The 72,089-nt window shown below is 37.4% G+C and overlaps 3 protein-coding genes across 4 annotated transcripts; 1 reads left to right on the plus strand and 2 right to left on the minus strand.

Annotated features, from left to right (window-relative positions):
- Positions 1 to 11,860: 11,860 nt before the first annotated feature.
- On the minus strand, positions 11,861 to 14,551 carry LOC111887515 (uncharacterized). The gene is made up of 3 exons (XM_023883682.1): positions 14,499 to 14,551; positions 12,329 to 12,394; positions 11,861 to 12,242 (listed from the first exon to the last, which is right to left on the minus strand). Exons 1-3 carry the CDS (start codon positions 14,549 to 14,551, stop codon positions 11,861 to 11,863), a joined length of 501 nt encoding a protein of 166 aa, XP_023739450.1.
- Positions 14,552 to 14,772: 221 nt separating this feature from the next.
- LOC111887527 (pentatricopeptide repeat-containing protein At1g31920) lies at positions 14,773 to 16,828 on the plus strand. Its single transcript, XM_023883699.2, has one exon. It carries the CDS (start codon positions 14,956 to 14,958, stop codon positions 16,780 to 16,782), a length of 1,827 nt encoding a protein of 608 aa, XP_023739467.1. The 5' UTR covers positions 14,773 to 14,955; the 3' UTR covers positions 16,783 to 16,828.
- A 275-nt stretch (positions 16,829 to 17,103) lies between these two features.
- LOC111887526 (phosphomevalonate kinase, peroxisomal) lies at positions 17,104 to 21,683 on the minus strand. Of its 2 annotated transcripts, none has more exons than XM_023883697.2 (11): positions 21,527 to 21,683; positions 21,137 to 21,170; positions 20,897 to 21,047; positions 20,698 to 20,792; positions 20,474 to 20,583; positions 20,321 to 20,373; positions 19,730 to 20,095; positions 19,049 to 19,153; positions 18,724 to 18,951; positions 18,532 to 18,654; positions 17,104 to 17,527 (listed from the first exon to the last, which is right to left on the minus strand). In XM_023883697.2, the coding sequence occupies exons 2-11, from the start codon at positions 21,142 to 21,144 to the stop codon at positions 17,261 to 17,263; spliced, it is 1,506 nt and encodes a 501-aa protein (XP_023739465.1). In that variant the 5' UTR covers positions 21,145 to 21,170; positions 21,527 to 21,683; the 3' UTR covers positions 17,104 to 17,260. The 2 variants fall into 2 exon arrangements, with proteins under 2 accessions (XP_023739465.1, XP_023739466.1); XM_023883698.3 differs by having other exon boundaries at positions 21,137 to 21,165; positions 21,527 to 21,669.
- Between the last annotated feature and the right edge of the window lie 50,406 nt (positions 21,684 to 72,089).

The following is a 72,089-nucleotide window of genomic DNA, read 5'->3' on the forward strand; positions in this document are numbered from 1 at the left end:
GTAAGGCCTTTTACAAGGTCATTTTCCCAAACTTTTACGTCGTAAATATCAAAGGTATTGACAGTCAGCTAACTTCTGTGTCATTCTTTATTCAAGTACTCTTATCATGCTTTCATTGGAATCTATCTGAATCATGCTTTAGTCAAGTCATTTGACCATAGTAATTTAACTCCGGAAACATTTCCATGTCTCTTTTAATGGTTGGATCATGTTATTCACCAACCAACGATACCTCAGCTTGAACGACAAGCGTCTTGAGACCATTCTATGAACTTACTTCCACTCATTCTAGGACTACATCCTAGGGATGTAGGTCAACCCTTTATACACACACTTCCACCCAGTACTAGGACTGCATCATAGGGATGTAGGTCAATCCTTCAAGAACATACTTCTATTATTTACATGAACGATCGAACTACGTCTAGGTATATTACCGTATAAAATACTTCATAATTATGCGTTAGAAGAAAGTAACTACACACTCACACTTATAAACAACAATACACTTAATACACTCGGACCAAACTTGTATTATTATCGTGTTTATGAAAGTTAGTATACACTCACTTGATCAGAAGATGATCGGACAACACTACGACTTGCAGAAGTAGTAATCCACAGCAGATTTGGAAGATCTCCTCGAAAATCGAACTTCTCGCGGGCAGAGCTTCGAATCGGAAACCACACTTCTCGGGATCTTTGGGATCTCGGGACTTGCTTCGGGACTCAGGAATATTACCGGGGCTTCGGGATAGCTTCGGGGGTTTACGCGCAGAGCTTCGGCACAAAAATGAGAGGAAAATAGCAAATGAACCCGGAACCCTCGCATCCTATTTATAGGAGGCTGGAAGCCTCAATTACGCGGGGAGTACAGCAGTACGCGGGGCGTACTGCTCCAAGTTCGTAAGCGCATGCGTCATCCGAAGCCACTTACTGCGATGTCGACACCTTCGGAGTACGCGGGGAGTACTCGAGTACGCAGCGCGTACCTCGGATCAGATCGATGACTCGCTTCGGATAATGCTTCCGAATTTTCATTTAAATTTAAATACAAAATGATTAATAAACTTCGGAAATTCATAACTTCTTCATACGAACTCCGTTTTTGACGTTCTTTATATCCACGTAAAGGTGAGACTACACTCTACGACTTTCGTTTAGACTTCGTCGGCTAATTTTGACTTTATTTTTATTATTTATTTTTAATAGGCCGCGACAGACAAACTTCGTTATAAATTCATAACTTCTTCGTTTGACGTCCGTTCTCGCCTAACTTTTTATCGCTTCGACACCAACAATGAGATCTTCGATTCTCATTTAGATTGCTTCGGCTAAAAACCGCTCGATCTTAAATCGAGTATTTCAGGCTACATACTGCTAAGCCGAAACTTCGATAAATCATAACTTCCTCATACGAAGTCTGATTTGGGCGTTCTATATATATTCAGAAACCTCGTTTCAACTACTACAACATAAATCAAAGTTATTAAGTTTATTTTACACTTAAATTTTGACGCTTATTTTTATTCTTAATTAATCAAACCACATAATTAAGCAATTAAGCACAAAACACATCATACTCAAATAATACAATCTTATTACTTCAAAACGGGTTACAAAGGTTAACCTAGACCATTACATTGCTAAAAATGGCAAGCCCGGAAACACAGGCGTTACAATTTTCTCCACCTTAGAATGATTCCGTTCCCGGAATCACACATCAACAAACAAATGCGGATAGCGACTCAACATGTCACTCTCCGTCTCCCAGGTGAGATTCGGCCCCTTCGTGTGTTTCCATCGGACAAGCACTAACCAACCATTTTGCGTCGCAACTTCTTAGTCTTCCGGTCAACAATTGCCTCTGGTTCTTCAATCAACCTTTTGTTCTCATCAATTCTCAATTCAGAAATTGGAATTATATCGGGAACTTCTCCCGTGAACTTCCTCAAATAACACACATGAAAAGTGTTGTGAATTCCATTTAGTTCTTCGGGTAATTCGAGCTTGTAAGCTTGGTTCCCTATCCTCTAAAGAACTTTAAATGGTCCAATAAACCTTGGACTCAACTTTCCCTTTTTACCAAATCTTACAAGTCCCTTCCACGGCGAGACTTTAAGCAAAACCGAATCTCCAACCTCAAAAGTTATCGGTCTTCGCTTCTTGTCAGCATAGCTCTTTTGACGATCTTGAGCTGCTAACATTCTTTCCCTAATTATTTTCAACTTTTCAGCAGTTTGATGAACCATCTCTGGTCCCATAAACTGCTTTTCCCCAGCCTCAAGCCAACAAGACGGCGTACGACACTTCTGTCCATACTCAAATAATACAATCTTATTACTTCAAAACGGGTTACAAAGGTTAACCTAGACCATTACATTGCTAAAAATGGCAAGCCCGGAAACACAGGCGTTACAGACGGAGCAGTCAAGACTCGTCTTTTATTTTGATCAGTTATCATGCTGTCTTATACTATGAAAGAAAACACTTGTAACTAAAATTATTCTATTAATGCAATGGATGATGTTGTTGCTTTTTTACTACTTTACATTTGCTGTGATGCATACATGACGTCCTCCGCCCCAGAACGTTTCCGCCGTTCGTGGTTTTGGGGTGTGACAATGGCCCAACTAACCAAGCCTAGAATTGGTCCAAGCCTATTGGGTCCAAACAAGGCCCAACTCTGTTAGGCCCACTAAGGCCCAATTCACCATCCAAGGCCCATTAGGGCAAGACTAGCAAGACAAACCCAATCAGAAGTCCATTACTCTAAAATCCTTAGTCCATTATGAGCCCAAACCAAAGGATAAGTCCAAGACCAAACTAGCCTAGGGATGAAAGTGGGTCCAAACCCGGACCGGATGGAACCGGACCCGGAAAACCCGGAACCGATTAACGGGATTTTATAGAACCGGAAACCGGACCGGTATATAGGAACCGGTTCCGGTTCGGTTCCGGGTATGGTTCCGGGTAAAGTGGGTCTAGAACCGGAAAACCCGGAAACATCAAAGTGGGTAGGTTGGAACCGGATAAAGTGGGTTTAGAACCGGAAAACCCGAAAAAACCGGAATTTTTTGGTAATTACTTACTAGTTAGTGGGTTGAACTTTGAAAATTTTCATATTGATATCCCGACTTTGGGGGACTGTAACTTATTGAATACGAAACCACAATTAACAAAATTGGAGTCTAAAATCATGTACAAACTCTAAAATACACTCTGGAGAAACCCGCATATCAATCTGACTTTAAACGAATGAGATATGCTTGTGTTAATATTTTCACATAATACAAAGTACAAAAACAAATAGCTGAAAAGTTGAAAATTTTCAGTTTTGATATCCCGACTTCGGAGGACTGTAAATCATTGAATTTTAAACCAAAAATGACAAAATTATAGTCTAAACTCATGTATAAACTGTAAACTAGAAGTTGGAAAAAACCACATGTCAATCTGACTTCAAACGAATTAGATATGCATGTTTTAAAACTTTCACCGAATACAAAAAAACTAAAAAACTAAAAACTTCCAGCTTTGATATCTCGACTTTTGAGGACTATAAGTCAATGAATATAAAACTAAAAATGACAAATTTATAGTCTAGAATCATCTAAACTACACGTTGGAAAAAACCGTATGTCAGTTGGAGTTGAAACGAATAAGATATGCATCTTGTAAACGTTGCACAAAAACCGGTTCCGGCCCTAAAAGTGGTTCCGGTTCCAAAAACCGGTTCCGGTTTTTAGACCCGGTTTACCCGGACCCGATGGACCCAAACCCGGATTACCCGAAACCCGGATAAAGCCAATTTTTAAACCTGGAACCGGACTCGGTTCTATATATTCCGGTTCTAACGGTTCCGGTTCCGGTTTGGTTTTCCGGTTCTAAATCTCATCCCTAAACTAGCCAACATTCAAAGAGTCCAAAACTTGCATAGGAGATTCTCATGTCGTGATCACCTTATGCTCACGCCGTGAGGTCGCGACTTTGGCCCAGAAGCTTCCTCGAATACGTTCTCATGTCGTGAGGCTTCATTCCTCATGTAGTGAGTCCGAATCTGACAAAAAATGAGCATTAAGCTCCTAATCCATTAATCCTTAGCATGCGACAGTATAGGGGGTCTTCCTTGACCTCAAGGACCATAAAAATCGAAGCTTTTTAGTCACATATGTCCAATACATGACTTAAATACTAGTTAGGTCAAAAGTTGGGTATAAACATCAAGATTCAAACTAGGAGCCCATAACTTGCACCAAAATCTAGATCTAAGGGTTCTAGCATAGCAAATGACTCAATGGTCCATAAAGTTGCCAACTTTATGGACCTCATGCATGATAATCCGAGATCCATGCAAAGAAGGTAAACATAACCTAGATCTAGCAAGATTAGAAGAGAAAGGTGGGATCTTTGAGACTTATAAGGGATTATAAGCTCATAAGTGCCACAAGGAGGAGCTTATCTTGCCAAGAAGGAATCACCACAAGAGCTTATTCTTCTTCTTAAAGGGGATCAAAACACCCATAGCACACCAAAACCACCAACAATAGCTCAAGAGCTCAAGAGGGTTGAATCTAGGGTTTTTCAGTGACTTGGGAGCGAAAGTGGCTGAGGAGAAGCAACCCTAATCATCCCATACCTTTAAATACCCGAAAATTAGGTTTTTGGTGCATCAGGTGCATCTCACGGTGTGAGCCTTAAATGAGCTTGGTCAACAAGTCAACGATCACTCACCCGAACCACTCCAACTTCAAATGGCCATAACTTCTTCGTTTCAACTCCATTTTTGACGTTTTTTATATCCACGAAAAGGTGGCGAGAAGTTCTACACATCCATCAACTTATCCTCACCTCAAAACCTTCCTAAAGAAAATCCAAAATTCATAAAGAGCTTGAAATGCCACTTTACCGATTTACCCGTTGGCTCCATGTTATGATCAGTTCCGCATGACTTATCATATGAACAAGGAGGAAGTTACACTTAGCAAGCTTCAAGGGCTTTTGAGGACCGCTGAAAGTGGTCTCAAAGGTAAAAATGTTGTTTCTACTCCTATCGCAATTGCCCCTGTTCTGGCAATAGGACAAGGGAAAGGGAAGAAAGGGAAGGCTCCCTTAAAGAGCCGCAAGGGAAAGTCTCTTGATGGATCCTCTTCAAGTGGGACCAAGGATGGTACTGCTGCTCTCTCTTCCATTCCTAAGGAAGTAGGGTGTTTCTACTGTCACGATAAAGGACACATGAAGCGAAGCTGCCTCAAATACTTGCAGGATGTTAAGGATGGGAAGGTTAAAGCCACCCATGCATGTATTTATACTATTCTATCTAAAAACTCATCACATACTAACTCTTGGGTGCTTGACATAGGTTGTGGATTCACATTTGTTCTGATGTGCAGGGCCTAAAAAGAAGTAAGGATGTGGAGCACGGGAAGATAAACTTGATTATGGGGAAATGGAAGGTTTCACCTGTCACCAAGATTGGAGTTTATTCATTATTGCTTTGTAGTGGGTTAGGAATAGATTTGAATAATTGTTGCTACTCATCTGATATGGCGAGGAATATTATTTCCTTTCATGGTTTGTACAAACACGGTTTCACATTTTCGTTTGATAATGAAATTAGTGCAATAATTGCTTATTATAATGATGTTTTTTATTTTAAGGCATTACCTTGTAATGGTGTATATGAAACAGTGAATGTTGTAGACAACTTAGGAAATGGTGTGTTGCATATTGATTCTTCCAATGAATTGGATAAAGCATGATTGTGGCATTATCGTCTTGGACATGTTAGCAAGAAGCGCATAGGCCAACTCCAAAAGGCTGGAGTTTTGGAGCCATTCGACTTAAGGTCAGATGACACTTGCGAATCTTGCTTACTTGGAAAGATGACTAAATCACCCTTCATTGGTACTTGTGAGGGGGGGGGGTGAGGGTTTGTTAGATCTCATACACACCAATGTGTGTGGGCCCTTCAGAACTGCCACAAGGGATGCTAACCGCTTCTATGTGACTTTTACTGATGATTACAATAGATATGGTTATGTCCACTTAATCAAGAATAAGTCAGAAACCTTTGAGAAATTCAAAAAGTTTAAACAAGAAGTGGAGAATCAGCTGGGCAGGAAGATAAAGATGCTTCGATCCGATCTATGTGGTGAGTATCTTAGTATCGAGTTCCTAAACTATCATTGGCTACCCACATAAATCCTTTGGTTATCTCTTCTACATACCAAGTGACAATGTTGTCTTCGTTGCGAGGAGAGGATTCTTTTGAGATATATATATATATATATATATATATATATATATATATATATATATATATATATATATATATATATATATATATATATATCATAGGCTAAGGAGACAGTGGGAGGCAAATTGACCTTGAAGAACTTCAAGCGTATCTTAGTATCGAGTTCCTACACTATCATTGGCTACCCACATAAATCGATGTGGTGAGTATCTTAGTATCGAGTTCCTAAACTATCATTGGCTACCCACATAAATCCTTTGGTTATCTCTTCTACATACCAAGTGACAATGTTGTCTTCGTTGCGAGGAGAGGAGTCTTTTGAGATATATATATATATATATATATATATATATATATATATCATAGGCCAAGGAGACAGTGGGAGGCAAATTGACCTTGAAGAACTTCAAGAGTCAAGCGGTGAAGGAATCTCAAACACTAATGATCAACCTGAGGAGGAAACTCTTGTTGAGCCGATTGACGAGTCTGTACCTCTAAGGCGTTCCAGTAGAGTTAGTGCTCCACCTGTGTTATATGGTTTTCATATAATATCTGAGGGTGATACATTTATCAGTGATAGCACACTGATAAATTTGGATGAACCTAACAACTACAAGGAAGCCATGACAGGCCCTGAGTTTGCTAAATGGAAAGAGGCAATGGACTGCGAGATTCAGTCCATGTATGACAATAAAGTTTGGAACTTGGTTGACAATGTACCGGGTCGTAAGACAGTCGGATGAAAATGAATCTTCAAGAAGAAGACCAACATAGATGGGAAAGTACACACTTACAAAGCGTGACAGGTTGCGAAGGGCTTTACTCAAACTCCGAGAGTTGATTATGATGAGACCTTCTCGCCAGTAGTGAAGATTAAGTGTATTAGGGTTATGCTAGACATTGTTGAATTTTATGATTATGAAATATGGAAAATGGATGTCAAAACCACTTTCCTTAATCGAAAGTTGGCGGAGGATGTTAACATGAGTCAGCCAGAGGGTTTTGTCGATTCAAGATACCCTAACAGAGTGTGTGAGCTTGAGAAATCCATTTATGGATTGAAACAAGCATCTCGTAGATGGAATCTTTGTTTCGATGAGAAAGTCAAAGAGTTTGGCTTTTCGAGAGGCAAGGATGAGTCCTGTGTATATGTTAAGGCTAGTGGGATCATAGTTAGCTTTCTGGTATTGTATGTGGATGACATACTACTCATAGGAAATGACATCCCAACCTTGCAGGAGGTTAAGTCCTGGCTTGGGAAGTGTTTCACTTTGAAGGACCTTAGAGAAGCTACCTATATTCTTGGGATAAGGATATTGAGAGACAGTAGTAAAAGACTAATCGGACTTAGTTAAAGTACCTACTTGGATAAGGTGTTGAAAAGATTTAGCATGCAGGATTCCAAGAAAGGTGACTTATCGATGCAGAGCAATGCCAAACTGAGTAAAGCTCAGAGTCCGAGTACAGAGGCTGAGATAGCTCAGATGAATTGAATACCATATGATTCCGCTGTTGGCTCGATCATGTATGCTATGACTTGTACTCGTCCTGATGTGGCCTTTGCTTTGAGCATGGTCAACAGATATCAGGGGAATCCGGGCAAGGCTCACTGAACTGCAGTAAACAACATTCTCAAGTACTTACGGAGGACTAAGGATTGGGTCCTTACCCTCGGTGGGAGTGATGACTTGAGAGTGGTGGGGTATAGTGATGCTAGCTTTCAAACTAACAAGGATAATTTCTGCTCTCAGTCGGGCTGGGTCTTTACCCTGAATGGAGGAGTAATAACTTGGAAAAGTTCCAAGCAGGAGATAGTAGTTGATTCAACTTGCGAATCAGAGTACATAGCAGCAACCGAGGCGGTGAAGGAGGCAATATGGATGAAGAACTTCATTGGAGACCTTGGAGTTGTACCAACTATAAAGGAGCCTATGGAGATTTTCTATGACAGTGAGAGTGTAGTTGCCTTAGACAAGGAACCAAGGGATCACGGCAGATCCAAGCACATTGAAAAAAAAATACCACTTCATTAGACATCGAATAGAAGAAGGACTCCTCGTGGCAATGAGGGTATCATCAGATGAGAACTCGGCAGCTCGCCTCACGAAGGGACTGAGTAGGGTTAAGCATTTACAGCATGCAAGGTGCATCGGGATGAAGGATGATATTAGTTTAATGATTAGATAGCTTTTGAAACTTGTAATAGTTGAAATGTAATTGACATTTGATGCTTAAATAAAAGGGGTTTTTTATTTACTAGTATGGTACTGTCTTGTGTCAATCATTTACTATTGTTTCATTTTGCATGTTTTGACTTTCAGAATAATTATGTTATGGTATATCATATTATTCAAACTATCCACAGTCGATCATATGTTTGAAGTAGGTATTGAATCAAGATTGTCATGAATTTGGTTTGTAGATTTGTCTGAATGGTATTAGACATAGCAAGTTTGTTGCAACATTCATGAGTGCTTATAAGGTCTTAGTATTGGATTCAACCCGCACTCACTTGTATCACTTCATGGAATTTATCTCGAGTGATCATGAGACGGTAATATCATATAATTCTTCAAACCTAGATATATGAGTTGTCGACTATGAGTTGGTTGTACATTGATAGTACGAAAACGCATCGGTAACTCAATGTTATAAAACGTGTTGTTGTGTATAATTCAATGAATAGCTAGTACAAGCACATACTGTCGAAGTTTATCTGTTCCTTTTAGTCCTTGAAGGATTAAAATTGACATCTTAGGCCCCTCGATGATTTTGTTTTGACCTATGTATCGGGCCCGGTCAGAACTAAATTGATGTGTTCGATTAAGTTCTATGTCAAACAAATCGGAAATCGAGAAACAAACTTCTGGAAAATAAGTATGACATTGTTCCATGTATTTGTCCGGCTGATATCTTGAGAACATAGGATTATATGATCACTTATCTAAAATGGAGCGTCTCGTTTCGACAGAGGCTTTTAAGAGCTACGATTGTTAGTCGGTGTTTTAAGTCGTACTTGCAATTATAGTTATTAGATTTATTCAAGTGGGAGACTCTTGGATTTAGTGTCTAAGCTCATAACTATAACTGGTATGTACTTGACTCGAGAATAGAATGGTCCATTTGGGTTGCATGGCACCAAAACAATTTGTAAGGATGGACTTTTGAGAAGAGGATATTTATGATTTATTAATGTATTATAAGTTCTAATATGTTAATATGAAATCATATTATTTAATTAGTATTGATCAAGAATTAGTTTGCAATTAATTTTGTGATCAGAGGAGACCAATTAAATAGATGGGGATTGATTTGGTAAATCGTTCATTCTTATAAAGTGGGCTTATGATCCATAGTTTTTCATGTTGGGCTAAACCCATGTAGTGACCCATGGATACTCCATGGAGGTTAAAACCCATGGAGCATGAGGAATGTGGAAAGTCATGCACATTAGGGTTTGCATGGTGTAACCCTAATTGTGCCACACTATATAAGAAGCCTCATAGCTCATGAAATGGCACCTAGAGCCTTTGTAAGAAGTGTTAGTCGGTTTTTAAGTGTATATCTCTTCTCAAGTTTCTTCCAAGTTGTTGGTGGTGTTGTGTGAAGCATTTGAGTGCTAGGCTCTTAAAGGCTTAAGGAATCAAGCAACAGAAAAAGGTATGCCATTCTACTAGATTTTTGTATTACATATACTTCATGGTATGCAGCTAGGATGAAACCCTGAAAAAATGAAAGTTTGCATCTACATAGATTCAAGGTTTCTAGGGTTGCATGCATACCTTAGGAGTGTTAGAATGCTCAAAACACTTCACATATAATGCACACGTAAAAATTCTCAAGTGGGATATATTTGGCTCTTGACCAAAAGCAACTTGTAAGGTAGAATATACATGATATAAACTTGGTCTCATGCATATCAATGATCCAGCATGTAAGATTTCATGGCCCCAAACAGTAACAAGAAGTTTCGACCTCGTTATCAATGATCTAGCTATTAGCTAGAGACGTTTAATCGGTGATTTAGCTAAACCATTTTGTGTGTGTACATGAACAACTGGATGCTCAACAACAATTCCTACAGACATATAATAGTCATTAAATACTTGTGAAGTAAATTCACCAGCATTATCAAGTCTCACTCTTTTGATAGTATAATCAGGGAAATGTGCCCTTAATTTAATAATTTGAGAAAGAAACTTTTCAAGTTCCATATTACGAGTTGATAATAGGCAAATATGAGACCATTTGCCGGATGCAGCTATTAAAACCATAAAGTATCTAAATGGTCCAGATGGTGGATGAATTGGTCCACATATATTACCTTGAATTCTTTTTATAAATCTAGGTGACTCCATTTCAACTTTCATTGGAGAATGTTTTATAATTAACTTTCTAAGGGAACAAGATGTACATGGCCTTACGTCGTTGGATTTAGGGAACTTTTGGTCCTTCAATGGGTGCCTATGCGTGTTCTCTGTTATCCTTCACATCATTGTTAATCTTGGGTGGCCTAGCCTATCCTGCCATAAACTGAATGTCCTAGAATCACAATATTTTCCTTTTATTACCATATTTGATTCAATCATATGTATATATGTATAATGCAGACTAGAATCAAGTGTTGGTAGTTTTTCAAGCACATGGTTTTTGTCTAAAATATACATATATTTCTTATGTTCAATGGTCACAGTTTTTATGTCATATCCTTTGAAATATATGTCATTAAAACTTAATAAGTTTCTATTATTAGACTTAGGAGAAAATAAGGCATTTTCTATACAATAGCTTGTATCATTTATTAATATAAAATGAGCTTTTCTAGTTCCCTCTATCAAGTCTGCAGGACCCGATATTGCATGTATGATTGTTTTTGTTGGCACTAATTTTTAAAAATATTTCTTTGATTTAAGAATAGTATGTGTACTATCACTATCTGCTATACAAAGATCTCCAGTATTTTCTTGGTGTTGTACTCCAGTTAGACTCATATTAAACTTCACATATGAAAGAAATAATAAGTGAATAAACATAATCATAATAATTATTATCAAAAACAATAATAGGTTACTAGAACAATAATAGAAATTTTTTAGTTTGTGTCTTCCATATCATTTCATAAATAAGCAAAAGTTAGCGAAGTACATTCAACGTTATCAATGAGGCTTGCTTCTTTTCCTTTTTCTTTAATGGATTCTTGATAAAGTTGACAAAGATGTGCAAGTGTGTGACAGGTCCTTGACCAATGGCCTGTGCTACCGCATCTATAGCATGAACCATCAGATTTTTGTGAGATCCCAGTATCATACCTTGCCACTTTGTCCTTGTCTTGTGTATGGGCATTGTTCTTTGTGTGGATTGATAATTATTCCTTTTCTGGCCATGACCACGATTATTACCTTGTCCACGACCAGAATTATGGTTCTGATTTTGTCTTTGGTTTCGATTAAAATAGTCACGACCTTGTCCTCGACCACCACCACACCCTCGTCCACGTGTATTGTTTCGATGAGAATTGGTATTTGTAGCATTTGCTTCAGGAAGTGTTATTGATCCCGTTGGATGAGATTCAAGGTTTTTCATCAAGTGCTCATTGTTTTGCTATGCAATAAGCAGGCATGCATTCAGTTTAGAACATCTTGTGAACTTTTGCAATCGATATGGTTGCATCAAGGTAATGTTTTTTGCATGAAACGTGGAGTAAGTTTTCTCCAACATATCTTCATCAATAACTTCTTGTCCACAATACTTAAGTTGTGAACATATTCTGAATAAAGCTGAGCTGTATTCATTTACCTTCTTGAAGTCTTGAAACCTTAGTGTTCTCCATTCATCTCTAGCATTTGGAAGTATAAGTTTCTTTTGATGATCAAATCTTTCTTTCAAAAGATTCCAGATAATAATTGGATCAGTAACATCAAGATATTCAAATCTCAACATTTCATCAATATGTTTACAAAGGAAAACTTGTGTTTCACCTTGTCTTGTGACAAACAATTATTAAATTCATATATAGCATTTGAGATTTCCATGGATTCAAGATGCATTTTTACATCTATCATCCATAACACATAGTTTTTCCCACTAACTTCAAGTGTTGCAAACTCGAGCTTTGCAATGTTGGACATATTGTAACTATAAATTTTAAACAAAATAAAAAATTAAAATTAAAATCCATTTAAGAAATATTACACAAAAAAGAAGTGGTAAAGCTAACATTGCATACAAGCTTAAAAGTAGATGAAATTCTATATTATTTTCGATGTTAAGGATTTGGATGAAAAGTAACATGACTATTATAGTCATGATTATCACAAAATGATGAATCATCTTGAAGGTTAATTTCTTGAAATTGATTTGTTTGATAGAAGAGAGAAATATTTGTTGTGGGTAAAATAAGCAGGGTAAAGATGTTTATTTATAGTAAAAAATATAATCGTTCTTTTTTATGTTTATAATTGTTTTATATATATATATATATATATATATATATATATATATATATATATATATATATATATATATCCATTGTGTATATGTATATGTATTTTATAAATCATTTAATAAGACTTATAGCTAATACATAACTTTACTTGGTATAATTTTACTAATTAGAAACACAATAAATATTAGTAAATGTTTAAATAAATTATGAAGAGTATTTAAAATATAAATAAACAATGATATGTATAGATAAACGTTAGTATATATAAATAAAAGTTAGTTGTATAATTTAAATATTAGTATGCATAAATAAAAATTAGTTGCGTAATGTAAATATTAGTACGCATAAAAATTAGAATGCATAAAAAAAATTTAGGATATGAAATAAAAATCATTAGTAGTCCATAATGAATAAGTTTTAATAATTTGTTAGTATTTTTTTAATATGATGGTGGTTTTTATAAGTAATAATATTTTACTAAGTAATACAATTAAGATAAATGTGATTTCCACTTGTTTAATAATCTGGATTAAAGCTTTTCGGCCTGATGATGTGGTATAAATTATTTAATATAATTTAAACAAGATTAACAATACTAAACTCAAGTTTTAAGAAATAAGAAGAAAAAGATTTGGAGAAAATTTGATCCCTTGTAAAATGTATTTAAATTGGTGTGTCCCATTCTTTATAATAGATGATATTTAGAGTGCAAATCTTATTTTTCACATATGTATCTAACTAACTATAGGTATTGACACGTAACTAGCTATAGATATTAACTTTTACAAATGTACCAATTAGGCTAGGGGGTTTGGGTTTATACTCGGCAGTAGAGGCTACCTCCTTTGCTTTTGTTGCCTCAAGGGCCCAATCTTGGGTATTGCAAGACCATATCTTACGGGATATCGGTATACATGATATGGATTCTAATTATGATTGTGCCTTGGCAGCCCTTCGCAACAAGCTTCCAGATTTTGACCTTAACAATTTTACTACTAAAGACACCCCCCCTAAATCCCAGAATACACTGGCGAGTGCCCTTTTTCGTAAAATTGTCCAAGATATGGAAATGCATTTCGACATGACGGCTCGGCAGAAAGTGGTTTTCCAGTGCTTACGTGCACCACATGCTCAAGATTTTCTTCTGGCTATCCCTATTGATGGGCTTAGCCAACACATGTCTCCCGTGGAGTATCGTACTATTCTCAAATATCGGCTCATGATTCCCATTTTCCCAACTGACGAGATATGTCCTGTGTGTCGCAAGGCATGTTTGGACTTTTTTGGAGAGCATGCAGTTCACTGTAAAGAACTCACGGGGTTCAAATACAGGCACGATATGGTTAGGGATGTTTTGTTTGACATATTTAAGCGTGCCGGGGTTTCCGCTAAGAAAGAGACACCTGTTAATTTCTTGACTGACCCGACAGAAGGAAGGTCAACCCTCAGACCGGCTGATATTTTGATTTTTGGATGGGTCGGAGGGAAACACGCATGTGTTGATCTTACAGGGGTATCCCCTCTCGTGGGCCTAAGGGCTGGGGGTTTCACAGTGGGACATGCTGCTTTAAAAGCAGTCACAAGCAAAGTCACAAGCAAAGTCACAAGCAAAGTCACCAAACATGAGAGATCGTGCATGGAAAATCAACACGTGTTCATACCATTTGCATTTGATACGTTTGGTTTCCTCGCACCGGATGCGATAGAGCTTCTTACAAAAGTACAACGAATCATGTATAGTAATGTTATATCTCCTAGATCTTCAGATGTAGTTTTTAAAAGAATTAATTTTACCATTCAAAAAGGCTTAGTGGCACAGCTTGTTGTCCGTTTTCCATCTCACTCATGACAATTGAACTTTTAGTTTAAAAAAAAATTACAACAAATAATAAAAACAAAACCCCCCCAAAAAAAAAAAAAGTTTTTCGCTTAAGATATAAACTTCCTTTCTCGATCTATCACACTATCTCCAAAATAACTTTATAACATTTATACAAACAACAAAATGAGCTCTATCCATGTAGACCCCATTTCAAAAGCATTATCCTATCCGATATCCATTATCTACATGATAATGCCCCCTGCATAGTTTCTTTGGCTCAAACTTTCTCTCCATAACTTATGGATCAGACTCTCTCCCTCCAAGAAAAACTAGAAAATACTCATCAACAACTAGCAAATCTCTCTTTCTCTACCCACACTACACAAAAACACACATATATACACATACACACACACACAACACCCATTAATGGTTGGGATATCAATCCACCAAAATTTATTCTTACCAAACCCACAAGAACATCACCATCACCATCACCAAAAACCGATCGATTTCACTTCAAGAGAACAAGAATGCATCTATCTTCTCAAAAAATGCAAGAGCATGGAAGACTTAAAGCAATCTCATTCTCTAATCCTCAAACTCGGCTTACTTTCACGCTCTTTTTGCACATCCAATCTTATTTCCATTTCTGCCCTTTCTCACTTCGGCAGCATGGACTATGCATGCTCAATCTTCCACCAAATCGACTTCCCAAATTCGTTTCAATTCAACACCATGATAAGAGGCCACATTAAAGATACAAATCTTGATGAAGCTATCATCTTTTATAATCGAATGCTTGAAATGGGTATTCATCCAAACAACTTCACATACCCATCACTTCTCAAAGGGTGTTCTTATCTACAAAGACTTCAAGAAGGAATGCAACTTCATGGGCACGTTTTCAAGATTGGACTTCAAGATGATGTCTTCGTGCAAAACAGTTTGATAAATATGTACGGAAAGTGTCGCGAAATAACGAAATCGTGTACCCTTTTTAACCAAATGGATGATTTGGATAAAAGTTCGGCTACTTGGAGTGCAATTATTGGGGCCCACGTGAGTAAGGAAATGTGGGGTGAGTGTCTTGATATGTTTAGGGAGTTAAGTAGTCGAAAAGATTGGAGAGGTGAAGAGAGTGTTTTAGTTAGTGTTTTATCTTCTTGTATTAATCTAAATGCCTTAGATTTAGGAAGATCTACACATGGGTTTTTGATAAGAAACTTAAGTGGATTAAATGTGATTATCGAGACTACTTTACTAGATTTATACTTAAAATGTGGATCTTTGGAAACCGGGTTGTCCATATTTGAAAGAATGAAGATGAAGAACGAATGGTCTTATAGTGTCATGATTTCGGGGTTGGCGTTTCATGGTTATGGCATCGAAGCTTTGAGGGTATTTTCGGAAATGCGCGAAAAAGGATTCGAACCCGACGGGGTTGTTTACATTAGTGTCTTGACAGCGTGTAGTCACGTGGGACTTTTAAAAGACGGTTTTACCCTTTTTGAGAAGATGAAAGAAGACAAGATAGAGCCGACAATTGAACACTACGGGTGTTTAGTGGATGCCATGGGTAAAATGGGAAAAGTGACAGAAGCTTTCGAATTCATAAAGAAAATGCCAATGGAAGCAAATGAGGTGGTTTGGTATAGTCTTCTTGGAGCTTGTTGGGTTCATAAAGATCTTGAATTGGGAGAAAAGGTTGCAAAAAAGCTACTAGAATTGAATCCACAACAAACGAATGGTGTGTATGCTATGTTATCGAATATATACACAAAAAGTCAAAGATGGGAGCTTGTGAGTTTGACTCGAAGGGCATTGGTAAATCCATTGGTAAAAACTCATGGTTTTAGCTTTGTTGAGGTAAAAAGAAAGGTTTATAAGTTTGTTTCAAATGATACATTGTGGGCTAAATGTGAAGGGGTAAGTGATATGCTTTACCAAATGCAATGGCAGTTGAGATTTGAAGGGTATTTACCGGATTTATCAGAAGTTTTTCTTGATGTTGATGAAGATGAAAAGAGGGAAAGATTGAGTAGACATAGTCAAAAGTTGGCAATTGCTTTTGGGTTGATTCATACATCAAAAAGTTCATCAATTAGGATTGTTAGAAACATGAGAATGTGTAAGGATTGTCACGTTTATACGAAAATGATTTCATTGATCTATGAAAGAAGAATTGTAGTTAGGGATAGGAATAGGTTTCATTGTTTTGAAAATGGGGTATGTTCTTGTAAAGATTATTGGTAAGTTGATTTAGAGGTAAATGCAAGAAATAGCAACATAACTTTGTTTATTTTTGTGTATTGTAGCATCATATTTATATTTCTTTCTATTACATGGTTATACTTTCATTTTCTTTTATTAAAGCATTTTACTTTGAAAAAAATACCCAATCGTTGTATTGCGGTTTCAAAGTTTTTTCTTAAAAATACTTTGAAAAATCTAACCAATCATAACTTTTTTGTTTGGACATTATACTTGGTGAAAGTAGTTACGTATTTGGATGACATTGCTATTATTAGGTTTATTTTTAGTACACTGTTGTAATAGGAAAATACGAAAGTAGAATGCTACAAAGTTCATAACTCATCAATTTAATTTACGTATTACAACATTCGAAGAAAAATACAACAATAAACACCGACTTTATTCCTATAATACTCCGAAAACAATGTGATCATGTATTCCATCTAAATAAAGTAATCATGAAATTAAAAATACAATATCACACGATACTAATAGAAGAAATACCGGATGTGATTTGATTGGTTCGAGGATCAGCATTCTCTAAAGAAACACCACGAGGGTCTTCTCTCACTAGCAAAGCTAAAACATTGTGTGAGCTCCACGCTTTAGAAAGGTGTTGGCCGGAATCTCCTAACGTAACTGCAAATACCGCATCGAAACCTCCGGCTCCAGGAACTCCTGCCAACAAAACTCCGGGCATGTTCATTGTCGCGTCCAAAAGTTGAGTTTGTGATTCCGGTTCTATCTGTAAAACCAAAAGCAGTTTTTAGGCCCATCTCTTATGTATGTAGCACGTAGCAAAGGATGGGATGACTCTTGCGATTAGTCTATCTCGTGTGCCACTTAGTTTTTCTAATGAAATTGGAAAGCAAGAGATTAAGGCTATGTTTGGCGCGCCACAGCTAGTTGAAAAGATAGCTTATTTTTTGAGTTTTTTTTATGTTGTCGTGTTTGGTAAGCCAAAAAGTAGCTTATAAGCTAGCTTTTTAAAAAGCTACTTAGACTAGCTTTTTGAAAGCTTTTTAAAATTTTCCAAAAATACCCCCTAATTAATTATAGAAACACATTCATTTAAAATATCCTTTTATATATTTCAGCTAATTTTACCAAGCGCATTTTTTATTTAACAACTAGCTTTTTAGTTATCCGCTAGCTTTTTAGCTAGCACGCCAGACATAACCTAAGAATTCGAGAATACAAAGGGTGTTTGTATTAGGATATAACAGGTTGTACTGCGTTTGGCATGCATTTGACTGACGCTGAGATTGATGTCAGTGGGACAAAAATTGCAATTTTTTTTGTCCCGCCCTAATAAGTGAAACAAGGTGGGGCGTAGACTCGCTCTCGATCTCTCGTTTGTGCAAAAGACATAAATGCTCTCATCATCCTCATTATCAAAAATAGTCCTAGAAAGTTTGTCCAACACTGTCCTGTGCATATTCACAGGACAGGACCTGGACACGCTTTCCAGGGCTATTTTTGATGATGAGGTCATTTACGTCTTTTTCACGAACGAGAGATCGAGAGCGAGTCTACGTCCCTCCTTGTTTCACTTATTAGGATGAGACAAAAAAATTGCAATATTTTTTTGTCCCACTCACATCAATCTAAGTGTCAGTCCAATGCATGTCAAACGCAGTACAACCTGTTCTGTTGTCGGATGAAAAAGTACATGAAGTAACATGGTATACTTATATTTTATATTAAATAAAATTCGTTAATATTTAAAATATAAAAATGAGAATTTACAGGTATTCCTGCAGCCTTCCCCATCTCCCTCATGTGAAACCTGATGTTAAGCATGGCATCCCGAGCTCCAAATAATGTTTTCACAATTTCTTGACTTATCGTTTCACTTGCTTGCTCTCTCCACTATAAAACATTATGAGATCAAAAATATTTAAGAAAAAAAAAAAAAAAAATTTATGAAATATGAAGTACCTTTTCTGATTGATACATGCTGCAGTTGTAAATAACAGCTTTATACGTTTCCCAATATTCTTCTGCGAATTTGCTTAACAAATTTAATTGTGCTTCAAGTGTTGTATTTGCTTCTGACAATTGTTTCCATGTATTTGATGAGTTTTGAGGATCAGATTTCTGCCATTTTTTTACAGCACCAACCATTGATGGAGTTGATGATCCTCCAGTTCCTGGCTCACCTAGTAACTGTAAATATGGTTAAAATTTTATTGTTTTAACTTTTAAAAAAGTTAAAAATATATATGTGTAGATATGTAATCATGAAATAGCTTAAGTTATTTACCAGATTCATTAATGGTGGCAAGGAGAATTTGGTCTTTTCATGTTCCCATTTTCCCTTTAAGACATCAGACACAACTTCTTCTAGTGGTAGGGCTCTGATTACATTCTGAAACTCAAAAAGATAATGAATATTATTTTCAAAAAAAAAAATGTAACTTAATTACAGTCATGAGAATTTTTGTGCCATTCATTATTACACAAACAAGAACAGGTTATATTTATATTGTAATTTCATAAATGAGACAATAGATTATATTGTAAATTACATAAATGAGTAAATAACATTCATTATTGCACAAATAAAAATATATTTCATAGTTTTTCTTCAAATAAAATAGTAATCCAACTAAAACCATCATATTTTTTTTGTATCATTATAAATTACATAAATGACAGCAGGTTATAATTATATTGTATCTTTTTTCATCCCATTCCATACTAGAATGAATAAAAACACTACTTCTAGTTAACGAATGAAAATTAACAAAATGGAATGGAATCACATTCCTCCAAGAATTCCCATTCCATTCTACCATGGAATGGAATCACATTCCTCCAATCGTCCATTTCATTCCATAATGCAAAACAAACACATTCCAATCCTTCTCCCATTCCATCATCCCAAACACTTTCTTAAAAAGAGAGAGAGAGAGAGAGAGAGAGAGAGAGAGAGAGAGAGAACCTGAGCAGAAGAGATAACTTGTGGTGAAAATCTTACATAACGATGACTTCCATAAACAGCTGAACTAACATCAAATCCACTCCCAACTTTTCCTTGAGCAATACAGTGTGCCATTTGGGCTATAATATGCACCACATCAAGATTTTCTTGATATTGGGCCCCACTAGAAGATGAAAGATTAACAACTCCAAGGTAATTAAGTAAAGCAGCAACCACTGCTGTGGTCATGGCTGCAGAAGATCCCAACCCAGTTTTTGCAACTTCAGGCTTACAACTTTCTCCACTTGAAGAATTCAAAGTAATTGAAGAAAAAGGTGGTAGAGATGCCAGTGATTCCGGGGTTAGTGGAAGCCCACGTGCTTCAATCTGTATATTAAGTCACAAAACAATATTTTATTTTTACAGAAAAAAAAAAATGTTAGATCTTCAATTGGTAATACAAATACAATGTTAAAAGATATTAGCTGATCAGATTTGTAGAGATAGTTTGGTTGGATGTAACCGAATGACAAAAGAATAGGAATGGAATGGAAAGAGTCATTCCATTCCATCATCATGGTTGATTTGTATACAGTATAAAAGGAAGAGCACCTCATTGCGATAGGAATAAAAGTCATTGCCACCTAAAATTGTAATATCAAAACCTGTACATATAATAGCATGTTACACATAAATCCTCAAAAAGAAAAAACACCACTTAATATGAAATAATAAGTTAATAACAACTAGAGCATCAAAAATTACCTTTCAGAAGCAGTTTTTGAAGTGCATCCTTCTTGTCATTACCAAATGTTGCATATGCTGCTGCTACAGCATATTGCACTGCATATTCCACAAAAGGGTTCCTTGATTCACTGAGAAATACATACCAAAACTTGTTGATGATGCATATTGATCCACAAAGATTCCTAATATATATATGCTTAAATTATACTCCAATTAAGGTATTTGATGGATAATATACATGCCTGGAAGTGCATTGAAGAGTAAAATGCTTTAGTGACATTTTGTAGATAGCTTCTCTGCCCATTTGAGGAGAAGTTAACTTCAAATCTGTCCATGACTGAAAGATGAAAAATCATCATTGTTTTGTTAGATTGAGTGGGATTATAGAAGAAATGTGAAAGTTGAATGTAGGATCTTAGAGTTCAAGGGGAAAATACATACCCAAAGGCAACTGTTTGGCGTTAGTTCATCATAAATTGGCTTTACAATTGCATAAAAACGAGCATTTGTACTTAGTACAATCCCGGCATTTGGCCTCTCCAAAACTAGGTAACCTCCTGTGATCAGAACCTTCCCTGGAGCAGATGCAATTCTGAGAAAAAGAAGTGGAAATTTGGTCAAATATGGATTCGGATTACAATTGCTGAAGTTAACAATTTCAAGTAGAGATACAAGACTTACACTGCCATTATGTCTTGAATGTTCTCAATCTGAGCTGTTACAAATGAGAGTTTAGTCAGATAAATTGAAATCACAGATGCACACGACAATGGGAAGACATATGATTACGGATTTTCATGTGTTTAGTGAATCCAGAAATTTTCGAATGCAAAACCGACATGGAGGACTTGTTTTCAATTAGTTCAAACGAGTGGGTATTTTTTTTTCTGTAAATAAGTTCAAAATCTGTATCGATTTTCCATCCAGAAGTGATTAGAACTAAGAAGCTGTGTGAACTATTCTGGATCTTCAAATAGTTTCAAAAGCGATCACGAACTTCGTAAATTTTGTGATTACTACTGATGAGAGTAAGTGACCCGCGATTGCACAGAGAAGAGATGGAGTATTTACCTAGAAAAGCAGTTCGATAGTAGGGAAATGAGACAGTAGTACGTAGTCACTGTTGAAGCTTCGAAGTTTGGGAAGAAGTCTGCTATGGCGGTCTTTCGGAGGCGAATGATCCAAATGGATTTACCGTGTGTTTGGGCTTCGTGTTTCGATCTCTAACCAAATCAAACATTTTTAAGAAATGTGATATTGGTCCTTGTGGTATTCAAATAATTATGGATACAGTCTAAAAACTTTTCAACTTGTATGGAAGATACAAAACCAAGCTTTTTCCGTTTTTTAGTCCATTATGTATGTGTCCGTTTTCTTGGAACCGTTAGCACCATCACGTGCCCTCCATGTGAGGGAATTTTGTTTTTTTTTGCTTCCCAGCCTCCGTTTACACCATTTGAATTAATAAGTCTAGATTAGCAATAATGATCCAGACATACTTCACTCCTTCGTCTTCTTTCACACCTGCTTCATCAATCGAGACGTAAAAACCCTAACCATTGCTCGAGCTTCGATTATCGTCCATGCTATTGAAAATGTAGGGACTCATAAATCTTGGAGAAAATGTTAACATTTAGGAAGTGTATGGTAAGATGCTCTGTATTTGATGTTCATGTTTCAAACTTTGAAAAATTCTAACAATCGTCCCTTTCTGTTTTGAAGCTGGTTACCCCAACATATTCTCTATTGAACTTCATCATAGAGGGAGTAATATCGGGTACACTTATGGGCAAGTTAGGAACTTTGATGTTATCGACATTGATGAATTTTCTATGCATGAACTAAACTTGATGATGAGAGAATTAGGGTATGATGGTATTGAAATCATGTATTACCATCAATGTTCGCCTAATGAGGGTTTTGATTTTGGACTACGATCATTAGGTGATGATGTGTGTAATCTCTTACAGTATGTTACTCATAACAAACTCATAAAAGTGTACACAAAGCATGGACAAACGAACTTGCTTATATATTTTATGTCCCCAAAAGGTCCTATAAGGATTATATTAGAAGAGATTGACAATGAGGAACCTCCTAGACCCCCATCCCATGTAGTTGCTCATAAAGTGGTAACTTCAATCCATAATGAAGCTGATAAGGGTGACTTAAGGTTAGCATTAACCTTATACAAGTCAACAACACTTGAATTTAGTAGGTCTAAAGGTTAGAAACATAGTAAAGGGGATCATCTTGTAGTAAAAAACTTAACTTGGATTGGGAAGGTAGTTGTGAACAAACATTGGAAAGTGATGAAGTTGATATAGGTAAGGGTGTTGAGCCAATTCATCCTAAAGTTGTTATAGTAGATGAGAAAAAAAAAGTAAACCAAGAGATTGACTTGAATGAAGAACTTGGCATGAACAAATCCAATGGTGAGGGTGTGGAAGGATTTACAGATGAAGGGTATAGAGTTGTCATGTATAATGAACCTCAAGTAGCCAATGAAATTCAAACTAACATCCACATAGATGATGACTTAATGACAAACTTCAACCATTTGAGGTGTTTAAAGACCAAGATAGCATTCCATTTCATGGGTTTGAAGTCCAAGATAATATTCCTTTCAATAATAAGTGAAGATAAGAGGGTCCTGGTGATATGGAGTTTGAGAGTCAAAATAGTGAGGATGAAGATAATGAATTTATGATTGATGAGGACAACATCATTGAAGATGTTGAAGTTGACATGGAGGATTTCAACCTAAATATTGTCATAGAAGCAGAGTTTACTGGATATCACAGTTTGGGTGGTTAAAGAAATGACGAGTTTGGTCAAGAAGAGGATGTGGAGGTAATTGATAATGATGAGTGGGATTCACTAAATGATGACTCAGGGGATAACATGAAAAGAAGGAAAATGATCGAGGAGTTGGGGAAACAAAAGTTGTGTTCTGTTGGTGAGGTATATAATGTGGATATCATGTTGGTCAAAAATATAAAGACAAGAAAAATTGAAAAATAAAGTAGATTTCCATGCTTTAGAGACAAGAAGGAATATATCATTTACAAAAAATGAGAATAGTAGGTTAACATGTCACACCCCAAAACCGGAACGGCGGAAACGTTCTGGGGTGGATGACGTCATGTCAAGTATCACAACATATGCAGTATAGTAATCAAAGTACAATAGCCATTGCATTAATAATAATAGTTTTACATCGGTTACATGTTATAGTAATATCATAGTAATTACAGAACATAACATAGATGCAACTCAGTTCTAGGCTGGCTTCACAAAAGCTCCCGGTTGTACCTGTCTATTGCTGACCTGTGAATACAAGTTATTTTGAAAGCGAGTATCAACACTTTTATAAATGTCGGTGAGTTCATAAGTATTTAATGTCATTTGTATAAGTACGCATTTTATTTAAAATAACTTTATGAAAAGTAGTAGTTTAGAATCTACGGTGTATTAGCATCCTTTCCAAGAAAAATCTTATATTTTCTAAATAAAAGCAGTCTTCTACCAAGACTCGACAGAGTTATGTTTTAAAGAGTAATTTTTCCTTTAAATACTATCATTATCAAAATACGATATTTGACTTTAAAGAAAGTAGGAGAATATCACTAGTAAAATACTAGGGGAAAATAACATATGACTCAGCAGAAATACTGTTGACTAAGGCAAAAGAAATCATAGACTCCAGGAGAGTATCGAATGAATGATACACCTGGCTCAGTCTAACGAAAGGAAACACATACCCCAGACGGTATCAAATGTACGATACGGCTAGCAAGGTCTAAAACAAGAAACACAGACCCTAGACAGTATCAAATGAATGATACAGCTAGCAAGGTCTAAAACAAAGAAACACAGACCCCAGACAGTATCAAATGAACGATACAGCTAGCAAGGTCTAAAACAAAGGGTAATCCTAAGTGGGTTGTTTCAAGAATATAGTGTTAATTCTCTTTACCTTAAGGCCATGAATTATAAGGTAAACATAGAGACACTCGTAACCATACTGATTGACACTAGAGTACTTGACGCCCTGCAAGCGTCGGAATAAATGTGACATTTGTCACCCCTTGGCTTGGTAGACCGTGGACTCTAGCTAGCAGTCAGGGTGCGGGAGTGTCAGTCCCGTATAGATCTATACACACAATGCCCGCTCTCCCTCCAGGAGACTCTGGTTACCAACTTGACGACGGGGAGATCTGTGTCTTGAAGATGCATCTCGTATACTGAATTCTAATATAGGTATTGGACTAATGATAGAGACTCACAAATGAACTGGCTCCTTTGGAATTCTCGTATTAGAAAGAGTAAATAGAACTTCCTAACTATTCCTATAATAGTTACTAGTGTCTTTGGTCTATAAACGGTGCCCTTGCTACCCAAGGGAAATGAACTGGTCGATGGAAACCTTTATTTCTATACATGTATACATAATATATAACCAATGTTTGAACGACCTTCGGACGGATAACCGATACCCACCAGACCACATCCCAACGAGGAAAAGGAAATACGGCGAACTAGCCTTCCTAAGTCTTTCAAACATTATTTATATAACTATACAAATATAGGCGTGCATTTAACGAAAGATCTATAAATGATGGATGGAAGGATGCCCTTGCTATCCAAGGGAAGTGAACTGATCGATGAAAACCTTTATGTCTATACGTGTATACATGATATATAACTAATGTTTAAACGACCTTCGGATGGATAACTGATACCCACCAGACCACATCCCAACGAGGAAAAGGAAATAGGGCGGACTAGCCGTCCTAAGTCTTTTAAACATTATTTATATGTAACACCGAAAATTTCAAACAATTTTTCATTTAAAAATAATCGTTTAATTCTTAGAAACACTTGTTTAAAATCTCATTCACAATCGGATTACAAAAAAACATGACTCCATTTCACTTGTATAGAAAACGAGGATCCTCAAAACATGACTCTTTCTCTGGTGTGTACAATCAAGGCGGTGCCGTCCCGTGATACTGAAAGAAACCTGCACACAACATAAAACAAAACACTGTAAGCACGAAGCTTAGTGAGTTCCCCAGAATACCACACACAACACACATTAGCCACTCGAGGCTATAACTCTTTGGGTCCGTACACCCAAGCTCTATGAACCCTCAGGTTCTAACTTTGGGAACCTTCCGGTTCCAACTCTATAATCATGCACAGCATAAATCACATAGACATCATGCAGTACAACACATAGCATACACATAACATACATACTCTGACACATAACTCTGATTACCTACTCAAGGTAAAGTATAGTGAGAAGACTCACCTGGCAAGCAGAAAGCAGATATCCCCACACTTGAGTCTCGAACTCGCCGCTGCCTAACACGTAAGGCATATACTCTCATGAATATAACTCTCGAGACTAGAATCAACCCTCTCATGGCACCCTCTTAAGGGTAAAAGACCATTTTACCCCTCTCTTGGCCCAAAGGCCACATCGCTGACCAAGCCCTAAAAGTCAACGGTCAACTCTTGGTCAAAGTCAAAGTCCTCAGTCCAAGTCAACCCTCCTGGTTGACCCTGCTCGCCGAGTCAACCCGTCGACTCATCGAGTCCCCATGCTCAGAACTTCCCCAATCCGCGACTCAACTCGTCGAGTCACCCCGAGACTTGCCGAGTTCCACAACTCTGAGTCCACTGGCACACAACTCACCGTGTCATCCCTTGACTCGCCGATTCTCAACTCGACCAGAAGATATTGGGACTCTTCGACAAGACTCGCCGAGTCCAACAACAGACTCACCGAGTCTAAGGCTATCTTCAACCTACTCGCCGAGTTGTTCATACAACTCGCCGAGTTCCAGACCATCTTCATCCAACCCGCCGAGTTGTTCTTCCAACTCGTCGAGTTCGAGCTCATCTTCAAGCAACTCGTCGAGTCCACCCATGTGACTCGCCGAGTACCACCGGTCTGAATCCAAACAGAAGCACTCCAGGCCATGCAATTGATCCAAAACATAGATCTAACCTCCTACAACTCATCCATCACGTAAAGTGGCAAACTTTACGTGAATCCAAAGAGATCTATGCATTTTCACTCTAGGGTTTGGGTTTGGGACAAAATAGCTCCATCAACCACTCACAAACAGGGACTTTCATGCATTCCAACCCTTCTCCATTCCAGATCTGAGGTAGCAACCTCAGATCTGACCTCTAAACTCCAATACATCCAAGGACATGGTCTCTAACACTCCCAAAATGATGCATCTAAGAAATAGCAGCTCAAAAACGAGATGTTACCTCAAAGGAACGCCCCAATCTGCAATGAAACTCAATTCTAAGCAAAGCCCCTTGCTCCAAGCCTCTTCTTCTCTAAGATCTCTTCAACAACCACCTCTCCAAGCCCCAATTTGCTCAACAATGGGGTTTCTCCACGAAATTAGGGTTTCTGGGACTCAAGGGGTGATAAAGAGGCTGAGAAGGAAACATAATGTTCTTTATATAGGGCTCAACCCCGAGAATTAGGGTTTTCTCCACTCAGCGCCTACTCGCTGAGTCCATCTCATTGACTCGCTGAATCGGCTACTTAACACGCGACCAAATCGCGACTCTACTTGCCGAGTCACTCTTTCCCAAATTACTCTTTTAGCCCTTCAACTCTACTCTTGATATTTCGGGATGTTACATTATATAACTATACCAATACAGGCATGCATTTAACTAAATAAAAGCATAGAAGAAAACTCTGATGAAAACTTTGGAAAACCTTACACATAAGAAATTTACGACTTGATGTCAGTTTGTAAAACAAGTTTTGAAAATCATTGGAATCCTCTGAAAAACCTTTCATACTTTATCAAGAGTTGAAAACGAGTTTGGAAAATCTTAAATTGGATAAAACAGTATAACATGTGAAAATCCATTTTGCTATACAGTTATCAATCACATGTGATTTATATAATAACTGTATAGATCAACTTGTATTCCCCCCCTATAAAAATAGTTAAAATCCTTTAAAAGGTTCATTCAGGGGTATGAACTCACCTGTTGTAAGTGGATCGGATGGAGGTGCCGGTTGGGTGCTCAGTGTCAAGTGAAGACTTGAACATACTTAGTGACCTATTAACATATGGTGACATATGTTTACATACAATTAGTTTTTATAATACTAATTTAAACACGTAAACGCATCCTAATGTGCGGAAAACACTTTGGTCAAGTGCTAGGAGGCCATTGGGTTGCAATAAGGGAGTATATGGCCTTGTTAGGGAGTTTACTCTTCAAGAGTAAACTCTTTATGGATTTTTCGGCCCTAAGACCATATCCCCATGAGTTTACGGCCGTAAACTCATGGGTGGTGTGTTCTTGGATGCTTTAAGGTCTTATAACACTTGTGGAATTAGGCTAGGTTCAATTCTAGGGCATAGGAAGTGGTTTAGTCATCAAATGGACCAATTTAAGGATTTTATGGTTGTAAACAAGGAGTTTACGGCTGTAAATTCTTACATGTCCTTTCCTTTTGTGTATTAAGGTCTTAAATGGAAGGTTATAAAGTTCTATGCATTTTTCCAAGCCATATAGGGGAGTTAGGGCATCATTTGGCCTCTTTAAGGGAGTTTACGGCCCATGGACCAATCCTAGGGGGGTTTACGGCCGTAAACTCCTATGTCCATAGTTTCTTTAATGTTTAATTCCCTAACTTTAATGGTGGTTGGTTCTAGACATTTACCCAAGCCATAGGAGGTGTTTGAGGGCAATTCTAACACCTTAAAAGGTGTTCATGGCCCTTGAAGAGGGCTTTATGGTCCAAGAGTGTTCTTGGGCCGTAAACTCAAGTTTACTCTCCAAAATGCAAGGTTTTGGTGTTCTAAGCTCGAAGGTGTAAGTCCACAAGTCATAGCTAAGCCCTAGGAGTAATTTAGAGGGGTTTTGGGGCTTCAAAACCCCACTTATGGGTGTTTACGGTCTAAGAGTGTTCTTGGGCCGTAAACACATGGTTTGGCCCCTATTGGATGTCTTAAACACGAATTTGCATGCTAAATAAGCTACACAACAAGTTAGGATAGACTACCTACGATTTTGGAGCTCGAAATGGGCGTTTTTGGATCGAAAGCAAGTTGTAGAGAGAGAGAGTGTAGAGAGAGAGAGAGTTAAAAGGGTGTAAATGAGGTTAAATCACCCTTATATAGGGGTTTGAGTTTGTGGCTTGGTGGAAATCTACCCGATACTGACGTTAAACGGGGCTTTTGGTCGCACCCGATTAAATGGTCGTAATTTGACTTGATTGAAACTAAAACTTTTCAAGGGATTATTGAGGGTGTTTCTAATTTGTATCAACACTTACGAAGTCAAAATAAGTCCCAATTTAATTAACCTAGTCCAAAAGGTTAACGGACAATTAATAAAGCGAGTTTTATTAACGGAAGACGAGGTTAAAAATGACGGGATAAATTTCGGGTTGTCACATAACAACTGTTTGCAATGGAACTATGATTGTTAATACAAGTGGGGTATGTGGACCTACCTCTAGGAAAAAGGTAAAGGGTAAATATATAAACTGTGAAAAAGTTAAATGCACTTAGAGACTTCATGCGTTTAGTTCAAATGTAGAAGAAAATTGGTTTATAAAGACGTACAATTACAAACACACATGTCCCCAAACACGAAAAATTGGATCTTGTACAACAACATTTATTTCCAAACAAATTATGGATCAGATTGAAGCAAATCATGGAGTGTGTGTTCGTGCCCTACAAGACCAACTACAAAAGCTATATGGGGTTAGTATTTCAGAAGACAAAGCATTTAGGGCAAAAGCAGCAGCCACCAAAATTGTTGCAGGAGATTACACAAAGCAATATGCAATGTGAAGAGACTATGTACTAGAGCTGCAAAAGACCAATGAAGGTACTACTGTAAAGATTGATGTGGTTTCTAAACCTATGTAATCATCCCCTAACAGGCACTTCAAAAGTATATATATATATATATATATATATATATATATATATATATGTGTGTGTGTGTGTGTATGTGTGTGTGATTGGGACCTTTAAAGAAAGGATTTAAGGCAAGGTTGAGAGAATTTTTAGAGTTAAATGGATGCTTTATGAAGGGACCTTTCCCAAGTCAAATACTAACTACAGTTGGGGTTGATTCTAACAATGGAATCTACCCGTTGTCATATGTTGTTGTTGAGAATGAAACCACTTAAAGCTGAAAATGGTTTCTTGAGTGTCTTGGAGAAGATCTTGACTTGTATTCAAATTATAACTTCACTTTTATCAGTGATAGACAGAAGGTATTATATTTATATATAAGTTGGCATATTAGTTTCCGTTACACACTAATGCTAATTAGTCATTAGTTTTGGTGAACATAGGGTCTTTTACCAGCCATGTCACAGTTGTTTCCTAATGCAAAACACATGTTTTGTATAAAACACATATACCAGAACATGAGGAAGGCATGGAAGACTAGAGAATACAAGGAGTATTTTTGGAAGTGTGTTGCAGCCACAACCATGCCATAATTTGAAGTTATAATGCTAGAGTTGAGGAATTTTGACATCTAGGAATATGAATGGCTCTTGAAAATCCCTCCATAACATTGGGCTGGAAGTCATTTTTCAGGTATGTTTTCAATTTAAAGTTACTTTTCATTATACTATAGTTAAAAACTAATTGTTCTTTTGTTACTCTACTACTAGGCAGGACAATTTCAAACATGTTATTGAATAACCTTCGTGAGGTGTTCAATAGCAAACTTGTTTATGGGAGGGACAAACCCATTATTAGTTGTTTGGAGTTTATCAAATAATACCTTATGAAGAGAGTGTGCAGTGTGATGAAGGTGTTAAACAAATGTGTAGGTCCACTCACTCTAATTGGTACTATGATATTTGAATCAAACACAACACTTGCTAGCTAGTATCAAGCAAGATGGAATAGGGGACAAAATGTCACACCCCCAAACCAGACGGCAGAAACGTCCGAGGGTGGAGGACTTCATTTGTAGTATCATAACACATGCATCATAGTAATCAAAGTACAAACAACCATTGTATTTAAAAGTATAATATTTACATGTGTTCAATCATTGCATATTGAAACCAAAATAGTTATACAAAAGAAGAAGATAAGACTCATAATGGCTCCATCTTCTCAAAAAGTTTGGGGAGTACCTGTTATTATTTCCCTAAGAATACAAGTAATTTGAAAAGAGAGTATCAACAATAAGTTGAGTGAGTACATAAGTCTTTATGTTTGAATGGGTGTCTTTGTATTTTGAATATGAAAATTGTTCTAGAAAATCCCATATTTTCTGTGGTATGTGAAAAGTAGTTTTATTCCCATAAAACCGTTCTATTTGTAAACCAATGTATTTCTAAAACATGTAACTGAGAGTGTGCCTGGCTTCACCAGCTGTTATTGAAAACTGTAGTATACCATTGTACTTTGTATTTTGTAAACCGGTACTTTAAAGATGTACTTACGTTTAGTTGTTTATACACTAACGTGTTGTTAATATCTTTTTAATGAGTTATTATAACCATACTAAGACATGAACGTCTGAAACAAACGCCTTGTGAGCGTTTAAACTGTTGATAACAATTGCCAGTCATTGGCGTGTATGCCTGACTGTAGCTAGCAGCCTGAGTGCGGGGTTGTCAATCCCGATATAGATCTACACACAACTTGTTTCGATCTTTGGACTGGAGATTCTGGTTATAATGTCAGGGCTTTACCTTGGTTGTCTAAAATGAATTAAACAACCTGAATTGAATGTCTCATAAAAAGCATATAAACGTTACATGTACATTAGATGTGATAACCCAATCATTCTGAAATAAATGATTGATAGTATGTTCTTGAATTAGTATTCCGAACATGTATTTGATAAGTGTAAACCCTTGTTTTGTCTTGAATCAAAACCCTTGTTTCATGTAAAACAGTGTGTTCTAGTATACTTGTATCATGAATAATTGTTCTATGCATCATAAATTATACCTATTATAATTTATAAGTACTTTACGAATTGGTAAATAACTATTTTTGCATGTAATCCTTTGCTCAACATGTTACAAAGGGTAATTAAACTTAATGAAATAACTTTTATATTTATATACATATATAATTTTATATATAAGTAAAAGTTAAACGACATTCGGACAAATAACCGGTACTATAAATCCACATCCAAACAAGGAAAAGGACCTAGAATGAGTTATTAGTCCTAAGCCTTTTAAATCTTATATATATATATATATATATATATATATATATATATATATATATATATATATATATATATATATATATATATATATATATATATATATATATATATATATATATATGTGCGAATATGAATATTTGGGAAAAATATAAGTTTATAAAAGAGTTCAATATTTGGAGTATTTTTGATGCTTTAAAATCGTTTTATCATGATTTGAAATCATTTATTTATAACACAAATTTATTGTGTTATGCTTGTATTTCCCCCCTTAAAACAGTAGAAATTAAGGAAATACGGGGGTATGAACTCACTTGATAGGTGGTAATTCGGGCAGCGCTTCGTTTCCCGGAAATTAGTTTGTTTGGCGAAAAACCGGCTTAAATCGGGCAGAGTTTCGACAGGAGAGAGGTTACTTCTCAGGAATTTCGGGGCTTCGAGGCTTGCTTTGGGCTTGAGTCTTGATATCGGGGCTTTAGGGGTTGTATATGAGCTTATGGGAGTGGAAAGTGTGAAAGAGAATGAATTTAGGGGTGAAAAGTGAAAAATTTTCGGAAGCCCTCGCATGCTATATATAGTCCGAAGGTTCGGACCCGAGCCTATGCAGGCTGCCACACATTGAACAGATGGCGAAGGGAGGGGGCTTCTTCGGACCGGAGGCTCGCTGCTGGCTGGCTCGGATTGGACCAACCCTCGGTCCAATGGAAAGAAGACACGTGCGAAGGAGCGGGTGCAAGGGGCGTGCGAGGAGTGTCTCTGGTGTGTCCGGTTCTAAGTGGACCTCGGCTGAGGTCCAATCAGGAGGTGCCACGTATGGGTTCGGTCCACTCAGCAGCTGACACGTGGAGGCCTCGCATGCGAGGGTGACATGGCATTATGTTCATGCGAAAATTCCCGGTTTTTCTATTTTTCTTTATTTTTGTGCCAAAAACTTGTAAAATTCATAACTTTTGCATACGAACTCCGTTTTTGACGTTCTTTATATGCACGCATAGGTAAAATTATACTCTACGACTTCCGTTTAGACTTTGTCGGCTAATTTTGATTTATTTTTAATATTATTATTTTAAACAGACCGGGACGGGAATCCGTTATAAATTCATAACTTCTTCATACGACGTCCGTTTTTGTCTGTCTTTTTACCGTTGTACTACTAATGACGAGACCTTCAATTCTCGTTTAGGTTGTGTCGGCTAAAAACCACTCGATTTTTATTTCGAGTTTTTAGTTGTACACTGCTATACTGAAACTTAGAAAAATCATAACTTCCTCATACGAAGTCAGATTTTGGCGTTCTTTTTATGAACGTTCTCGGTTTAAGATAAACTACAACTTTCATTTAGATTTTTAAGGCTAGAAAGCCTTTTATTAAAAAATCAGTTTTTACACTGAATAGTGTTTTGCCCGTTTTGTCGCGGATTTTCGATTGATCATAACTTCTTCGTTATAACTCGGATTTTAGTGTTCTTTATATTTTTGGAAACCTTGTTACAATCTCTATCACTTGGTTCATCCCAATTGAGATTATTTAATAATTTATTTTTGAGGGTCAATTATGTAAATATACACAGTATCCCAAAATTTCTCTTTATTAATTTAAAAAGAAGTACAAATTGACCTACACTATTACATAGGTTTGAAATAACGGTTTGTTACACAAAAGTATCAGGTTAAAGGCCCATGGAATGATCAACATATGGTAGACATGGGGCAAAAGGATTGTAGTTATAGAAAGTGGGAGCTTACTGGAATTCCATGCAAGCATGCAATTGCAACCCTCAATGAAATGATAGACAATGATGAAAATGTGGGAGAACTATAAACCTATGTGCATAAGATATATTGGTTAGATACATGGAAAGAGATGTACTCTTTCAAGGTGGATCCTATCAAAGTTAGAGCCATATGGCCTAAAAGTGTCTCCCCAACAACTTTACTCCCTCCACCACACCACAAAGTAGTAGGCAAGCTAAAAAGGAAAAAAAAGGAGGATTACAGAAGAGAAAGGAGTCAAAGTCAGCAAGGGAAGAGCCACGTTCACAGTCAAAGTGAGAATTAAAGTGAAAGTCAAAAGCCGAGCAAAACTTTTATGAGTATGACATGTGGGAAATATAAGCACAAGGGACACAATTCCAGGACCTACAAGGGACAATGTGGGAATTAATGATTTGGAGGGGTAGTATTGTTGCAAGTTCAAGTTTAGTACAACTTTATGTTCAAGTACTTTGGTTGTTTATGTTAGTTAAGACTTGGTAATGCACTTTAGTCTTTTGGTAATGTTTTTGTCTTTTGGTAGCGTACTTTAATGCACTTTTTGGAACAACGTAATCACCACTTTGGCATTAACCTTGTAACATCCCATATTCACAACAAAAAATTTCATTTTTAATTTAGATAAAATACCATATTCACAAGATCCAAGTTATAAAAACCATTGTCCAAGGTCATTAACTATTGGTAATATTTTTAATAATAACCAGATCCTTTTGCATTGCCATCAAGACCCAAATTGAGTAGAATAAATAAAGTAGAAATTGGTTTATTAATTAATATGGTTAATAATTAATTAGAAACTAATTGGAAAATATTTTGGGAATTAATTAACAATTTAATTAATTAAAGGGTTGAATATTCATTAATCAATAGTTGGTTAATCAGAAATATTCTAGAACACTTATGAAACTAGGGTTGGATGAAAATCACTCCATTGCACATGGGAAAAGGAGTGAATTTCGTTGTTGGCCTTATATCCCACATGGGAAGGAGTACAAAACCTAGGAAGGGATCCAAATATATAAATAGGGCCTTATGGATTTCATTCTTCCTTGCACCTTGGCTTGAAGTTTCGTCAACCCTTCACTGAAGAGGTACATGAAACAAACTGAAAACTGTAAGAACGAAGCTTAGTGAGTACCCCCATCGTACCACATACCATATAATCACATAACATACATATATTGTCAAGCATATCTGGGTGCCCGACCAACCCCTTTGGTCCTTTTGACCGGATACTGCCTAGCATACCTGGGTGTTGGCCTCCCCTTCGGTCCTCTCGACCGAATACTGGGGACTATTTCACCCCTCTACTACTACCATATAACATGTAACACATAATCTGTAACATCCTGAGTTCAGGAGTGCAAGCTCAGGGTTCAAAGTGTAAAGGTGAACGGGCAACTCGACTAGTCCATGGGTGGACTCGGCGAGTAGGGTTGCGATTCTGGTCGCGTGTTAAGTGGCCAACTCGGCGAGTCGGCGGCTAGAGTCGGCGAGTTGGTGTTGTGTGGAGAAAACACTAATTTCGGAGGATGAGCCCTATTTAAAGGACATTATGCCCTCTCCCCAATCTCTTTACTCTTCCTTAAAGTCCAGAAACCCTAACATTCGCTTGAGAGTGAATTAGTGAGCTTTGGGGGCTTGAAAGAGTGTTTGTGGAAGCGATTTTGAAGGCTACGAGGCTTGGAGCAAGGGGCTTTGCAAGGATTTGGATTTCTCTTCTGTTGGAGCTTTCCTTTGAGGTATTATTTCGTTGCTTGGGCTATTATTCATCATTTTGGGAGTTTTTGGAAAAGATAACATGTGGTGTTTTGTGTTTGGAGGTTAGATCTGAGGTTGCTACCTCAGATCTGGAATGGAGAAGGTCTAGAGTGCATTAAAGTCCATGTTCTTGAGTGATTGGTGAAGCCATCTTGTCCCAAACCCTAACCCTAGAGTGTTTTATGCTTAGATCTCCTTGGATTCACGTAAAGTTTTCCACTTTACGTGATGGATGGGTTGTAGAAGGGTAGATTTGTGGTTTGGATCATCTGCATGGCCTGGAAAGCTTCTGTATGGATTAAGATCTAGAGGTACTCGGCGAGTCTGTTCTTGGACTCGGCGAGTCTGGTCGTGAGGTCCTAACCTTCTCTGGTTGAGCCGTGAATCGGTGAGTCAAGGGAGGACTCAGTGAGTTGAGTGCGAGGGGACTCAGAGTTATGGAACTCGGCGAGTCTCGGGGTGACTCGGCGAGTTGAGTCGCGAATTGGGGAAGTTCTGAGCATGGGGACTCGACGAGTCATCGGGTTGACTCGGCGAGTAGAGTCAGTCAGGAGGTTGACTTTGACTTTGACTTGGACCAAGGGTTGACCAGTTGACTTCTAGGGGTATTTTGGTAATTGTTGGCATTTGTTTTGAGTTCAGTGTTGGTGTTGGCTAGTGGTGGAGATCGTGTCAGTGGCCGGAGCAGCTCGGTCTTATCTTTTCAGTCGGCAGTTGCGAGGTGAGTTATCCTCACTATATCGACAGGGTCTACGACACCAAGGCCGGCCCTTTATCGGATTGTGATCCGGGTATCGTTGTTATGTTATTGTTTTGCTATGATTGCATCCTGGTAGTTAGGATGGTATATGTTAGAGACCTGGTTAAGGTCGGTATCCTGGTATATAGGATGATGCTATGCTAGTGACCGGTTAGGTCGGTATCCTGGTTAGGATGATGTTATGCTATGTGATCTGCTAGATCGGTTTGATTGGATGTGAATTGTTATATGTTTGAATGTTTATGTGCACATGGTTGTTGGACTGGGGTTGGGTTGAGGCGGGTCCTGCTTTGTGCTCTAGGCCAACATACCCAGGGCGGACCGGTTATCCCGAAGGCCTAGCGAGCGGTCCGGATAGGCTGTAGGCCCCAAGAGGGCGGACCAGACGTGCCGAGGCTCGGATAGTGGACCAGGCCGATTGAAGGCCCAGTGCGGGCGTACCAGCATACTATAGACTCAGAGAGTGGACCAGGTGGATTGAAGGCCCGATGCGGGCGGACCAATCACACTGTAGACTCGATGTATATGGCTAGACTCGGAGCGTGGACCAGGTGGACTGAAGGTCGGTGCGGCGGACCAGTCACACAGTAGACCCTAAGTGCATGGCTGTTCTGTGTTCTGTTATGATATGGCATGTTGTGCGTGTATGGTATATGTGTTTTGTATTTTGGGGGTATCTCACTAAGCTTTTGGGCTTACAGTTGTGGTTTAATGTTTTCAGGTTCTTCAAGAGACCGTGGCAAGGTAAAGGTGTGATCATACCGCTCGTCATGATTGTGTTTTATGATGTGGTTCTGGGAAGACTCTGATAATAATTGTATTGAAAACCTTTTTGTAATAACTTTATGAAAATGGGTTGTTTTTGAAAAGTTTAAATTGATTGAATTTTTTTGACTGTTACATAATCATATTCTATCTAGCATGACTGGGTATGACTACCCCCGTCGGCCATATCGACCAAAATCTTGGGGACTATCTCCCCTACTGCTACTAGCAAATAACATCATATCATGCTAGCACATAACATATCAGGTAGTGGCAAACCTAGATGAATATCACAAAGACAATCATCTAACATATGACTCCTACTGGTGGGCCGACATTGGTGCCTTAGACCCACTTCTACTGGAAGGTAACTCACCTCGAAAGGCTGACTGCTGAAAAACTGATCGCCAGATGTCTGTCTGCTGCTCCGGTGATCCTCCGGCTATAAATCCATAAAACACTTAATCAGACACTGATAACTACTCTTAGGGTAAAATGACTATTTTACCCCTGACCAAGACAAATTCAAAGTCAACTTCCAGTTGACCTGACTCGTCGAGTTGGGCCGGCAACTCGTCGAGTCCTTATCCTTTCATCCGACCTTCTTCACACCCCTACTCATCCAGTTTAGCAACGACTCGGTGAGTTCTCCTTCTAAAACATCCTAGAATGAACCTTCATCCGCCTTGCCGAGTTGTAAGAACAACTTGTTGAGTTCATCCCCATCCTATGAACAAGTCATGCCCTTGACTCGCCGAGTTGTATGAACAACTCGTCGAGTTCATCTTCGAAAGTTTGGAGATTGCCTTGGACTCGCCGAGTCTATTCTTACACTCGCCGGGTCCTATGATTTCCAGGTATATGGCTAATTCTAATGCGTTGGGTCACTCCTCCGGACCCCTCTAAGACCACTCTAACAGTCATTGGGTTCCTACGAACCACAACAGAAAAGGGAAGTCAAGCCATTGACTCGCTGAGTCCAAGAACGACTCGCCGAGTTGAGAATGACCAAGTCTCATTTCTCAATTCTGATGTACAACACTTGACCAAAAGATAGATCTAGTCTTCTAAGATCGATCTAGCATGTAAAGTTACAAACTTTACGTGCATGCATGGGAATATGAACTCAAATGGCCCTAAATGAGACTCTTAAGATGCATGGGGGTCTCTAAGGCTCCAAAATCAGTCCCTTTCTGCCTTGTAACCCCTCAAAGACCTTGGATCTGAAGTCTTAGTCCCCAACCATGCTTGCACTCATGATTGGTCACCAAGAATGGCTCCTAAAAGCCCTAAATCGCCCCATAAAGGGATCTAACACATGAAAGAGCAAGCTATCGGCTTTATACCTCTAAAGAACTGCGGAGGGTGCACAAACTCGAACTCCTCTGGCCTCCTCTTGATTCCTCAAGCCTTTCTCTTCCTTCGTATGTTCCAAAATCACCAAAAACCACCACAAAGGCCTTAGATCTTTACACAAACGATTAGGGTTTGATATGGAGAGTTCTTGAGAGCAATAGGGAAGAAGGGAGGCTGAACAAGATGCTTAAATATGGTGCAATCCCTTAAATTAGGGTTTTGTCCAGTCAGGGCCTACTCGTCGAGTCAGGCTGCCGACTCGTCGAGTAGGTCATTAAACTCCCGGGTCCAAGTCGCTCCTACTCGTCAAGTTGGCCATCAACTCGCCGAGTTCTAAGCCAAAAAATGAATAATACTTGAATGAAATTCATACCAGGAACCGGGTGCTACATTCTTCCTGCCCCTCTCAAGGATGATTTCTAACCCTCTTAGGGTTTGTAAAATTAACCCTTCTCCTAGTTATTTGTATCCCACTCTTTGGTATCATTAGGTGTGATACCATTAGAAGGATCCTGGTTTGGGTCCTCTTATCCAAGAAACTTCGTGGAGGATCAAGATCTCAAGCATGGAGATCAAGGGCTACATAAGAGGTATGTTTTTTCTTCTTTCTATTTTTGTTTTTTAGGGTAGATGTAATTTAGCATGAAATCATAAATCAATGGGTTACATGTACACTTAGGTATATCGTAGTTTCGATTTTTCCACTACCTAGTTTAGAGTGTATTTGATGCGTAGAAAACCCAACAGTGGTATTAGAGTCATTGGTTCATGATTACATTTACCCTAGATCCATATTTTATGTAAATGCTTGTTTAAAATTGAATGAAATAAGAAAGATTGAAAAATTCGTATTTGAAAAAAACCCTTTGTCGTTGCTGACGACGTGAGCACTTTATGCTTTCGACGTGAGCAGCCCAGATTAGGTTTTTCCCATTTTTTTATTTTTCAAACTTGAAGATTTATGATATGGATCAATACCAAATTTAAAATGTTTTAAATTTGGAAAATTGATAAATATTATCCGAATGTGATTATTTAAATTTGAATATTTACTTATTATGTAAATAGTGAATTTAAGTACTTAATATTATTTACAATAGAGATTTATAAATTTGAATATTAAGCCCTAGTGATTGATTAATTGTTACATTGCGTCCTCACAATTAATTTGGAAAACTGATAAATATTATCTGAATGTGATTATTTAAATATGATTTTGCCACATATCTTCTTCTCCTTCATTTTGACACTTGTCATTTTCTAGATTTTTTTGAATTATTTAATATCCACTTGTTATTTTTATAGTTTTTTTTTTTCTTTTTAATTCAAATCTCACCTATTAAATGCCACCTCATATTAATTAGTTTTATAAATATATTAATTAATGTACATAATAACTTTCTATTTTTAAATTCCTCTTTTTATTAATATATTAATTAACTAGTTTATAACCTGTGAAAACCACGGTTATAAAGTTAATTAAACTTTTATAGTAAAAATTTAAAATTATTAATCAATTATTTCAAATAAATTGATTTAAATAAATTATTAATTAAGAGATCTTCTTTTAGTTATATAAAATTATAATCGCTAATTTAAATAAATATGTGAAATTATATCACCTTATAATATATATTTATTTTATTTTATTTTTTATTCTAATGTAATTAATTTAATGTAATTAGAATGTGAAATTTGAAATTTGAAATAAACAATCAATTATCAATTATTAATTTAGTGTATTTAGAATGAGAAATTTAAAATTTAAAATGAAGAATTAATAGGTTGACATGTGACATATCCCTATTCTAATAAAAGAATAGTTTTAATCTCCTTTTGACATGTGTCATCATATTAAGCCTCATAGTTAATGTTGATTTTATTCTTCTTATGCCATATGTCATCCTATTATACCTCCTAATTAATGTATGCCACTTGTCAACTTACTAATTCTTAATTTCAAATTTTAAAATTTAAATTTCCCACTCTAATTACATTAAATTAATAAGACTAGAATAAAAATTAAAATAAAATTAATATAAATTATAAGGTGATAGAATTTCGTATATTTATTTAAATTAACGATTAAATTTTATATAACTAAAAAAATATCAGTTAATTAATAATTTATTTAAAATAATTGATTAATTATTTTGAGTTCTTACTATTAAAGTTTAATTAATTTTATAACCGTGGCTTCCACGGGTTTTAAACTAGTAATATTAATAAGAATTTCTAATATCGTGACACTTGTCAATAGAAGAATAAACTTATTCATTTATTAGAATAGAGAGATGTATATGTATATTAATGTAGATAGTACCATGGTTGTCAAAAATTGTGATCCTAATTGTAGGATCGTACGATCCTACGATCCTAGGTATGAAAAACATTCCAGATCGTAAAAGGATCGTATTTGGGGTAGGATCGCAGGTAGGATCGTAGGATCGAGATCCGATCCGATCCTACGTTCCCTTGATATTTTTTGCACATGAAAATTTTTATTTTGCTACTTTATGTTTTTTACCATATACCAATTTACCGTTTATCATTTTTTGTTGTGACTTATGACTAATATTTGGAAGTTTTTATAACTTTTGAATGAAAAATTGAATGTTTGAAATATTTTTCACGATTAAAATTATAAATTAAAATTATATTTTATTGTGTAGGATCTTAGGATCCCGATCCCGATCTTGCAACCCAAAAACGATCTGAGGTAGGATCCCGATCTTGACAACCTTGGATAGTACATTCCATTTGTGAATTCATATTAATTAATTTTATTAGTATAGATTAATTAAGACCAAATTACATAAATAGTCCATGTGGTTTACCAAAAGGTCACAAACTCAATCGTTACTTATTTTTTCATGAACATGGTCTTTGTGGTTACCAAAACTTTCTTTTAATAAGCCTGTGTAATACATGAGTTTCACACCTAGTTAATAATAGACAACTAAATTTAAAGAGTTTTAAATTTACCCCTTATATATATTAGAATTGTGTCTATTATATGTAAAATAAAGTTACAACATACGTCCTTGTATGCTTTAAATATTGACATTGTCAGTCTTACCATGACTTGGTTGGCCCATTCTAACGTAGGGGTTTAAGGAGGTCTCTATGATTCCCAATGAGGTTGGTTTTTAATATGCTTCGCGCTTATCACCCTTACCGCCCTATTGCATTTTGAGGATGAAGTTACCGAAAGGGTTTGATAGTGATAATGGTCAATCTAAAAGTATTCTAAATACAAGTATAAAACGAAATCTCGTTTTATTAATAGAATGTGAAGTTCATATTATCCATGAAAATTACACATTCTCTTTATATTCTATTGGTGGAGATCGTGTCTTTACCCGGAACATCAATTTAGAGTATAGTTGAGAATGAAATGGAACTTGCGAATCTCAAGCGTAACTTAAGTCGGGGACCATGCGATTTTGGATGGTTAATTCACAATCTATTTAATGTGAATCTTATGTTATCCATAAAAGTTGCACACTCTCTTTATAACTTGTTGATGGAGCTCGTGTGGTTAAGTGGCACGTCAATTTGAGAGTATAGGTAGAGAATGATATGGAACTCACGAATCTCAAGCGTAACTTGAGTCGGGGACCATGCAATTTTGTATGGTTGATTTTCCATCTGTTCAGTGATCTACGACGACCCCATCATGGAATCTGAAATGAACATAATCCAAGATTAACATATCATTGATATCAATGGATCTCAAAGATCTACGAATTTCTTGGATATCGAATTGGCAAAGTCTTTAACTACCCAAATAACTTTATGGTGTGTTTACGACATCCCTTTACACATCATGGAGCCAAATATGGATCCTAGCGTTCTACAATAATTTTATTTAGGGTGATTATTTTTAAGGATAAGTAAAACAAACTATAATGGGAATTGATATTGAATGATGTCTATAACCTTATCCACTAAAATCTACTTCTATAAAACCTTTGAAAGGATTAGATATGAGGATCATCAATCTTGGCAAATTTGTAGTTTGGGAATAGTTCTCATAAACGAAAAGAAAGATCGTGCATTTGATAAAGCTCTTCTTAGGTTACTCCATATATTGCATTCTAAACTATTACAAACAACAGTTATCAATATACGTTGTAAACATACATATTGAAGTAAAATGAAATTTCCTTGCGTTAGGAGTTTACTAAGGTTAGTTGACTAGCTAACATATACATATAATCAGTTCACTCTGATTCTGATATGAACAACTTGGAATGTCCGTGAAGGAGTTGTGTAGCTTGTTGAGGTTTCCTTTTCAAACTAACATGGTCAACCATAGAAACTCAAACTTCAAAACACTCCCACAAATTTACTATCATGAATAAAAGGCGATTAGTGCTGGTATACCTAGTCTAGGCCCAAATGTGAAAGAACTTATTTTACGACATGTTCTGATAGCTATTTGTTTCCATAACAAGAAAGGACTTAGAAAGCATACATTCCCGAAATATATATTTGAGGTGAAAGGACTAACACATGAAGAAGTTAAATTTGATCATCGATCACGAGCCCTTGCTACTTTCCATAGGATCAAAAGGTAATTAGTTCTCTCATGTTTAGTTTTCAATCAAATGTATGGATTCATAATGCCATCAGAGCATTACTTCTAAACCTTGAGTATTTTACTAAGGATTAAGTAGTAACAATTGCAAGAATGTGAAATGACTAAAATGAAGTAAGACGACTGAAACATGGAGAAGATAATTTGATCATGAATGTCAAGCCCTTGCTACTATTCATGGGATCAAAAGACAACTCTCCCAAATGTTTAGTCTATGGTATTATAATTGAAATTGTTTATATTATGATTCATGAGATAGTTATAACGTATTTAAATATGGAGCATTCTAACATGTTAAAAGAAAGTCATGAAATCTATGAAGCTAGTATAGTAGCAGTACTTCAAAGTTGATTCAAATATTTAAATGAGGTGTATTATTATGGTGAAAATGTATGTTGCAATTAGTTTACCTAATGGATCATTCAAATTGACCACAATACGTACTAATTCAAATACATCCAAAAGGTTTGGGTGAAATGTATTTATGGAATCATAGTCTTGGATACATAAATGAGAAATACATTACCAAGTATCCAGTTGGATCGGATTTTGGATATCATTTGACCTCGAGTCTCATGATAAATGCAAATCTTGTGTATCAAGATAGATGATGAATACATCATTGGGTGATGAGAATATTTGTTGGAATTATTTTGCACTAATGGACCGTTCAAATTAACTACGATACATGGTAAGACAAACTTCGTATGAACATGAGTCTGGAACCTTTCATGTATTCAGATCTCTCATAAAAAGAATTTGTGAATCGATTGGGTAATAAGATGAGATAGGATAGTGATCATCTCATTTAAGACTTTATCGATCATCTAAGTAAACGTGAAAGAGTTTCAGGAGCTAATTCCACCCATAACACTGCCACTGGAAGTGTTAGTTGGATAGAGAAACAAATCGTTCATTGATTATGTACTAGATGAGTCGCATTATGCATACTAACAATTCGTGGAATGTACCATGAATAACGTTACGAGAAGTCCTTTGGTCTTGTACCAACCATGTAGGTTCATGAAACACTCTATGATATGTGAAGTGGGATTCAGTCCTCATTGGCACATATGGAAGCCAACAATTATGAGGCTTATGCTCACCGTGAAGTGCTTGATAATCTAGAACTTAGAATAGAGATGTGTTATCTTGTTGAAGAACACATCAATCCTTTTGAGAACAAAGTGTATTTTGATCGAGGGGCAGTCTTCCAAGAGAGGGAGCTGATTTCCAAAAGGGCTAGTGGGAGCCACATTAATCTTGATAAGATTTGAGAGCCAACTAACGAAGAGCCTAAAGTTGGACCTATCATTCAAATCAATATTGAAAGAGCTATTGAGGAAACTGACATATTTACACCTCTTCCTTATAGATATGATAGAGGACGTCATATGCCTAATTATATAAGATTTTATATTACTAAGGTAAATGAGTCACTGGTATTGAGCAATCAGAGTATACCAACTATCGGAAGCTATGGTAGGCCCTAAAGGCTACAACATGGAAGGAGGAAATGAAGAGTAGATTTAGTCCACATATAAGAAAACTTGGTAGATCAAGCACTTGGCCTTAACCACTAGGTATAAGTGGATCTTCAAGAAGAGACAAGCATGGATAGGTTGTGAAGGATGTGTAAGCTTGAGAAGTTCCTAATGGGCCGAAACAAGCATCTAGTAATTGGAATATTTTTTTCAATGAGAAAGTTCAAGGAGTTTAAATTTTGAGAAACATAGATAAACCATATATATGCAATGCTATTGGGAGCATTCTAGTCACCCTCGTATTGTACATAGATAATGTACGATTCATAGGAAACTATATTCTAACTTAGCAAGTGTAAACACTTGGCTTGGTATGAGAATTGTTTCGTTGTGATATAAATGGGAGATATAGAACACATACATAATAAGGATCTATGGAGATAGATCAAAGTGATTTGTTGGATTAGGCAAAAGTACATGGAATCTTGAGGAAACTTGACATGCAGAAATCAAAACGGAGTTTGTGCTTAATAATACATGGCATAATATTAAGCGATGCTAATGTCACTACAAACAAAATGACATTTAGTGGCATACATTTTTAATGACATATCTTTGTTATGCTACTATAATATGTTTTAGTGACATATTTATATGACAATATAAAATTAATAGATTTAATAACACTTAATTAAAAATTTATGCCACCAATATTAATTAGAAGCGCCATAAAGTTATTAAATGTCTATTTCAAACAGTCTGTGTTGTCATTCTCGCGTCTCACCGTAGATCCATCGATCGATTAAGCTAGCAGATGCTTTAAGTAGCTCTATTCTAATGATCGAGACGTATAAACGCAAGATCACTAACCGATCGCCTATTTAAGATCTCAAAGTCGGTTCCTACAAGGTAATCAATTTTAAGATTTTATTCTTCATCTTCTCTTGTTGCCATTTCTCATCTGTGTCCTCCTCTATTACCAGTAATTATTGTCCAACCCCACTCTTTGTCACTAACGAAGGCCGAGAATCGGCATCGCTCGGCGTCCCTTGGCCCCAAACCCTTCCCTCTAGTACTCATGAGCCCTAGGGGTGGTCAAAATCGCTTTTAGGTCGAAGGTTGTTACGAATTTCATCTATATTTTAGTTTCAGTTCGTTGCTTATTACATTTGCATCCTCTACTAGTGTTCAAAGGTTTTATTTTTTCCTATTGTATTAGTCGAACACCAAATGTTTGATGAAATTCCTTAGTGAGAAAGAACCATGTATATACTCCCTTTATTCATCATTGTTACCACTATTGTTACTTTGTTTTTCTTTTTTTGTTACTTTTGAAGGTGAAGTAGGAAAAGAAGGATGTCTCATAAGAAGTTTGAGCACCCTGTACATGTTTCCCATTTATTTTTATCCAAGGAAACGTGTTGCTCTCCATAGAGGGAGAGGTATACATTTTTTGTGAACAATGATGTTTCCTCCTTAATTTGCTATTATTGGCTGCTTTTACTTAATCCTTATTGGCATAATCACTTGAGCTACTGATAATCTTAGACCTAAAAGCACATTCTGATATGATAAAGTCTTTTTGTCTTTCCACTTCCATCAAATCCCAAACCAAATTAAAGCCTTCTACTTTTGAACAATCTACCCATGCATATTTATAATTTATAGCAGTGTTGTCCGAATACAAAAACCAGGTTGATGCTTTTATAACTTAGTGAAGCTTCTTTTTAGGATCAAGAATTATTTTTTTTCTAATATATCCATGAAACATTTGCAGACATTGTGTGACATCCCCGTTTTCACGGCCAGAAAAAACCGATTTGTTTATGCTTTGTTTTATAAAATCAGAGTAATCTTTTAAAGAAAACGGTTGCGGAATTTGTTCCCAAAACAAGATATGATAATAACTTATCAAAACATTTTCAAAGAGAATGTATTTTCATTTAATAATAAAACATCGGGATGTCATGTTCTGATACAGACATATAAGCATAAACAGAACTTACATTCAATTACACTAATGATTTATATCTCCTTTAAATCTCTCTGTGAAATATGTCTTCGTATCGATACCTGTGATACAAAGAAAACTGAGTCGGTCAGGCTTGGGAGCCTGGTGAGCACATAGGGTTTTCATCCCACAATGTTATATCATATATTTATAAATATAGAACATTCAAACTTGTACAATTTCACCATATAAAGGCAACTCTTATCCCACCCCATCGATCCTCACAACGACACGATCTAAACTCTCGTATCTAAAATTTTCCTCTTTACCCGATCCCTACTCACGGATCTAAAACTATTATCTTCACCCAATCCATACTCACGGATCTAAAACTAACATTTTCACCTAATCCATACTCATGGATCTAAAACTAACCTTTTCCCCTGATCCATACTCACGGATCTAAAACTAACCTTTTCCCCTGATCCATACTCACGGATCTAAAACTAACCTCCTGATCTGATCCATACTCCCGGATCAATAATTGCACCCAATCCATACTCCTGGAATAAGGACAATTAACTATACCCTAATCCTGATCTGATCCATACTCTCGGATCAATAACTATGCCCAATCCATACTCCCGGACTAGGGACAATTAACTTAGTCTTAATCCATACTCCCGGACTAATAACAAGTTTTATCTCTTTACCTGATCCATACTCCCGGATCTAAAACTAACCTCTTGATCTAATCCATACTCACGGATCTCATCTACCCGTGTCCTACCCAACATATTTGTAGATATAAATTACATATACAGTTTAACTCATTAAAACCTATATAGTTCATCCATTCCACCAATATCTCAAATAAACAACAACATATAAACACATAACACGTATTTCATAGTAAATACTTCATACTTATGTGTTAGAAGAAAGTAACCACACACTCACTTGATTAGAAGATGATCGGACAGCACTACGACTTGTAGAAGCAGTATTCTTCGGTAGATCTGGAAGATCTTCACAAAAACCGGGCTCCTCGCGGGCAGAGCTTCGGCTCGGGAATCGCACTTCTCGGGATCTTCGGGGCCTCGGGACTTGCTTCGGGGCTCGGGAATGATACCGGGGCTTCGGGATAATTCTTGCACGAAAAACGAGGTAAAACGGGAGAGATAGAAGAGGAATTGAGCAAAGAAACTCGGAAGCCTCGAATCCCTTTTATAGGGTCTGGATCCTCGATTTACGCTGGGCGTAAATCTAGGTACGCTGGGCGTAACCTGGATCAGACCGTGGGCTCCCCCCCTTTGGATAATATCGTATATTTTATAATTAAATTTAATACTGAAAATATTTAATAAACTTCAAAAATTCATATCTTCCTCATAAGAACTCCGTTTTCGACGTTCTTTATATCCCCGTGTAAGTGAGACTACGCTCTACAACTTTCGTTTAGACTCCGTCGGCTAATTTTGAATTTATTTTTATTATTTATTTTTAGTAAGCCGGGACAAGAAAACTCCGTTATAAATTCATAACTTCTTCATCCGATGTCCGTTTTCGCCTATCTTTTTATCGTTTCACTAATATTAACGAGATCTTCGATTCTTGTTTTGATTGTTTCGGCTAAAAACCGCTCGGTCTTAAATCGAGTATTCGGGCTGCATACCGCTAAGTCGAAACTTAAAAAAATCATAACTTCCTCATACGAAGTCTATGCATGCTCATGGTTTAACGAACTCTACTACTTTCGTTTAGATTTCTAAGGCTAAATATCACTCTAACGTAAATTCACTTTTTACGTCATTCAACGTCGTGCCGGTTCAGTCGCGAAACTTCGACAGGTCATAACTTCTTTGTTATAACTCGGATTTCGGCGTTCTTTATATGCACAGAAACCTTGTAACATATACTATAATTTAGTTAAGATTATTCATTCTAAATAATCTTTCATCAAAAATTCATTTTTGACGCCTATCGTCTCTAAATTGACTAGCCCGGATCTACGGGCGTTACAATGATCTCCCCCTTAGGATGATTACGTCCCGGAATCATCAACGAAATAGGACTTGCATAATGATTCCACTTGTTATTTCTTCATCCTAGGTAATTACCGTAACTTTTATGTTTCCTCGAAAGAGTATTTAACTCTATGGCTTTCTTGACCGCAGACGATGCTCAATCTTCCATCTGCTTATCGTACTATGTTGAACTTTTAATTGTAACCTTCGAGTTACCAAATAAGTCCTTACTATGGACTCCTTCTTCTTCTTAGGATAAATACTTTCCTTTATCTATTGTAACAGATCGATGGGTCATGTTCTAATGACCTCTCATCGCATGATGCAACGCTTTAACTCAAGTCTCTTAGAGTCAAATTCCAAAATGGAATATACCTTCCTTCATATTCTAATGTGATATAATCACATTTCAGCATGTAGCATTTTTACCTACAAACTTCTTTTAACAACGAGCGCGATACTATCAATCGCATTAATTTCAAACTTCTGACTTACGTCAAATGTTACTTTGAACTTGGTTCTCTGAACCACGTAACATACCCACCGTAGTCAGACTTAATTTGAATATGACCACTAGGGTGGGTCGGAATAACAATTATCTTACTAGTCACTACCGAAACAAAGGTAATGACACACTTGAACAAAACAGAATCAATTACTAGCTTCTTGGTAACCTTATGACTTTCCCTGATCCAAGTGTGAGTCATGTGCTTCCGGTAGTATATGCATCTACTACCTTTCACACCTACTCATACTCGTCCCAAGTATTGTCCCGCAGTCGACCAAATCACCATACAAGAAAATCAGACAATCATTCAACACACCAGTTAGCAAAACTAGGGTTTATATTAATTCCTTGAAACGATTTACACAAAAGTTCAAGTTCACCCTATACTATGCCTATAATAGGCTACACCACATGTTACTTTTCATATCGCTACTTTATAACTTGATCTTTAGATATAAAATCCTTATTCCTGATTCTATGCATTGTCATTTGCTTCGTCAAGGATCATTTGAAATGCTCTTGCCTTTGGCTTTGGCGACACATTTGGCTTTGTAATCTCTTCCCTTCCTGGGCAGTTTTGTTTGAATTGTCCTTCTTCACCACACTTAAAGCAGGCTTCCCTTTTGTTTGGGCATTTGCTAGCGTAATGACCAGTCTTCCCGCATTTGAAGCAGGTCATTTCTTTAGAGCATTCCCCAATGTGCTTCCTCTTGCACTTGTCACACCATTGTGCTCCTTCTTCGAGCTTCTTCGAATCAGACTTCGAAAATTTTCTCTTCTCATCGGACCTTGAAGATCCTTCAATATTTCTTTTCTTGCCCACCTCAATTCTCTCCAGAGCCCTTTCCTTTAACTGGGTCTCCACATTTCTAGCTGCTCGGACTACTGTCTTCAAAGTAGTTGCCATCTTGACCGTTAGGCCAAAGTCGGCAGGCAGTCCATTTGTGAACCTCTCAATTTTTGAGAGTTAAGTTGGAACTAAGTATGGAAATAACTTCATCTTTTCGGTAAATGCAGTAGCATAATCATCAATGCTCAATTTACCTTTCTTCAAGTTCTGGAATTCATTGTTCAGATCAATCAAATATATCTCTGAGCAGTACTGCATCTTTAACTGCTCCAGGAATGATTCCCAAGACATCCTTAGGGCTTCCCCTCGAGGCATCATATATGCCAGTAGCTTCCACCAGCTCAAGACTCCGGTCTTCAGTTGTGTAACTGCAAAGACAGTCTTCTGTTTGTTGCTACAGTCGCAACTCTCAAACACCATCTCCATTTCGGAGATCCAGTCCATAATCTTAACAGACTTTGGGCTTCCAGAAAGACTTGGCGGCTTGGTGCCCAAGAAATTTTTATACATACGCCCATCCCTGTTTCTTTCCCTTTCTAGGTCATTCCTTTCTACCACTGGGGGTTCTGCTTGTCCAACAGTCCCACTGTAGTTACCCCCCTCCGACTGCCCTCCATTCACTTCGGGCTCTTCCACTTGAAGTGACAGTTCCTCACGATTCTTTTGGAGTAATCGCCTTATCTCCTCCATTTGGCGATCCAACATCATCTGCATCATTGCTTGCACCCCAGCCATCGTCATTGGCTCTGGTGTTGCTGCAACAACAGGTGCTTGCTCAATCATAGGTGGTTGATTCCTGTCTTCGTTCACGTTTCCAACTCCACTTCTGGTTCTTACCATTTGTGATCTACACACCGAATATGGTGAATTCAGATCCTCAATCACGATAGATAATTAATTCATCCTTATCACTCCGAAACGTTTACATGCTAATTCTAATATCGTATTCATACACTTAGAATCCTAAACACATAAGGTTTCCAGATCCGGACGGCAACAGACCATGGATCCGAACAAATAATAGCATTGATATAGCTATCTCACAAAATATTTAGCACATAAAAGCATCTTAGGCATCATTCCTAAAATAAACTAATGCTTGTGTCAATTTAGGTGTACTACCTAACATATTTTAGACACACTCCTCACAATCATTACTTAGCATTTTAAGTTTAAGTTTAGAAATTTCCTACAAATTCCTAGTTCGCTTAAACTAATGCTCTGATACCAACTGTGACATCCTTGTTTTCACGGCCAGAAAAGACCGATTTGTTTATGCTTTGTTTTATAAAATCAGAGTAATCTTTTAAAGAAAATGGTTGCGGAATTTGTTCCCAAAACAAGATATGATAATAACTTATCAAAACATTTCTCAAAGAGAATGTATTTTCATTTAATAATAAAACCTCGGGATGTCATGTTCCGATACAGACATATAAGCATAAACAGAACTTATATTCAATTACACTAATGATTTATATCTCCTTTAAATCTCTCTGTGAAATATGTCTTCGTATCGATACCTGTGATACAAAGAAAACTGAGTCGGTCAGGCTTGGGAGCCTGGTGAGCACATAGGGTTTTCATCCCACAATGTTATATCATATATTTATAAATATAGAACATTCAAACTTGTACAATTTCACCATATAAAGGCAACTCTTATCCCACCCCATCGATCCTCACAACGACACGATCTAAACTCTCGTATCTAAAATTTTCCTCTTTACCCGATCCCTACTCACGGATCTAAAACTATTATCTTCACCCGATCCATACTCACGGATCTAAAACTAACATTTTCACCTAATTCATACTCATGGATCTAAAACTAACCTTTTCCCCTGATCCATACTCACGGATCTAAAACTAACCTTTTCCCCTGATCCATACTCACGGATCTAAAACTAACCTCCTGATCTGATCCATACTCCCGGATCAATAATTGCACCCAATCCATACTCCCGGAATAAGGACAATTAACTATACCCTAATCCTGATGTGATCCATACTCCCGGATCAATAACTGTGCCCAATCCATACTCCCGGACTAGGGACAATTAACTTAGTCTTAATCCATACTCCCGGACTAGGGACAATTAACTTAGTCTTAATCCATACTCCCAGACTAATAACAAGTTTTATCTCTTTACCTGATCCATACTCCCGGATCTAAAACTAACCTCTTGGTCTAATCCATACTCACGGATCTCATCTACCCATGTCCTACCCAACATATTTCTAGATATAAATTACATATACAGTTTAACTCATTAAAACCTATATAGTGTTGGATTAGTGTCTAAGTCCATAACTATTTTGGTATGTACTTGACCCGATGGTGCATGGTCCTTTTGGGTTGCCTTCACCAAAGCAACTTGATTGGAGAAATAAATAGAGAGAAAGAGAGGTTATTATGATTTATTAATATGTTATGAGAATAATATATTAAAGGAGAAATCATATTTGTTTAATTAATATTGGTCAATAATTAATTAAGAATTAATTTTGTGATCAAGTGTAATTAATTAAACTAGAGGGGCTGAATTGTAATTATGTGATAATTACAAAATAAGGTAAGGATTATCTTAAATATAGGGTGAACGAATTTAAGGAGATAATGCCTTAGAATTCGACTAGGATAAGGGTTTCTAAGACTTATCTTATGGTTGCTTGGTGGGCAAGCAACTAGATAAGGATAAGGACTAAAACCCTAATCTTTACACCTATATAAACCCCCTAAGGCTCATGAATTCGTCTAAGCCTTCCCAAGAGGTCCTAGAAACGAATTCAATACCTCCCCCCTCTCCTTATACCTTCTCCATTTGCTCTTGGTGTTTGTAAGCCATTAGAGGAGTGACACTTGTGACTCTAAGCCTTCCAAAGTCAATTCAAGGAGGAATTGGGATTGTTATTGCTACATAACAATCAAGGTAATATCATAAACCTAATTATATGTTAATATTGATTTCCATATGCTAGAATTAGGGTTTATAGTCTTGGATTTAAAGCATGTATAATAGAGAAACCTAGATCCAAGCATTAGGGTTTGTATGAGCACATAGGATGTCTTATGACCAAAACCCATCAGTGGTATCAGAGCCTTGATTGGTTTCTATTGTATTGATGCTTGAGATGTTTGAAAAAAATTCGATTTTTGGTGTTCTGCTTGATGGACTCGGTGAGTCCCACTGTGGACTCGGCGAGTTGTCCCTACTCGGCGGGTTCCAGAGGGTGACTCGGCGAGTCGGTGCGTCAGACAGAGGTATATTCGGGATTTCTTGCTATTTTTGCATTGGGATAGTTACCTTATCATGTTAGATCAATATTAATCCGATTATATGATATATTTGACTATAATTTTGATCTAATTGAAGATATTTATCAATTAATAAGATAATTGTTTCCTTATAAGATAATTGATTAATTATTTTTGACTAAATTGGTAAATTGTTTTGCAAGAAATCATTAAACAAATCAAATATGGATAATTATGTGATTAAATGTTAATTATTTGTTATTTGATCCTTGTTGTTATGAAAAGTTTCATATTTTCCCCTTAGGTTTTATAGTTTAAATTTGAACCCAATAGTTTTGTTGTTTTGAAATTTAAATAGTTAAAACCTAATGTTTTGAAAAAGGTTTCAAAACTTGCCCTCAAGTTTTGGAATTTAAATTTTGATTAAATAGTTTAATTTTGATGTATATTTAATTTCTAAACCCTAATGTGTTGAAATGTTTCAAAACTTGCCCTCAAGTTTTGGAATTTAAAAGTTGATTAAAAGTTTAATTAGGAATGTTAATTCTAAAACACTAGTATTGTTTTGAAAAGTTCAAATCACACCCTTATGGTTTTATTAATTAATTAAGGTGTATAATTAAAAGAGGTTTAATAAATCCATAAAAGTTTAGGTTTACAATTTAATTGAATTAAAAGTATAATTGTTAAATTTAACCACCTAATATTTTAAAAGTGTAAAATACACCCTATACTATATATAACATTAAAAGTATAACATTATATATATGTATGAGTAAAAGTCAGTCTTACCGTTAGTAGGCCTCATTCACGAAGCTGGTCTATAAGGGGTGTTTAAGGAAATTGCCTATAAAATGGCGATTGAATGGGTATCCACTCTTACCCACCGCACTCTTGACTAGTGGAGGGTCGTTAGCCGAACGGGTAGGATACGACGAAACCTTCCGTTATAAGTATAATGAAGTATAAAAGTAACTAAATGTTTTCATAAAATTCCCAATCTTAGTTACTTAGGCAAAAGTGAATTGATGCAATTCCATGAAATTACACTTTGTGCCCTTGCAAAGACGTTAGTGGAGCGTGTGTGGTTTACCGGCACACTAAATGGTTCTAAGCAAAGGTAGCAAAGGGTGACTCGATGTTTGTCATAGTTCGGTGGAGCGTGTGTGGTTTACCGGCACATCGATAGGTGACTGTAACATGTGAGGGCACCATGTAAGTTTGCATGGTTATTCACACCCGTTTTGTGATCCTCGGCATCCGAGTCACAAACAAGAGGGGCATATCGAGATTTAAACATGCCATTGAAAGTTCAATGAATCTCAAAGGATCTAGGAGTTTTCATAGATTTAAAAACTTAAATTTCTTTTCGTTTCTCGTGGTGGAAATTAGTGAATCGTCATTCACTTACCTTCAAATATTCTGCAATTAGGGTTACGGCATCCCTCTCCCGAGTTGTAGAATATTGTGTTGGGTCCTAGCCTTAGTATCTCATTTGGGTGATTTACTAAGGACTCAATCTATCAACTAACTTGAATTTGTTTTTCTCCCGTTTTGTAGATGTCAAAGTTCGACAACTATGGTTTTCCCAAAACGCGTGAAACAAGCTTTCCACATGAAGATGGTATTCCACGATTCAATCGAGGAACAAGAAATCATGCTTCACTTCCTCCTCCTCCTCCTCCTATTGTTCTCCCCAACCCACAAGATCGAAAAATTGAAAGGTTCAATATCACTAAAGCCCTATTGGAAATGAAACATGAAGATGGTAAACCCGTGTGTGCCCACGTTCTAGGAATGAAATCACACATTCATAGGTTGATAAGTTGGGTGTGTCATTCCCAGATGAGTTGGCTGTGAATTGGGTTTTGCAGTCACTTCCTGAATCATATAATGAGTTCAAAAGAAAGTATTATATGATGAATCATGACGACAACGTCATTGACCTAACTTACATGCTCATTGCTGCTGAATCAGAAATGATTTGGCGAAGCAATGGAGCGTATTCGTTGGGAAAGTCAACCGACCATGCTTCCGAGGACGTTCTAGGAGAACCGACCTGCGTTTGCTGCCAAAAGAAAGGGCGTTGGATACAAGTCTGCCCACAGAGCCTGAAGAGTCCAGAAGATGGGAGAGTCAAAGAGTATGGCTGCGCTTCAGGTAAAATCCACTAACTCCATTAAGTTCCTATTCATTAATTCTTAATACATAATGTAATAAGATTGCATTTGAATGTTTTAAAGATCGGTGAAAAGAAAGGAAGCTTGGTGAAAGAGCAAGAATAATCTAATCACAAGGAATGGATCTTGATCGCATGGACTTGAAGATTAGATTTTGAGCTTAGATAGTTATGATAGAGTTGTTAGAAATTTTCTTTTGAAATACATAGTTTTCAATGGATTTTGCATTGTAAGGACAAATGTTTTCCGCTGCTTTTATAAATAAAATAAATTTTCGTTTGACTTATTTATTTATTTGTTTATTTCTTTGCAATGAAATCGTTATGAAAATTGGTGTTTGCATATTTCTATAACAAATGGATATGATTCTTATTTATGGTGTTTATGGAAAAGTCGAGAATTTACCAAATAGGGAGAGTTTCTCATCGCCCAAGTTTCAATTGGACAGAAATTTGGAATCATGCAACTTGGTTGCACGATGAATGAGAAATTTCATATTTGGAAATTAGACTAATTCATTGACAAAGTGTCAAGTGAAGGACTTGGAGATCGAATACACAAAGTTGCGTGTTGATCAAGTCCACCATAAGAGTAACAAAGATATTCGTCATGATTTACTAAAGGTTTAGTAAATATGAGATTAAGTGTAAGTCTGAATTGATTAAAGGGTTTAGATCAATAACAGAACGAATAAGAAGAATCAAGTAGGCAGAAAGATAAAAGTTTCTCCATTCTAAGAAGAAGGGAGAGTACCTTTTATGCTTTATGATAGGTCTTAATGATTAAGAACCATATCTCAATTGATCCTCTAAATGAGTCTTAGTACAATTATATGTCTAAGAAAGGAATCAAGAATTGAAGAAATGGTTAAATCAAGAAGTCAATCATACTTCGTTCCAAAACAAGTCTTAGAGTTAAGATTGTGACAATGAGTGACAAGTATTAAAAGGTTTATAACACTCATCAAATGTGGAAAGTTGTGATGTCTTGGATAAGACAAAGACCATCTAGGACCAATTTATGAAGAGTTTGATAAAAACTACACTAACTCTTGAATATTTGTTTGTCAAAAAATGTTTATTGACAAAAGAATCTTATATGACAAGGAGTAAGTGGGAGTCTTAATGGTCTTGAAAGGTTTCAAGAACAAATCAAATAAACCTTATCGATCATCACTAGCACACGAGTTGAGGTTTACAACCTATCGTGTTGACATTATTTTGTTTCTGTGCTGTTCCAATTGAGTTAATTATGCATGTGAGTTCTATGAGTTCTCATTTTGAACGCATAAAAGGCAAAGCACATTAATCAATGAAAGGTACATTGATAGGAAAGGGTGAATTGCTTAACTGCTTGGAAGACATGGTGGGCAACTGTGCTACCATAAGGCAAGAAATCAAGATTAAGAAAGATCGGTCCATATAAGTTTGAATTTGTCGTAAACCTTAGTTTCAACAAATTCACATGGATAGGAACACATACACCGCTCAAATCTAAGTGTCATAAGATTTCCTCCTTCATGAAAATGATTGTGAGGAAATGCTTTCACTAAGAAAGATTTAAGAATATAGTGATTGTAAAATTGCATTCTCGAATTCGATTATGGTTACGGTATCCCTTTCCATAATTTGAATTGTGAGGTTTGGCAATTGTTTACACACACATATGAACTATCTAAGGCAAAGGTGTATAAGTTCAAGAAGCCTTGATAAAAGATTATCAAAGCACTAAGTATTAGAAATGTGAACTTAAGAAATTCAATAAGCATTGTTTTTCTGAAAGTTAAGATGTTTCTAAAGACATGTCGAAGCTAGTGGGAGCATAAGTGTTATGTTTTATAGTAATCATCATGATAGCGAGAGCATAAAAGTTATGATTATTATGGAAAGTATTGCAAGTTGGCAATATTAATTATAGAAAACAAGAGTTATACCTTGCAAAGTTGTAAGGGTTGTAAAGTTGTTTTGCTATAATTAAGGGAGAGAATATTATGCTTCATTTCAAATCTAAAGGCTTAGGTTGTGGAATGTTAATTAAATTTAGTCAAAGTTACATAGTGTGTTCTTAAAATTTCGATTATGATTACGGCATTCCTCTTCACAATTCGAATTTTTAGAACATAGCAAATAAAACATTATGCGTTGTATCCCATACGCTTCGAGTATAGAATCGATTGCAAATGCTTTAATGTTTGACCATTCTAAATTTTTCCAAATGTCTAGCGCATTTAGAGGGAAAAGGGACTAGAATTGGTTTTGACTAAAATAATTAAACAACTATCAAAGGACAATCCAAAGTTCGACGAGGATTGGTCGCTTGTGAGTAGTAGGAAGTATAGTATTGGAAAATATGGAAATGTTTCCATATTGGATGGACCATATCGACATCATTACGAATAGATAAGATTCTATTAAGAATGAGTTGTCATATGGAACATATGGAAGTGTGTCCATATTAGGAATTGAATATTGAGAAATCTATGACTAGATTAGAAACTTCTATGCAAAAGGATGTTCAAAGAATGTACTTTGAGTGAGAGACATCACGTCTATGGAATTGTCTTGTAACAATCTCCGATAGAGGACTTTGTAATATCATTGGCAATAGTCTTTGTGACTTTGGTGCAGTGAAATTACGAAAGGATAAGTTGCATAGAATGTTAGAATCTAGCGTATTCTATAAGTAGCAAGAATTTGATATTCTTTAACTTATGGAAAAGGATTTGGAGTTGTGAAATGAGAATGATTGGAAATGTGTTCAATGTGATCTATTTCACAAAGAAAGAACCATAGGTAAACATTGTGTGCATGCTAGGAGCATGGGACAAGTGTTGTAATTCAAGTAAGAAGTTGATTAACCGAAACAACAAATAATGAGTAATCGATATGGTGATAAATAAAAGGTGTTTTATTTATGCTCAAAGGGTTGAGGCCATATGGGATTAGTATTATTCTTGTGTTTCACATTTGCATGTTTTGACTTCCAGAATAATTGAGTTTATTAAGAATAATCGAATTATTCAAACGGGCCACAGTCGTTCATATGTTGGAAGTAGATATGAATGAAGACTGTCGTGAATTGGTGTGTGGATTGTCTAAAAGGTATTAGACATAAGCAAATGTTTGCTGCAACGTTCATGAGTGCTTATGAATATGAATTTGAGCATTGGATTAAACCCACGCTCACTTGGATCACTCCATGGATTGTATCATGAGTGATTGGTGAGACGATAACATCTTATATTCTTGAAACCGAGATGTGTGAGTTGTATCTTGCAAATCGGTTGCACATTGATAATATGTAAACGCACTAGTAACTTGGTGTTATAAAACATATTGTTGTGTGTGATTTGGTTAGTAAGTGCAAGCAAGCATTGTATCAAAGTTTATCCATTCCTTTTATTCAAAGTAGAATAAAAGCGATATCTTTGGGCCTCTCGATGGTTTAGTGATGACAAACGTAAATGCTCGGCCGGGCTAGGGCTAATTTGATTTGTTCAATTAGTCTGTCGTCATAAATCAGAAATCGAAAAGTAGTACAAAGAGAATGATTTGAAATAATGTCTCATATGATATCTAGAATGGAGGAATATATGATCCCTTATCTAAGGACACGCGTATTTGATATGATCAGATTTGACAGCGGCTTTGGAAAGCTACGATTGCAGATCGGGATCCGAAGTCATACGTAGAATAGTTGTTAGACTTATCCAAGTGGGAGACTGTTGGATTAGTGTCTAAGTCCATAACTATTTTGGTATGTACTTGACCCGATGGTGCATGGTCCTTTTGGGTTGCCTTCACCAAAGCAACTTGATTGGAGAAATAAATAGAGAGAAAGAGAGGTTATTATGATTTATTAATATGTTATGAGAATAATATATTAAAGGAGAAATCATATTTGTTTAATTAATATTGGTCAATAATTAATTAAGAATTAATTTTGTGATCAAGTGTAATTAATTAAACTAGAGGGGCTGAATTGTAATTATGTGATAGTTACAAAATAAGGTAAGGATTATCTTAAATATAGGGTGAACGAATTTAAGGAGATAATGCCTTAGAATTCGACTAGGATAAGGGTTTCTAAGACTTATCTTATGGTTGCTTGGTGGGCAAGCAACTAGATAAGGATAAGGACTAAAACCCTAATCTTTACACCTATATAAACCCCCTAAGGCTCATGAATTCGTCTAAGCCTTCCCAAGAGGTCCTAGAAACGAATTCAATACCTCCCCCCTCTCCTTATACCTTCTCCATTTGCTCTTGGTGTTTGTAAGCCATTAGAGGAGTGACACTTGTGACTCTAAGCCTTCCAAAGTCAATTCAATGAGGAATTGGGATTGTTATTGCTACATAACAATCAAGGTAATATCATAAACCTAATTATATGTTAATATTGATTTCCATATGCTAGAATTAGGGTTTATAGTCTTGGATTTAAAGCATGTACAATAGAGAAACCTAGATCCAAGCATTAGGGTTTGTATGAGCACATAGGATGTCTTATGACCAAAACCCATCATATAGTTCATCCATTCCACCAGTATCTCAAATAAACAACAATATATAAACACATAACACGTATTTCGTAGTAAATACTTCATACTTATGTGTTAGAAGAAAGTAACCTCACACTCACTTGATTAGAAAATGATTAGACAGCACTACGACTTGTAGAAGTAGTATTCTTCGGTAGATCTGGAAGATCTTCACAAAACCCGGGCTCCTTGCAGGCAGAGCTTCGGCTCAAGAATCACACTTCTCGGGATCTTTGGGGCCTCGGGACTTGCTATGGGGCTCGGGAATGATACCGGGGCTTCGGGATAATTCTTGCACGAAAAACAAGGTAAAACGGGAGAGATAGAAGAGGAATTGAGTAAAGAAACTCGGAAGCCTCGACTCCCTTTTATAGGGTCTGGATCCTCGATTTACGTTGGGCATAACCTGGATCAAACCGCTGACTCCCCCCCTTTGGATAATATCGAATATTTTATAATTAAATTTAATATCGAAAATATTTAATAAACTTCAAAAATTCATATCTTCCTCATACGGACTCCGTTTTCGACGTTTTTTATATCCCCGCGTAGGTGAGACTACGCTCTACAACTTTCATTTAGACTCCGTCGGTTAATTTTGATTTATTTTTATTATTTATTTTTAGTAGGCCGGGACAAGAAAACTCCGTTATAAATTTGTAACTTCTTCATCCGATGTCCGTTTTCGCCTATCTTTTTATCGTTTCACTAATATTAACGAGATCTTCGATTCTCGTTTAGATTGTTTCGGCTAAAAACCGCTCGGTTTTAAATCGAGTATTCGGGCTGCATACCGCTAAGTTGAAACTTAAAAAAATCATAACTTCCTCATACAAAGTCATATTCGGGCGTTCTTTTTATGCACGCTCATGGTTTAACAAACTATACGACTTTCGTTTAGATTTCTAAGGCTAAATATCACTCTAACGTAAATTCACTTTTTACGTCATTCAGCGTCGTGTCGGTTCTGTCGCGAAACTTCGACAGGTCATAACTTCTTTGTTGTAACTCGGATTTCGGCGTTCTTTATATGCACAGAAACCTTGTGACATATACTATAACTTAGTTAAGATTATTCATTCTAAATAATCTTTCATCAAAAATTCATTTTTGATGCCTATCGTCTCTAAATTGACTAGCCCGGATCTACGGGGGTTACACATTGGAATGTAATGGTCTGCCCACACTTGTTCTAATGCTTCATTCAGAAGATGCTTCTATACACTATGAAGTGGTTAGTTTATGTACCATTTCTTAAATAAGATATAGTGTGCATATATCTATTGCATTAGATATTTCAGTATGTTTTTTTACTATCTATTGACTTTTGAATGGTCTTTTAGGTTGGTATGATTGGCAACCTTATGCACTCATCCCCAAACATAAAGAAGGAAGTTGTTCTTGTTTGAGCATTGCAACCTGTAATTGAATTGCTTAGGTACCATAATACCCCTCTATTGACTAAACCAACCTCTACTCACTTTCTTTTGGCCTTGTTTAATTTTATCTTTTGTCAGTAGTTCAACTTGTTCAGAGAGCCAAAGAGAAGTTGCATTACTACTTGGATAGTTCGCTGCTGCTAATACAGAATGAAGCTTTCTCAACATTTTATCATTTATCAAATGATGCTATTGTTTTGTAACTGTATATACAACAATTAAAAAATTGTTTTTTATGCTTAAATTTAGTTGTCACCATAACCCACATAGCCCAAAGCTTCACTTTTTTAGGTACATATAGTTCAAAGAGGCGTTGTTGGTCCCCTAATTGGTACGTTGCAGTCTCTAGAAGCTCAACCAAAGGAAATGTCAGCTTTTTCACTTGGGAGGTTGGCACAGGTAATCATTAATTTGGTATTTTGGTTATTTTCTTTTGTATGATGTCTTTATTGCTATAACATTTATGAGATGTTACATCATCTGGTTTTGATTAAATCCTTTGAGATGTACATCATCTGGTTCATACTTCATATATTCTTATTCTATTTTACTTTTCCAAAATCCGATCCAAGGCCTTGTTTGTTAATGTTATCAAGATTTTTATTGCTTTGTTGGTTAATTGAAAAGAAAAATGTGTGAATTTGAGTTTTGCAGAATATGATGAATCTACTGTACTCACAGCGATTTGGTCACTATAACTATTATTATTTATTTATTTGTATCACCATGATGTATTAGTATTACAGTCTTAACTTTCTTGGGTATATCAATTTGGATTATATGTAATAATAAACAGGAGACAAGTTTGAGAAATGAAGTATATCTGAAATATTTCCAGACTTCAATCAAACATCGTGAGTTATATATTGCATGACAAGTTTGTTTGTATTCTTGTTAATTCATTAGGAAACGACAGCTAAACTAAGCATTATAAATGCAAACGGAAGTTCAAAGGAGGTAATCTCTTCCCAAAGGCATACATTCCTTTCATATCTTTATATAATAAGAATGCCAAAAAAAGAATCAAGACTATTTCCTCCATTAAATATTTAAATAAAGTTGTTAGTTGATATGAGTGTTTTTTACTTAATGCATAAAGAATGACTTACAGGTCATGGAAATGAACCTTTCCAATTCCCAACTTTGTACAAATTTGCTATCATTTTCCATCTTTCTAGCAAGTGTTGTTTTTTCTGATGTCTTTTGAACATCATTTATTTAGAGCAAAATAAATTTCACTTTCTATATGTTCAATTTTCTCATTTACACACTTGAAATTTGTTTTGTTAATCTTTTTGGTCCTTTGTAAATGAATCAACAGATCACAGAAGGAGCCATTAACTAGAACTTCATGGGAAAATACAAAGAAAGCATATGTGGAAGCTAAGTTTAAACAAATAGAGGTAATGTTTAATAAATAATGCTACTTCTATCCACTATAATATAGTTAAACATATATGTTGGCTTTTATGACATGAATTTTGACAAAGTGATGAATATCTTAATAGATTCATCACTTAGTATATCAGCTATAGGTTCATGGATAATTTGGATGATTTTTTTGCCCGTATTTTTCTTGATAACATCTCTTTTGTGTTGTGGGTAGGTGTAAGAGGCTATGTATCACCTCAACTCATAATGAGATAAATGATCAAAGTTCTGAGTTATCGTAACTAATATCCCTAATAAAGGAGGTAAATATGGTCATCCACAAAGTGCTGAAGAATAGAGTTCTAAGCAAGGTATGTTTCTTGATAAAATAAACACAACTTATTAAAGTTTATTGTAATTTGCTCATAGGAAAATAATTACAATGTATTATAATTTTAAAATCTGACTTTTTTTTGGGTTTTGGTTCGTATTATAGTATTATAATTTCAATATTTTTCTAATAAGAAATTTTACTTTGAAAATCTAACATATTAAAGCATTTTTGCACTTACACTTTGAAAATCTAATCTTTAATTATTATTTTTTTTTACCAAAATTCCTCTTAAATTTTTTATTCCACCCAACCATTAAAACATCAAGCCAACTCCTTATTTCCCCCCTGCCATCCATAGATTCAATATTGACACAATAGGGATAAATTGATTAGTGTACCAAGTCATAGAACCACCATATTCCAAAAAAAAAAACAAATGAATCTTTTAAAATTTTATTTCAACTGAGCTTCAAATAGTCAAACCAATTCTTAATATCCTTGTGCCATCCATAATATTGAATCTTGTTGTTAGTTTCAGCATATATGACAAGTTTGACATAACCCAAAAAATGAATATTTTACCCTTTTTTTCTTTTTTCGTACCATAACATCCGACCTATGTTCCTCAATGAAAAAAGGCTAAGCCACATCCAATTACAACCATGGTAATAGTTGCCAAAATTAAAGGATAATAAATTTTTTGATTTTAGATTATAAAGAATTAAAGAGTACGAAATAAAATTATAGAATAATGAGGGTTAATCTTGACAGAATTCCATTGTTGCTGGTTTTTTCTTTCTCTAGTATATTTAATCCATTTCTATTTTTCCAACTTATTTTTCAATTCTTTCATCTCCCGTTTGTTCTTATCGATCTAGTTGATTTGTGCTTAATGTAATATTATTTGTTTTCTAAATATGTTTATTTAACTGTATTTTTAAACTCTCTTTGTTTGTCTTTAGACAGGAAATTGCTACTATTAATTATGAAGTATGACATAACACAATATAATCAACCTAGCATAAAGCGTGTGACAGAATTTCATCTGCAATTAAGTTTCAAGTTTTTTTTTTCTTAAACAAAACTTTTTTTAGTACTTTATGTTTAGGATATAAACATATTTAATTCAAAAAGGTAAAAATATTGATGAAAAACAATGAAGTTTTTATTATTTTCTACTTGCTATAGTTTATCATTTTCTTATTTATTTTATATTATAGATAAAAATTGTGTAATGATAAAATCCCATGAGTATTTACAAACGTAAAATGTACCACAAAGTATTTTTTGTATTATGGTAAATAAAAAAGTGTCACTAAAGTTTTAAAGTGTGTAACTAAAAGTAACATTAATTTTTAAATTGAATAAGGATTCAATGGCACAAAATATGTGCCACAAAAAACTTTTATTCTACCGTGACAAATAAAAAAGTGTCACTAAATCCCTAAAAAACTGCAGCGGCAAAAGCTAAAAGTGTCACTAAAGGGTTTTAGTGGGAGTGTTTCTAGTGACACTTATTATTTGTGCCGCGGATTCTCTAAGAAGCCTTTAGTGGCATTATTTTAGGTTTTTAGTGGCACATTTTGTGTGCCACTAAATGAGATATTTTTTGTAGTGTGTCCTAGTTCTACTAAATGTTATGAGTCATGTCCCACATGCTTTGCTATGGGATCGATCATATATGCCATGACATGTACCAGATCTGATGACTCATATGCCTCGAGCATGACAAGTTAGATTAGATCAATTTGACGAGAATCAATAAATCAAGATCAAAAACATTCTTAAGTGTCCTAGGAGGACAGAGGAAAGAATCTTGTCAATAAGGAAGAGATCATTGTAAAGGTTACGTTGATGCTCAGTTCCACACTAATGATGATGATTCCGTTAGCAGTCGAAATTCGTGCTGTTATGGAATGGTGATGTATTAACATGGAAGAGTACCAAGTAATACACCACTGTGGATTCAACAAACTTAGAGTATATTGCAGTTGGTAAAAATTGCAAAGAAGAAAATGTGACTAAAAGCAGGCCCGTCCCAGAGGGTGGGCAATAGGGGCGACCGTCCATGGCCCATGTTTTAAGGAGGCCTAAAAGTTTTTGAAACATCCCAAAATACGACCAAAAAATTTTTGTTTTAATTATAATAAAAATCATATGCTGATCGTCATATCATAAAGACCATACGTCAAATATCTCAACTCATAATAGAATGTCGTGAAACAACTGTATCAAATCAAACTATGAATCCAAACAAACTCCCAGGATAAAGACTGAAGCTGTGGTGTGTGCGATGCCATCATCCCGAGCTCTTCCCTTTACTTGCGGAAGTACCTAAAACCAAAACTGAAACTGTAAGCATGAAGCTTAGTGAGCTCCCCCAAACTACCACATACCATACAATAACATATAAGCACGTACTAGGCCTTGCCCACTGCATCGGACCGTAGCCCGGAAACTACATCGGACCGTAGTCTGGAACTAACTGGGACCTTGTCCCCTGCATCGGACCGGTGTCCGGAACTAGCTGCATCGGACTGAAGTCCGGAACTGACTGCATCGGACCGAAGTCCAGAACTAACTGATCATAGCATAGCATAAACACATATCAACTAGCACAACACACATCATCATATACACATATACTGCATACTACGTCAGGACGTAGCCCGGAACACATAACACATAAATCCTGCCTAAGCCACGAAGGCATCAAACACACTATCTGCTGCGTCGGACCGAAATCCAAAAACTACTGCTAGCTAATCGGGCCGGCATTGTGGCCATAGACCTATTCCTACTGGAAGGAAACTCACCTCATAGCCAAGCTGCTGAAAGGACTGCTCCGGAATCTGTCTGCTGCGGCTCCGGTTTCACCCCGGCTACATCTTTCATAAGCACCATCAATCAAATACTGACAATAATACTGAGGGAAAATGACTCTCTTACCCCTGGTCCAAGTCAGCCTAACTGTCAAAGTCAACATTCAGTTGACCTGACTCGTCGAGTTGGGCCGCCAACTCGTCGAGTCCTTACTCTTATGTTCTTGATTCTACTCGCTACTACTCGTCGAGTTTTGGCACAAACTCGGCGAGTTCCTCTTTGCTACTAACACTCTGACAATCTGCATCCGACTCGCCGAGATGTATGAACAACTCGTCGAGTTCTCCTTCATCCGATGAACATTCTAGCTGTGACTCGCCGAGCTGTATGAACAACTCGTCGAGTCTGTTCTTGAGGCATGAAGTTTGCCTTGGACTCGCCGAGTCAGGGCATTGACTCGCCGAGTTCTTCCACGAATGATTCTAACCCTCTAGATCACCGAGACCATCTCTCACTCACTGGTTCCACTCGGCATAACTCGAAAAAGGAAAAACAGGGAACTCGCGACTCGACTCGCCGAGTCGTATGCATGCAAACACTATATAGTCGATTCTGCTTGAAACCAGTCCAAACCATTAATAGATATGGGTTCCTGGGACTTGATTAACATGTAAAGTTTCCAACTTTACGTGTAAATAACATCAAATGAAGGTTTTAAGGTTCAAAGCACACTATAAGAGTAGATCTAGAGCTTCCATGCAAAATGGATCCATAAAGGTGCTAGATCTAAGCTTCTGGAATTCAAACCTAGCTAGATCCGAAGGCTAATCAACTCCATGAGTCCTCTATGCTACTACTAAGCCAAGAAATGGTTCAAGAATAGATTTAATGGGTTCCAAAAAGAGGATTTAAGTATAGAAACAGAAAAGGGCCAAGATATACCTTACTATCTTCTGAAATTCCTCAGGGATCTAGGATCTCCTTCTTCTCCTCTTGATCTACCTTCCTTTTTCTCTCAAGATCTTCAAAGAACACACCAAAAGTACACAAAATGCAAAGAGGGCTCTAGGGTTTCGAGAATGATGCTCTGAGGAGGGATGGGGGCTGACTTGTGGCCTCAAAAGTTGTTTAAATAGGGTGCAAACCCTTGAAATTAGGGTTTCATCCAGACTGGCGGACTCGCCGAGTCCGGAATATAGACTCGCCGAGTCTCCAACTTAAACGTGCTCGAATTCCCGACTCTACTCGACGAGTCCAACTACCGAATCGTCGAGTTCCCCTTAAAGCTTGAAGAAAATAACAATAAATAAAAATATAAATATCATACCAGAATTGGGGTGTTACAACACTCCCCCACTTGACTCAGACTTCGTCCTCGAAGTCTGCTGCCGGTGAATCTAGGAACAACTCGGGGTAATGCCCCCGCATCTCCTCCTCGGACTCCCACGTCCACTCTGAACCCTTCCGGTGCTGCCACTGTACCTTTACCAACTGAATCACCTTGTTCCTCAAGGTCTTCACCTTCCGATCCAAGATCGCAACTGGCCTCTCGACATAATTCAGGCTGCTATCAACCTGAATATCCTCAATGAGCACTATTGCCGACTCGTCCACCAAATACTTCCTCAACTGAGAAACATGGAAAGTGTTGTGGATCTGACTAAGCTCTGACGGAAGATCCAACCGATAAGCAACCCGACCCACCCGAGCCAAAACTCTAAAAGTACCAATGAACCTGGGACCCAGCTTGCCCCTCTTCGGAAACCTGATAACACCCTTCCAGGGTGATACCTTCAAGAGGACCATATCGCCCACCTGGAACTCCAAATCTGATCGCCTCCTATCGGCGTAACTCTTCTGCCGACTCTGCGCAATCTGCAGTCTGCCACGAACCCGTTGGATCAATTATGTCGTCTTGAGCACCACCTCGGTGCTTCCAATGACTCGTTGACCGACCTCGCCCCAACAAACCGTGGTCCTGCACTTCCTCCCATAGAGCATTTCGAAAGGAGGTCGGTCGATACTCGCGTGGTAACTGTTGTTATACGAAAATTCCGCTAACGGAAGATACGTATCCCAACTGCCACCGAAGTCTAAAACACATGCCTGCAGCATGTCCTCGAGAGTCTAAATCGTTCTCTCGCTCTGGCCGTCCGTCTGAGGATGGAAAATGGTGCTAAAATGGAGACGAGTACCCATCTCATCGTGAAACCGCTTCTAGAATTTGGAAGTAAAACGGACATCTCGGTCTGACACCACTGAAACAGGCACTCCATGACGTGCCACCACCTCCCTCACATAAATATCAGCTAACTTTTCTACTGATATGCTCTCCTGGATCGGTATAAAATGAGCATTCTTTGTCAACCGATCCACAATAACCCATATAGAATCCACTCCACGCGCAGTCCTGGGATGCTTCGTGATGAAATCCATGGTAATGTCTTCCCATTTCCACACTGGAATGTCTAATGGCTGCATCTTGCCGTGAGGTCTTTGGTGTTCTACCTTAACCTTCCTGCAAGTCAGGCACCTCTCCACATACCAGGCGACATCCCGCTTCATGCAGGGCTACTAATAATAGGGTCGAAGATCTCTATACATCTTTGTCTCCCTTGGATGAATGGAAAATCGAGACTTATGGGCCTCATCCATCAACACTTGTCGTACTCCGCCCCAATACGGCACCCAAACTCTCCCGTGAAGGGTCAACAATCCTCTACTATCATAGTCAAAAGAAGCTACTCGGCTCACGATCCTCTCACACTTCTGTCTCTCCTCCTTGAGGCCCTCTACATGTGCCTCCTTGATTTGCTCCAATAATGGAGTAATCACCGTCATCCTCAAACAAATGTCTCTGATCGGGGCCGCTACTGCCTTGCGGCTCAAGGCGTCGGCCACTACGTTGGCCTTCCCTGGGTGATAAAGGATCTCACAGTCGTAATCCTTCAATACATTTAACCATCGCCTCTGCCTCATGTTTAGATTCGGCTGATCCATGAGGTACCTCAAGCTCTTGTGGTCCGTGTAAATGGTACAGCGGATCCCATAAAGGTAATGCCTCCAAAGTTTGAGGGCAAACACCACTGCCCCCAACTCTAAATCATGCGTAGGATAATTAGCCTCGTGAGGCTTCAACTGTCTCGAGGCATAAGCTATCACACGACCTCGCTGCATCAACACTGCTCCCATACCTGTGATTGAGGCATCACAGTAGACTAAGAAATCCTCTACTCCCTATGGCAGGGTAAGAATCGGTGCCTCGCACAATCTATGCCTGAGGGTCTCAAATGCTACCTGCTGCTCAGGCCCCCAACGAAACGCTACCGACTTCTTGGTCAGTCGGGTGAGTGGTACTGCTATCTTGGAGAAATCCTGGATGAATCTCCTGTAATACCCTGCCAAACCTAGGAAACTCCGAATCTCGGATGGAGACTTCGGAACCTCCCACTGTATCATGGCCTCAATCTTGGCCAGATCTACCAGAATACCCTTCTGATTGACGAGGTGACCAAGGAACTGCACCTCGCGCAACCAAAACTCACACTTGGAGAACTTCGCGAAAAGTCTATCCCTCCTCAAAACCTCTAGTACCTCTCTCATGTGCTCCTCATGCTGCTCCTGAGTCTTGGAATACACCAAGATATTGTCTATGAATACTATCACAGACCGATCCAGCATCGGCCTGCACACGCGGTTCATGAGGTCCATGAACGCGGCCGGAGCATTGATGAGCCCAAATGGCATCACCACAAACTCATAATGACCATACCTGGTCCTGAAGGCAGTCTTCTGCACATCCTCGCCTCTGACTTGCATCTGGTGATACCCGGAGTGTAAATCAATCTTGGAAAACCAAGACGCTCCCTGAAGCTGATCAAACAAATCATCTATCCTCGGAAGTGGGTAATGGTTCGTCACCGTTACCTTATTCAGCTCCTGGTAATCTATATACATACAGTGCGACCCGTCCTTTTTTTTCACGAATAAAATCGGTGCACCCCAGGGCGAACTGCTCGGCCTGATAAATCCCTTGTCCAGCAGCTCTTGCAGCTGCGTAGACAACTCCTGCATTTCTGGGGGAGCCAACCGATATGGTGCCTTGGCTATCGGTGCCGCACCGGGGATTAGATCAATCCCGAACTCAACCTGTCTCTTAGGAGGTACCCCCGGCAATTCCTCCAGAAATACATCCGAGTAGTCTCGCACCACCGGAACATGATCAACTGTCATCTTGCCCTTCTCCCGGGCATCTGAAACATAGGCAATATAGCCGACGCACCCTGCTGAAAGTAGCGTCTTGCCCTCGCTACTGAACACAGAACTGGTTCGCGCTGTGGCTTCTCTCCCTGAATCACTAACTCTCCCCCACTGGGAGTGCGAACCCTCATCAACTGTAGCTCAAAATCTATCACCGCCCCATTGGGGCTCAGCCAATCCATGCCTACTATGACCTTATTCCCTCGCAAGGGAATAGGGACCAAGTCCACCGGAAACTGCTCATCGAATAACTGCAGAGAGCACCCTTTGTGCACCCTTGCAACCCTAATGGTCCTATCAGCTGCTATCTCAACCTCAAGTGGACAATCTAGCTCCCTTGGAGCTCGGCTAAACCTCTTGCTAAGTGCAAGAGAGACGTATGATCGGGTAGCTCCCGAATCAAACAATATTGTAGTTGAGATGCTGTTCACCGAGAACGGCCCTATACAAAACATATAACCATAAGAAACAATAAAGAAATAAATACTGAGATAAGAGAAAAATACATACCCGCCACCACATCAGGAGTCGCTCGCGCCTCCTCTGCTGTCAGCTGAAAAGCCCTGCTCTTCGCCACCGGCGTCTCGACTCGGCCCTGACGGCCATCTGAAATCCTCAAGGTAGCAGGAGCAGGTGCTGACACCTTCCCCGCTGCCGCTAAACTCGGACACTGGGACTTTTTATGTCCCCTCTAATTGCACTGAAAGCAAATAAGATATGATGTCGCAACGGTGGTAGTAGTGGCTGTACAATCTCTGCTCATATGCCCAGTCCGACCGCACTTGTAGCAGCCGGCACTCCCTGCCTTGCACGCCCCGTCATGCAATCTCCCACACTTGCCACACCGAGCGTGGCTCTACTGACTCCTAGCTCTATGATCTGAACCCTTGGGCTTTTTGCCCAAATTCCCTGAACCTGGATCCGCCTCCGGCTTCCTCTTTCTCTCCATCTCAAGGTCAATCTCTCTCTCCCGATCCCTAGCAATCATGTCATCCAACGTCTTACAGCTGGACCGGCTCACGAACTGGCGGATATCACTCCGTAGCATCTCATGATAATGGGCTTTCTTCATTTCCTCATCAGCTACGTACTGAGGAACAAGAAGTGCCCTCTTTCTGAACTTGGCTATAATTTTCGCCACCGTCTCTGTAGTCTGAGTCAACTCCTGGAACTCACGTGCTAACTGCTGCACCTCAATAATCGGTGCGAACTCCGCTCTGAACCTGGTAGAAAATTTTGTCCAGGTCATGGCATCCAAAGCCGCGTCATCCCCAATGGCATGACCAAACTCCTCCCACCAATCTCGTGCCCTATCCTTCAGAAGATGGGACGCCAATCTAACCTTGTCCCCCTCGGGACATCTGCTCGTTCGGAATGCGTTGGCCACATCTGCCAACCATCTGGTACTCGCAATGGGGTCCCGCGCCCTGTGGTAATCTGGAGCTCAACATGCATGGAACTCCCTGAAGGTAAGTGTGCGCGACCCCATCATGGCCGCTACCTCAGCACGGAAGGTACTATGTCTCTCATCCATCAACTCCAAGATACCCTCCTTGATCGAACCAAAGATCACAGGAGTCTGCTCAAGTATGGTGCGAGTAATCTCTGAAGAGAGAAACTCCCTAGTCTGCTTATCTATCTGCCCGGCCTCCGGGTCTGATCCTGATCCCCCTTCGGCACTTGAACTGCCGATTGCTGATCGAGGACGCAATACCACCATTCTGAAAACACATTAAAATAAATTTCATAATCATAAATATATCTCGAGGGATCAATACTATTACAAGTTTCCTGGTCTCATCTTAGCTTTCTTGATTTGAGTACGGATCCTCTGTTTTCAGTAGTACGGGCCCATACTACTTTCCTCATCTATCCGTACTTTCCTCAAGAACTGCTTTGACTCCACCAAGTCACTTTACAACTACTGATCTCTAATATTATCTTCCTAGGCATGCCCTAGGGAACTTCTGACGCCACCCAAACCAGTCCACAGCTGCTGAAAGCCTCCTTGTAATTCCAATTAGCCATTACCTGAATACCATCATATGTGGCGAGGCTTAGATAATCCTTTGAGTAAAGACCCGTCCCTACCACGGTCAGACTCATACCGGAGTTGCGCAATAGGGCCAAGTCTAGCACTCTGAGATTATTCAACCCTGTTCACATGTGGCGTGACGTATTCACCTAATGACTAACTCCCATCACTCAGAGTCCTACTAAGCACAAAGCAAGCAACATTCGGACACAGGAAACTGCTCAAGCAAATATATTCTCATAACGAGAAATTATACTAGCATACAATGCTAAGCTCATACTATCAGGCATAACCCTAACAAGCTATCCTACTACTGTCTACTC

Source organism: Lactuca sativa, chromosome 6 (assembly GCF_002870075.4).
Source record: "Lactuca sativa cultivar Salinas chromosome 6, Lsat_Salinas_v11, whole genome shotgun sequence".
In the NCBI taxonomy this organism is placed as follows: Eukaryota; Viridiplantae; Streptophyta; class Magnoliopsida; order Asterales; family Asteraceae; genus Lactuca; species Lactuca sativa.

What these genes read in the sequence shown, in the direction of transcription:
- LOC111887515 (XM_023883682.1), bottom strand. Translation starts at nt 14,551, where the DNA reads ATGAGTGAGATGGAAAACGGACAACAAGCTGTGCCACTAAGCCTTTTT. An exon ending in CCACTAAGCCTTTTTGAATG is followed by an intron (nt 12,395 to 14,498) that starts GTAAAATTAATT and finishes TAAAATTTATAG; the next exon opens with TTACAATATGTCCAACATTG. An exon ending in GTTAGTGGGAAAAACTATGT is followed by an intron (nt 12,243 to 12,328) that starts GTTATGGATGAT and finishes GTTTGTCACAAG; the next exon opens with ACAAGGTGAAACACAAGTTT.
- LOC111887527 (XM_023883699.2), top strand. Translation starts at nt 14,956, where the DNA reads ATGGTTGGGATATCAATCCACCAAAATTTATTCTTACCAAACCCACAA.
- LOC111887526 (XM_023883697.2), bottom strand. An exon ending in AAGTTATCTCTTCTGCTCAG is followed by an intron (nt 19,154 to 19,729) that starts GTTCTCTCTCTC and finishes TTTGAGTTTCAG; the next exon opens with AATGTAATCAGAGCCCTACC. An exon ending in GGAAGGCTGCAGGAATACCT is followed by an intron (nt 17,528 to 18,531) that starts GTAAATTCTCAT and finishes TTGGTTTTACAG; the next exon opens with ATAGAACCGGAATCACAAAC.